General features: G+C 46.9%; 8 protein-coding genes across 8 annotated transcripts; 1 reads left to right on the top strand and 7 right to left on the bottom strand.

Annotated features, from left to right (window-relative positions):
* Positions 1 to 7,566: 7,566 nt before the first annotated feature.
* On the bottom strand, positions 7,567 to 9,714 carry LAJ45_04595 (uncharacterized protein; the record flags this gene model as incomplete). Its single annotated transcript, XM_046114175.1, has 1 exon — positions 7,567 to 9,714. One exon carries the CDS (start codon positions 9,712 to 9,714, stop codon positions 7,567 to 7,569), a length of 2,148 nt encoding a protein of 715 aa, XP_045972697.1.
* A 23,744-nt stretch (positions 9,715 to 33,458) lies between these two features.
* On the bottom strand, positions 33,459 to 33,982 carry LAJ45_04594 (uncharacterized protein; the record flags this gene model as incomplete). The annotated part of the gene is made up of 2 exons (XM_046114174.1): positions 33,459 to 33,820; positions 33,889 to 33,982. 2 exons carry the CDS (start codon positions 33,980 to 33,982, stop codon positions 33,459 to 33,461), a joined length of 456 nt encoding a protein of 151 aa, XP_045972696.1.
* Positions 33,983 to 47,493: 13,511 nt separating this feature from the next.
* Positions 47,494 to 48,057, bottom strand: LAJ45_04593 (uncharacterized protein; the record flags this gene model as incomplete). The annotated part of the gene is made up of 1 exon (XM_046114173.1): positions 47,494 to 48,057. The coding sequence occupies one exon, from the start codon at positions 48,055 to 48,057 to the stop codon at positions 47,494 to 47,496; it is 564 nt and encodes a 187-aa protein (XP_045972695.1).
* Positions 48,058 to 49,120: 1,063 nt separating this feature from the next.
* On the bottom strand, positions 49,121 to 50,715 carry LAJ45_04592 (uncharacterized protein; the record flags this gene model as incomplete). Its single annotated transcript, XM_046114172.1, has 2 exons — positions 49,121 to 49,461; positions 50,262 to 50,715. 2 exons carry the CDS (start codon positions 50,713 to 50,715, stop codon positions 49,121 to 49,123), a joined length of 795 nt encoding a protein of 264 aa, XP_045972694.1.
* Positions 50,716 to 55,800: 5,085 nt separating this feature from the next.
* LAJ45_04591 (uncharacterized protein) lies at positions 55,801 to 58,650 on the top strand (the record flags this gene model as incomplete). The annotated part of the gene is made up of 5 exons (XM_046114171.1): positions 55,801 to 55,884; positions 56,030 to 56,155; positions 56,224 to 56,702; positions 56,762 to 58,549; positions 58,602 to 58,650. The coding sequence occupies 5 exons, from the start codon at positions 55,801 to 55,803 to the stop codon at positions 58,648 to 58,650; spliced, it is 2,526 nt and encodes an 841-aa protein (XP_045972693.1).
* A 289-nt stretch (positions 58,651 to 58,939) lies between these two features.
* On the bottom strand, positions 58,940 to 60,210 carry LAJ45_04590 (uncharacterized protein; the record flags this gene model as incomplete). Its single annotated transcript, XM_046114170.1, has 6 exons — positions 58,940 to 59,182; positions 59,255 to 59,326; positions 59,392 to 59,694; positions 59,757 to 59,852; positions 59,904 to 60,041; positions 60,109 to 60,210. 6 exons carry the CDS (start codon positions 60,208 to 60,210, stop codon positions 58,940 to 58,942), a joined length of 954 nt encoding a protein of 317 aa, XP_045972692.1.
* A 344-nt stretch (positions 60,211 to 60,554) lies between these two features.
* On the bottom strand, positions 60,555 to 61,071 carry LAJ45_04589 (uncharacterized protein; the record flags this gene model as incomplete). The annotated part of the gene is made up of 2 exons (XM_046114169.1): positions 60,555 to 60,846; positions 60,935 to 61,071. 2 exons carry the CDS (start codon positions 61,069 to 61,071, stop codon positions 60,555 to 60,557), a joined length of 429 nt encoding a protein of 142 aa, XP_045972691.1.
* Positions 61,072 to 67,924: 6,853 nt separating this feature from the next.
* Positions 67,925 to 69,392, bottom strand: LAJ45_04588 (uncharacterized protein; the record flags this gene model as incomplete). Its single annotated transcript, XM_046114168.1, has 5 exons — positions 67,925 to 68,191; positions 68,262 to 68,640; positions 68,711 to 68,952; positions 69,040 to 69,064; positions 69,136 to 69,392. The coding sequence occupies 5 exons, from the start codon at positions 69,390 to 69,392 to the stop codon at positions 67,925 to 67,927; spliced, it is 1,170 nt and encodes a 389-aa protein (XP_045972690.1).
* Between the last annotated feature and the right edge of the window lie 2,697 nt (positions 69,393 to 72,089).

Raw genomic sequence — 72,089 nt, 5'->3', positions numbered from 1 at the left:
ATATGCATGCTACGTCGAATTATATATTCTAAGTCCAGCCTATGTAGTACCACGTATCGATTGTACTTGGAACAATACATGAATTAATAATAACAAGTTACTTAACTTCTCGATTATAACCGGAATGCAACTAGCTCCGATCCCTCCAATAGTCCGGTAAATCCATTGCCCTAGATGACAAAGTACTGGATAACTCATCCCCGGAGGCAGGGTACTGTTTTCATCTCCGAAGTGGGATATGATATCCTCCTGTAGAGAGATGCCCAATCCTCTCAGGTAGGATGTGATATCTTAACTATTGGGTACTACCCGTCGATTTGCTGGATAGGTTATCCTTTTTTACCGGGATATGATAAGATATCCCCAGTTAAGGAGAGATATTTCATGGGGGTGGAGATGTTCTGACTGGTAGGGGATACCTTACCCTTCGTAGGGGATATCATCAAGAACCTAGATTTAAAAAATATACAGGGGAATCGAACTTAGGCATTGGCGATTGGATCTAGCAGATGTTACCAACTATGATAGTGGTTTAGATACAAAACTAGTACAAATTGCCAATATCAACCTTGGTTTTAAAATTCGACAGCCAAAAAAAAAACAAGCGAATTTGTCCAAGTCCAAAATTGCTAGGGATGCGAAATACTACAAGCAGGAGAACATTTTATTCTATGTGAAAATCCATATCCTTATCAGAGGATATTAGATTATATCCACATGAAAGGATATATATACACGGGAAAAGATAAGCTGTCCCCGAATACAGTATCCTATAGTAAAGATACTATATCCCTTTGTGGGGATAGTTTATCCAAATAAGAGCGAAATCTCCTATTTTAGCTACTTGATGCTTGGGGATCCTAAAACACCCAAATGACTCAAACTTATCCTCTCACAGGATAACCTATCCCGACCCCGGGGATGTGCTATCCCGATTCCTAACAAAGTTGGTACCCTAGGGATTGTTTACCGGCCCCTTTCTCCTATATACAAGTAAAATGATAAAGAGCACAAACTTTAATGATGCATAGGTGCATTTACAACTAGCGATGGCTTGTGTAAATATATCCACCGACCGTTTTTCCTCCGAATCCGAGTCCATGCACCGATCCCTACATATGTACATACGTAAAACTCCCCTGGATCTTTACGTCGAGACGTCGGCGGGAGAGTCCTGGCTTCTCTCAAAATATGGCTAAAGTGAAAAAATCTAATGGTATCTGCAGTGCATTTCTCGAGCCCCGGGGGTCTATTATTAGGAGATCACCGAGGTTGAATTCCCTTTTGATTCCTGAGCGTAACTAGTAGTTAGGGTTAGGGCTCATATGCATGCAAGCTACTTTGTAAAGAAGTCACTTTACAAGCAAATATTTTACATAAGCAATTCCGATGGCTGTTGATACACCTTTCTCACAATGTACGCGTGATCGATGAATGGGTTTTGTTGGCCGCGGCGCCGCGCTGATCCACCTATTACATGTAGCGCTATATATATATATATATATCAGAGCCCTCAAATAGTACTTGCTTACCAGCAAAAGAACCAAAAGATCCAAGTGACGGAAACAGCGATTATTTGTATCAGAGAACAGTACCACTCGATACAAACTATTCTTGCCTTGAGTAACCGCATCTTCTGGCTTTTTTGCTGGTAAGCAAGTACAATGGATAAGGCAAGTACAATGGATCAGGGATCTCCTTCAACAGAGCTCACAGAAGATCTCTAGTATATCTCTACAAAATCATCCGTATAGACCAGCACAATGGAATTATCATGGGTCGAGAGAAGGATCGACAACGCATGTAGGTAATCTAGTTGAAGTTTAGAGACCAACCAATAAAGGGATATCATCCTCTCAAATCAAAGGTAGCACGTAGAGTCGACTGCTTATATTGTCATATTTATAGTTAGATGTATTATAATTAGACGCAGCGACTATAACCCTAACCCATGAACGTTAAATCCAGCCTACTCGATTGGTCAAGGTTGACCCCGCCCCCACAACGCCAACTGCAGCCATTGCATACCCGCCAATGGCATTGATCTGTGTCCGCCTGACGCCGCCCATACTGCCGGTAAAAGTCATGCCACCACTGATAACGCCATAGTAGCCCACCCCCCAATCCCACTCGCACCGCCGTCACCAGTGCAGGTGTCACTTTTACCGTTCCAATCACTGTCCTTCAAGAATTGCTACCACCAGCGCTATCCTTAACAGCCCTCTTATTCAGGTCACCATAGTTCGAGTGTAGCTGAGATCGAGAGTAGTCGCTATCGATATTGGCAAGGGAATGATGCGCTAACACTCCCCTTGTTGAACAACGACCTCAGCGATGCGTGGCAGCGTCCGCTAATGTGGAGAGCTTAGTAGGTTTTTATGTTTGAATGTGAAAAGGGTGGGGATGTACCTTGTATATTCATATTTCAGGTTTAGAGAGTGGCATCTGAACCAGCTATGTAACTTGTAGGATCAGGGATGGCAGGGAAGTGGATTCTGTGGTGCCATGGATACGGTGCTGATCGTTAGGGAAACCGGGGAAGAAAGGGGTTCATCTTAACTTTGGAAGATGGGACGTTAATTGATGGGGTGGTATGTATATATCCATAGTATAATAGGGATACTTCTCATTGATATCAGATGAGATATCGCCGGTAGAATATGTGGGAATTATAGAATCGTGTACTTCCGGGACCTATTCTCGTGGTGCAATTTGTACCGATTTCTTATGCATGACATTTGCGAATAGAAACTGGTGTGGATTAGATCATGACATGATCTGATATATGTACTTATATGCAGTTAGTCTGCAGGGTTTCATTCGGGGGTGTCAGGATTTTGCGAGAAGGTGGGGCAAAAAATCGGACGATGTATATAATTGCTAGAGTGATATTTAAAACAAGTTAAGACCTAAATGATGAAATAAAATGTTATTGTATCACTCGCCAAGTGTTCTGATATCCCGCCAGGATATATATATGCATGTGTATCTATAAGATGTATTATAATGGCCACAAGCTTGGCACTGGACCAGACGTAGCTAAGGGCGAAACACGAAAGTGCAGGTTTCTAGTATCAACTGTAACTTGCCCCTGATCTCTAGAGTCCTATTTAAACCATTCATATCTTGGTCGATCGCGAGCTGACACACGCATGTGCTCGATGTGACCGGGAAGACGTTTCCTGCCACATATATATGCATGCACGACGGAATCTGGTATTGTCTACCGGCCTCCCGCACGCAGTCCTGCGACACATCCCTGTGCTCATCAAACCCAAGGACCCTCTCTCGGTGACGTTTGTAGTACTTAGCACTCCGATAGGCGCAATAACGGCGGCCATAACTGCATAATGCGGGTGGAGTACCTACAACAGGGCGGGCGCCGCCAAAGTGAAAGGATTGGCATATTTATCCCCGCACGCGTACAATCGCCCATACGATGCGCCGCGCCGGTGCATAAATTTACGCAGGCGGGATCTCTAGCTCTCTCTCTCTTAACCATAGCTCGCTAGTATTTGCCCATTCGGTGGGAGAAGGTTTATCATCTTCCCCCCTACAAGCTCGCCCGTATATGTATCTATGCGGGGCGGTGCCATCTTCTCCGTTTCTATGTTCCTATCTTTGTACGTATGCCGGGATACTTTCGTTCTACCCCTATCTTTGCCCTCACCGCAGCTCACAAGATTATAAGCAATCTCTGGAGTTTGGTGTACAGTAGCAGACATGAACATCTCAACCATCAAAGACCTTATAAATCTTCCTAATATAGGATCTATTTGATGCAGAAGATGTTTGTAGGAATACAGACTAGTACTTGGGGGTTGATCGAAAGGTTAACAGTTTATTCACATCGGGTATACGTGAATAAATAATAGAGATATTCAATAACTACGTGGTCGATATGGATGGCGTGCGCATCCGCACTCAAGAGAAGGTTCGCCATCAATGAGATTATATTAGCACAGATTTATGGACGATCCTATTCACTAGAAATGTTGAACACTCTTTACAGATCATTTATTCGTTCCTAAAAGTTGTATATAGATCTAGAGAGATCTAGAGAGATATGAATTACTTCATTGACAGATATACTTGAAAATAAATAATAAAAATAACAATAGATGCGGAAGACTTTGTCTTTCTTAATTGACTTGCTTAACTATCATGATACTGAGGGCAGATCTGCAGATCAAGCCTTTATTTATACAAGAATATTGTGCGTAGAACAATATGTAATACATGAATACTTATTAGCATATATACTGACACTCATGTGAGTATTAGGACATTGCGCCTAGGCTCGCATCACGATTCCAACAGTAGAGTAGGTTCAAGATGCGAGTGATAATCCATGACTGCCGGTGGCTGCTAGGCCAAAATCGAGAGTAAGAGCTGCTGGAACAGGGTTCCCGTAAGGAAAATTGACTAATCGGTCCGCCCATCCGCATATGCAAATTTATTTATCTATTTTTCCCGACGGAAAAATCGATTTTTCTTTTCTTTACTCACTTTTCCCGTTCTATTTTTCTTTGTTACTTTTCACGCATAATGATTTTTCTTTGTTCTTTTTGGGAGTGGCTAAGCATATTTTCGGTTTTTGGATCTCTTTCTAGTAGTTAGATGATTTACTTTTCACAACTATAGATCTATAGATAAAGGCCAAAGTAGCTAGTCTTTAGAAATAAATCATCATAGACACAAAAATCACTCGTCATTATCATTAAAAGTCGTGACATCTCCTTTCTAAGCACCTGCTTTGACAAGAGCAAGGTCGAAGGAGCATAGGGAAGCGAGGCCAGTACTAGATACAAGTGGGAGAAGAGTATATGTATCCACGGGGGTTTCAATTGCGAGAAGTAATCTTTATAGACAAATAATGACTAGGTTAATAGGAGTATGTATGTACTAGCAGATATGGGGGGATTTACAGTACAACTAGCACCTCCTACATTTAGGTATCTACATGTAGCTACGAGTTACACTATCAACCGCTGGCATAGCGTATTAATTGAATACTTGATGTATTTGACGTATGTATATAGCCACCTTCTCTGCTTTGTTGTAGCCATCGATTGTTGATTCGTAGGTAAAGTTTTCCTTACAACTGTCTCAGGCTTGGTAGGGTTTGCAACATGTAATCGGCACAATATTACACGTGCACAATTTCACGACATAGAGTAGGTACCTACAGTCACCAGCCCGCATCACTTGAGCCGTGATTGATTAATTATCCATGTACTTCGCCGCATACCTCCTAGTTGTGGTGACCTATTACGACCATGTGGGTGTGGCCGAGGTTTGAGACAACAACCTGCACTCACAATGTCTCACCTGTACAACGACGCTGGAATGCCCTGCATAAAAGTACCTAGCCAGCGCAAGGTGCAGAGCTTCTGTTACTCGCGTAGCCAACATAGAATTATTTACTTTAGAGTGCACATACTTTAAGCTTTGTGCACGCCAGTGCCAGTGCAGGTACAGACATTTATGTACTCACTCTCCAGTCTACTAGTATTTCGCTGACGTTTTTGAACTGGGCCATTATTGCATACACCCAAAATCATGAGCTTGACGTATTTTTGTATGGCATGCAATATCAGTCGCGTCCACAAACGTCAGATAAATACGAGTAGTGGGGTATGTGCATGTGTCGAGTAAATCTAGTCGTACACGAGATTCGAGAATACCGGCGAACAGAAATTTCTGATATCGGAAGTCGTCTAGCAAATACACCCTCCTGTTTGCCACATCGCCACCTGTTTGGCTGGATCGTAAGGGTGGTTGTGGGTGTATTGTGATCGGGCATCTGCTAAATACCAATAGTTTTGTGACAACGCTGCGCGTTTAACATGTTGTGCATCGATATTGGTGCTAATCGTAGAAGCACAATAAAGCGAAAAGACCCGCCACTACTCTACATGTAATAGCGGCCTTAGGCTTCATAGAACTGATATTCACACCAATTATAACCCCGGCGGTGAGACCTTCCCAGGTCAGGTGTGGGGTTGTGAATACGCCTGGCGGAAGTGACCTGTAGTAATATTATCATTGTCTTGATAAAAGTCTCTACGACTGGACAACAACAAATAAGTGATTGATCTGCAATTGACACATACACAGAGAGGAGAAAAGAAAAAGAAGACAGGACCGGGTGAGAAGGGATCGACGCCTCCTACCTATGTAGGTACAGGGTCGGGTCGTCCGATATAACCGGAGTTCATACATACGGCAACTGTAGCTACCGTATTATTCCACTGAAAGAGGTCGCTTTACGGCGTACTACGGGTGTAGGAGTAAGTCTGTTGGCAGTGAGAACTGTTGCAACCACGGCCACTCTCAACAGACTTACCCCGACATGCGTAGTACATAAACCACAGAAACTAGCTAGGTACGTCAATGTGAGTGGCTCACGCAGTCTCTTCCAGTGGAATAATACAGCACTAGAGTAGAGTATCATAATACTCTAGTCACCCGCACCACCTGCTGCTTTGAAATCTGTTAGCTACAAGCCCTGTATTATGGTAGTTTATGTACGTAGGGTAAGGGTGCCCCTATTGCAGAAAGCATATGGTTTCCGGCCGCTGTAGCCGAAGCCGAATCGTAGAGCACATCCCTTCGTTCGTTTTCAAGATAGTAGAAATTAACCTGTTCGGGCAACTCCCGTTGTAACCCTCACTCCGCGAACCTCTTTAGGCTTCAAGTCACTGTTTGTGACCTCTTTTCCAACAGACCTTTCTTCTCCAGGAAGGTATCCATTCCCTATTACAGCTGCGTTTTTGAGTATCACCACGCCGTCTCTCAGTTAACTAATGTGAAAACCGGGAACGAACGAAGGGATAAATAAGCTACTATTAGATACCTCCAGTTTCTTTGACACCTTTTCTTATATGTGAATATGACGAGGAGAAGCTTATAAGATTATGTACCGGGGAACCGCTCTAGCATTGTGAACATGTATTATCCCTTTGGCTGATAATCCACAGTCATATAAATTATAGCTCAACCAATCATATTATTATTGGAGACTGGCATTAGAGGGTACAGGTTTTGGCTGAAATTAGAAGGCCCCGGTGTTGTTAAGGTTCCCTGTTGTCACGAGCCTGTCGGTACGTCGAGATGAATTTATTTAGAAAGGTAAGTGGTCCATGTAGCTAGGGAACGAGTGATCATGATATGACCGGGTTGAAGGCATCCCTCGCCAATGCCGTGGGGTAAAATAGGTTATCATCAGGTTCATCAGGCGAAAAAATAGGAGTCAAAAGTAAAGGCATTATTCAGCAGTCCGGCAAAGCCAGATAAATATATTTATCATGAAATTCATCAAATTTGACTACAGGCCGTCCCCTAATCCGCTTCTTTGGTAGTGGAAATATTTCATATATCCAACAATCAATATATATAGGATAACCTAACATACGGCACATGTAATATCCGAAGTAAGAAAATCAAGAAAGACCGTGAAACCCTCAAGGAACTATTGCATAAAAGAGAAAAGAATACAACGAAAATAGATTAAAGAAATAGAGCTATCCGTGAAATCGCTATAAAACTAGAAAAGACCCCTCTTCAGAAATGTGGAATGAAATTACTCCACCTTGGTGACTGGAAATGTTTATCCTCAAGGTAACGCATCGCGAGGTAAGACTCCACCGCGATAAATAAAGAAGCAATTCCATAGAAGATTACCGCAAAAAAGCAACTATAGAGCATAATATAATGCTGGACCATCTTCGCTTTACGGAATTGTTTAGAACCAGTCCCTTTTTCCTTATCCGGAAGTGCTACCTCAGAAGCACGCAAACTGTGTCTTTTGATCGCTTTGTGGATATTCTTAAGAGCGAACTGCGGAACCCGAGAGGGGTTAAGGTCTGGCTCGACATGGGTGAGCCAGAGGATGTCGACCATGTCATGATCATAGTTCTTGGAAGCCATAAGCGGGTCGAAGTTGTTGAAACATATAACCGCAACGATCCATGTTGGAAATCCAATCATGCTAAAACACGAGGCTCGCCAGAGCCACAGCTCAGCTGCGCTCGGGAATTTAGTGTTCCAGGCACCGAGATGAAGTGAAGCAACAAGGACAACTAGGAACCCCTGTGCGACAACCATCATTGCTGTAAACCCGGTCTCGGAGCATTGGATCCTCTCTTTCCATGTTGTTGAATGGCGAAGTAGACCTGGCCCTGGCCCTGGAATTTCACCTTCACCTTTACTTTGAGGTTGCGGTTGACCACTTGTTGTCTCATCGTCGACATTCTTGGCTTTCTCAAGGGGGCGGACGTGGGCGGCAACATCAAGAAAAGCCTTTGCTGTGACCGGAACCCATTTTGCTTGAACGGAGCTTGCTGCCTTGAGTGGCCGAGTGACTGCGGGTTTGTACAGCATATCTTTGCGAGTCAGAGTATCAGATTCATCGATGTATTGTTTTTCCTCATTCTCGCTTGGGCGTTCCACGAAATCGCTATACTCGGCGTCACTGCCGGTGATGGTTATCGCATCATTCCCGTTGTATGTGGAGGCGGTCATCCGGCTGGCTCTCGTATCACTCCTGAAGAAAGGTGAAGGGGAAGGGGTGCCAGTGCGAATATGTAGCGTCTCGCCCCCCACGTAGGGACGACTGATGGGACTTCCAGGGCTTTGGGGAATCTTGGTACTTCCAGGGCTTTGGGGGGTGTTTTCATTTTCCGGCAGTCGGCCAAGTGCTGGTGCCAGCTTGATAGTAGTGGGTACACCGACATCCAAGGGCTTTCTGAACCAGAAAGCGTAGATCACAGATGTACAGACGATTTGTATGAGAACATGTATCTCAAGGACTGTCAAAGGTAAATTGTCTGCCCATCGTGCTATTGACTGTAATATGAGCCAAAGTGCCTGGAAACCTGCAAATATCTTTGCGATGTTACTGCCCTTCCCCTTGTCCAGTACATCTACCTGGTTGAATGTAGATTGGTTGATACGGCCGCTCTGAACGTATTTGATGAAACCTTGTGGGCTCAGTATCGGGCGTTCGTAGACTTCCTCACCCCCTATATTCTTCTTGTTCCACTTCTTCCTCTCCTTCTTCGTCATATGGCTCCATTCCGCGTGCTTGTTATCGATTCTAAATCCTCCCATCAGGACGAAAAAGGCAGTGCCGATGTGTAGTGGAACGAAGTCGTCAGTACCTCTGGCAAGAGTTTTGGCCGGCCCTTTAGGGGGCCGTCCCCCGTGTGAACCATCTTCAGGCTTGGGGTGGTACTTGACATTCGCCTCCCACTCATTTACAAGACGCCTCGCCTGGCGCCATTCGTCGAACGCGTATATCATGACACCCGCTGGGACTGTGATGGCTATAGAAGTCAAGACCAACTTGTACCACAGGCGAAGCCTTCTCTTTCCTGTTTCGCCAACAGCAGGATGCACAGTGGTCCAGACGCAGAAGATATAAGTGGCCGTGCAACTGATGAGGATACCAATGGTTCCCCGACCGGAAGGTTCAGTCCGAAATCGAACATTTCCGATCACAGGAACCGTGGTATCTGTGCCTGTGATCCTTGAAACGACACAACTGGTAGGAGGTCCCGTTCGAGTCGGGGTGGAGCTTAGGATTGAAGGCTTAACGGTAATTATCGCCGTGGTATAAACAGTTGCTTGCGGTAGTGGGTCGCAGAGAGCGAGCGCTAGAAAAAAGGATATCGCGCAGAAAAGCAACGCGCATGGGCGTGGGAGAAACATTTTGCGTAGTAATCCACGGTCGAGTTACCAGCTAGTAATGGACTGGGTATAGGTAGGACCTGAAGTGCGGCTTATATATGAGGGTAGGCTCTGCTGCGAAGGCTACTTAAAGACGTAGGTTAGCTACGGGTCACAACTCATAGACTCCTCCCAGAGGGATGCAATCAACCTACATATGATGGTAGCGGAACCTCCGAAGTAGCAATACTGTAAACACCCTTCCGAGATGTGTCAAGCACTTAGGGGAGTCTCAGAATCTGCTATAAACACTGGGGCTAAGCATCTCAAACGATTAGATGGATGAGCACGGTGCGGGCAAGCCAGGAAGAATCAGGCACTTACCATGCGTTCTGCTGGTATTCCACCTCAAATAATTTAAGATTAGGAAAGATACCAATTCTGTGCTATGTATGTACTGGGTGTGTGATAGGAATGTGCAACTTCAAGGGCGGGGGAGGGGAGAGGACGGAGGTAGAGTCGGGAAGGCAAGTCGGTACACAAGGCTCCCGTGGATGGTAATCCCTTTGATGACAGTACTCTCCTGGCCTTGTCCACTGGACGATAGCATGGAGGGCATCTACTGATATATAAATATTGTCTTCCGGGTTGAGGGCTCTTCCGTGGTCCGTGTATACATATAAGGCTTGATGAAATTCTATTGGCCCTCTTTTCGAATCCGATACAACAAATCGATCTCCGGCCAAATCTTTGATGCACCATCACACACCGAAGAAAATGCGAGATCTCGCCTATATTCAAAGCTCGCATGATTCAATTAATAACAGTAGTCGACGGAGGCGAATAACCCTTTTTTGCGTTGAGATGACAAGCCGCCCAATCGGCCACAGGACCGACCAGTGGAGATTTGTCTGGACAGGTCTCCACCTCCGGCCCTATTCTCCTGTACCTACTGGCCTTTAAAAACTGGACAGCTATTTTACAAAACACTGAGATGTGCTGATCTCTTTTTAAGTCCCAGGAGCTTTCGTTGGACATGCAAGATCGTGTCTTCCTAAAGAGATTTGTACTCAGCTTGATCCACCATTACTTAATTCGGGACTTCAATATCCAGGGATGGGCGGCAGTTCCGCAGTTTTATACGCCAACACCTTCTTTGTTGTTGATTTCGGGGATTCGCAGACCAATTGATCTAGGATCGGTTTTGACGCTGTATTGAGCCGATCACGCCTCAGAACAAGCGAGAAATGCAATTTAAATATTGAGTTGAATAATGGGCTCTCATGGACTTGTTCTCAACCTTATGACAGCCACCAACTTTGATATTCTGCGCATACTGATTGCCAGGCATGCAGGCAGTGAGCACATATAGTTTAATTACTACTCTAAGTCAAGCGGCGATGCCGGTGTATGATGGGTTTCTAGAGGTGCGTTAAATGATTTTGTTTTCATTGTGCAGTAAATTTAATTGCCTATAAATAAAACTATCCTACTGCAATTCGAGTCGAATCACCATCCAACTAGTATATGGGCGTGTACGTGGAGTATCTTAGAGCTTCATCCGCTAACAGGACGTACTAGACTACTATACCCCGTCCCGTATGCAAAGGTTGTAGAACCCTGGAATTTTCGTCCAACACTGACAAACGTGTACTTTGTGGTTATAGAGTGCGATTCCGAGGGATTTCGATGAAAAATGTAGTTCCGAGAATGCTGATTTATAGAGCGAATTAAGTTATCACTTTACTCGTAATTCCAGTCGAACACCTCCCTGCATAGAATAATGCTCTGCGGTTAAAGTTCCGGTTCTTATAGACTGCATACTGCCCGGGGTAGACTAAATACCTAATCCCATGGGCAAGGTGTCAAAATAAGCATCAAATACAATGGTACTAATTGGCTGGGAACCACATGGCCGTCAGCTGAACCATCCCCGGCATAGTCCCAGGATGTGTGAATGGTTTCTCAGCATTTATTAACCATGCGGATATCATATTTGAAATCTCAAGTCCAAAGAAAAGGCTCTACCAGGATATATTATATGCGGTATAATGCATCGATAGAGTATACTCTGCCTACAGGATTGAAGGGTTTAGTCCCGATAATGCTAGTACCACGGGACCTAGGCCTTATCTCGTGCTCTTACAATTTTGGGATCTGCGACTTCGCACGCGATTATTAGTGCGCATGGGGGGGGGGGGGGGGTGAATGAGACCTCTGAATTCTGAGATAGTTTGAAAGTGAATGTTACCTATTCTACTTTGTAGTTAGCTGCTTATTCATTGGCTTGACCTGCATGCAACTAATTCATCTTCTCGCCGAATCTCAACGACCCCTGTCCCATATACTTGGCGCGGCCAACCGGAACTCGCAGCGGTTTAGACAAGGCGATTAATCGAGAGAATGTTGCCTAACTGCAAGCTCTGGAACTTCATTGATTGATGAATAAGTGATGAGAAATAAAACAAGTAGGGAGTCATAATGACAGGATCCTCCATTAGGGATGTTTCGGTTAAAAATCCCTAAGATTTGGGCAGGGTTGCCAGATACGGGAATACTTTGGAGTCATGGGTGTACTATTGGCGATTGGTGGAGACTTTTAGAACTACGCATTGAAATCCGCAGCTCCAGAAGCCTTGACAGGCGTGCTTATGTTTGGTTAACGGTGGTTTTTTTTTTTTTTTTTTGAATTCATTTGGTTAACGGTGGTTTTTAGTTTGGAATTTCCTGAATCAAAAAGATCTCTGGTTGCTCTTCCCACGGCCACTATCATGTACTCCTTCCTCCAACCACAACAAGCACTTACAGTGCGGATCCTGGTTGAAAATAAAGCGAGGTAACATTGTTGTAGAAATACGGGAGGAGTCCTATTGACTTGCCCAGTCATAGGTCCACGATAATTTTACCTCTCGCTGTACCAGGAGTGAAACCTCTCTAATTAATTAAACCTTATAAGGAAATTTTCCTCTCCTATATCAGATAGCCCCACCTTATCTTTAACGCCTTTTGTTCACATTGTTCTTGGTCTTCTCTTCATTCACCTCGGCGTGTCTCCATATTTTGAAGAATTCATTCTAGCACCAGCCTAGGAGTGCCTTCGATCGGCGGGTTGAAACCGGCCGTGGGATACTTAGTTAATATAGGATATTAGGTACCGTCGTCTGGTAATATAAAACGCTATCGAGCGTGGTCTATTACGTTCCTTTTATATTCTCTTCTGATCTGCCTCTCCCATTATGATGAGATTTCACTAATAATCCGTACCCCAGGAGATCAGAGACCGCCCGAGCGAAGCACAGTGCCTGCGGTTCGCTTTTCGTTTATGAGCGATCAGGCTTGGAATTGGCGGAGATTGTTTCAAGTCAAATAATTAGTAAAGCTATAATCACGCGCCCCGCGGAGAAGGCCAGCATGTTTTGGCGTCTTGGTTGGGGGCTCCAGAGGAAGATCTCGTTTATCGTTCGTTCCAAAGATTTTTTTTTTTTTTTTTTTAAATCATGTAGTTTTAATTGATTCTAGGTACAAAGCTTTGCATGCAATCATAGACTATGGCATAAATATACCTCTCCCCGGCTAGAACACAAATCTCACGAGCCCAGAAGAACAAAGAAAATGTAAAGAAAAGGTAACTGCGCTGACAAACTAACTGACGGTTAGGAAAACTAACACCCTTTGGCGGCCCATATCCGACATAGGAGATCCTTCCTGCTGGTTTTTATTAACCTGTTGCCCTTCGAGAGTCTTGTGGATGTGCGGTTCCATGCTAAGCTGTTGGATTTGCGATGGCTACGTGGAAGAGGGAAGGGAGCTGAGGGAGCTTGACGTCTCAGATCTGTACAGGAGGCGGGAGATCTGGTTCTTCCTTGGGAAGTCTATCTTGGTGGCGGTGATGAAGGCTCCTAGGGCCAGTGTGTTGGTATGGTTGCTCCAAATTTCTTCGAGGGTGCCGATTCCGGGAGGAGTTGGAAGCGTTGGGTAGCTTTTGCTCGATATGGTAGGATGGGATGTTCGGTGGTTTCGGGGCCTTCGCCGCATCTGTCAAATGTGTCAGAGAGGTGGAGGTTGAGCCATGATTTATGGCCTCTGAGGTAGCTTTTTGGGGCTCTCAGCTGGTGGATTCGAGTGGCCGTAAGTTATGTAACTTCATGAAGGGTGCAGGGCTTGTGGTCAGGAGTAAGGAGTAGTAGGGGGGCGTTGAGAAGTCGTGTGCCCAATTATCCTGCATTTGTTCTTTTACTTCTTTTGGAAGGAGTTTGTGATCAGTTCTTCTTGTAATTGGGTGGCGGAGGAGAGAGTGGAGGTGTTCGATGGTGAGCTAGGCTACTCCCTTCATTACCATTAAGTTCCATTTCTCAGGTGGGTTTGGGCGGCCATTTAGTAGGCGGGTGTGGGAGGGGACCCTATCGGAGGTCAGGGTAGGGAAGGAAGGGTGGCAGCATCCTGTCACTGAGTTGTTGAGGGGGTGAGCGAGTAGAACGTGGGCGGCAAACTTTGTTTTTAGATACTGGGTGTAGTTGACGAGGGGGGGGCAGTGGGCTTTGTCCCAGGAAACTCGTTGGTTGGTCGCCCTGACGCAACTGGTTGCCCATATGTGTATTGAGTTCCAAAATTTGTTCATAGCCTTGAAGGAGCTGATGAGGGTTAGGACGGAGGCCCTGTATATAAGTGTTACAGGAACTACGGAACACTGTTCTAGAGGCTTAGGACAATGAGGAATACGAGTGACGGGTTGTGATGCGATGACGGTCGGGTAACGAAAGGACAAGCATAGAAAGGTATCGGGTAGTGTGGGAGCACGCGATGTTACCACACTAGTGTTATACTATTATGACGGCACGCTTACTATTGGGTGTCTCACCCGGAATAGAATAGGAAGCTGGGCTTACGGCTGTAGGCTGTTCTACTTAGGGAAGTAGGTCTAGGATAATAGTATGGTACAGCCCGATGACTGGCAATTGCAAGGTTCATGGTTACGTGTCGGAATTAGAATGGAGGACGGGGCTATGCGGGGGCGCTTTTCTATCTGGGTTATCTTCGGGAACGTTATCTTATTCTATTATCGTTGTATCAGTTAGTATTAGAAAGCGGGCCTTGGCATAGGTTCCAACATGTATAAATAGGGCTTGATTCTCCGAAGACTTGAGGGTATCATCAACCATCAAGTCAAGGGAACCCGGTTTACAATATCATCAGTTTAAACGCTACAGAATTATCGCTTAGCACTAGCCATTTTCCTTAACACTATATTGTACCTTATCCCTAACTTTTACTCTTTTTACTATATCGCATACACTACCAAAAGTCTCGATAAGACAACTACTCGCTTAAACCAATACTCTGAGTATTTTGCTTAGTGGCGGATAGTCACCGTGCTCTCAGTAGAAGAATAAGCGCTTAGTCTATTAGAAAGACCAAGGTACTATATGCACCCACGAGTGGCAACAGCAGCCATCGATAACTACCTTTGCGCTACATCCTTCATCGTTCGAAGAGGAAGCGCCGAACATCTATACTGCGGATACCTTCACTACTCAGGTTTCTTCGCAGAAGCAGGAACTACCGCTACTTTCGAGGAACACGACCCCGAAATCCTCAACTACCCAGAACTCTTCCCGATCAAGATCACTCTCTCCCAACGATCTTTCGGACTTGCTCATCCAGCCCCCTGGTTCATTGCCCAACCCTGGTGCAGAAGGCATCCACAGCTCAAACTCGAGCAACTTAGCAATGTCAAGGGCTCATCAGCAACGGTCGGAGGAAGACTACAACATGGAGAGTTCAATCGCCTTGAGAGATCGAGGTATATTAGAAACCCAGGCGAAGAGGCGCCACAGGAAAGAGAGAGATGTGCCGATAGGCTCCCTCTTCGCCTCGACAAGGCAGGAAGAATCCTATGGGCAGGCGAGGAGGCGGCAGGTAGACCACCGGGAGTTCTCCCCATACGTCACCCCAATCAGAGAGAGATCCTCTACTCAGAGGCCCTCGGTGCCTCGGGTAATGGACGACGACGAGGATACCAACATGGACGTAGAGGAACGGCGGGTGGAGAACCCTTTTGGCGACCTTATTGGGCAAGAAGTCCAGCGACAAGGGGCCCCCGTGGTACAACAGCTCAGCCGCGGGATCGAGGAACTCAGCATGCACGTGCGGGATATCCCCATACTCAGGGAACTCACCCGGCAGCAGCAGGAGTATACCAACAAGATCGTCGAGGACCTCCACGCCAAGTTCGCTGGGGACAGAGCCGAACGCGACAGTCAGCTCAACCAGGTCATGGCTCAGCTACGAGCGGAATCCACCGCCGCTACCAGCAACCTCGGCCAAGTCCTTGGGCAGATTGTGGAAGCTACTAGGGCGCATCAGGAAAGGCAGGAGCGACAGGATCAGCACATAAATGTGCTGACCAACTTCGTTCAACAACTCCCGAAACATGGCCCTGTGCAGATACCCGCGGAGGTTATGGCTGCCCTCGAGAGGATGGAACGGGACAGACAAGCTGCGATGGAAGACCAGTTCGCAGGTACGAAGAAGAACCTGGAGGAGATCATTGAGCAGATGCGGGTAGCAGCCAACAGAACGGCAGCAGCCCCCGAAGGCTCAGGAGGCGGAGGCGTAGTACCCCCCCAACCCCCTCAGAACCCCCCTAGCAATTCCGGAGAGAGACCGGAAGGATCAGGGAGCCAACCCCCCGTACCCCCTCGCTCCGAGGCAAGAAGCCAGCAAAGTGAACAAGGAGGCAGGGGAGGCAATGGCAATAACGGCAACGGCGGAAACCGCGCAAGACCACGAGACCCATCCCCCTCAGACTCATCCAGCTCCTCCGATTCAGAGGACGATCGTCGAGCACGCGAACGAAGACAGAGAAGACGGGAGGAGCGGAGGCGCCGTAATAGGCAGCAAGAGGTAGAACTCATGCACCCCCCTCGCGCCACCCTGGGTGATACGCCAAAACAGGCAAAGATCCCCTTCTCCGGGAAAGCCGACGAAGACGTACGACACTGGATCGACCAAATGGAAGTCTTAATTGAACTTCAGAGGAAGGTCAGGTGGGACGATCAGACCAAGATCCTGTGGGCATCCCTGGAACTTACCGGAAGCGCGGCAAAATTCTGGCGAAACTTCGTGGAGCGACTATCGGTTGACCCCAGCATCGGGACATGGGAGAATTTCAAAAATGAATTACGGATTCAATATGGCAATCGGACAAGTCAAGAACAAGCCAAGCAGAAGATGGATAAGCTCCGTCAAACTGGCATGATCGATGACTACATCAACGAAATGCAGAATCTGGAATGGGACGCGAAGGTCGGACCCATCGTAATGAAATCCATGATCCTAACAGGAATAAACTCCTCGCTGGAACAACGCCTCTCGAACGCGATCGAGGAACCAGAAGATTTCGCGGAATGGCTAGGCTGGGTCAGGAAGGTCGGACGTAAGGATCACGAGGTGAAGGCCCGGAAAGAAATCCTAAGTGGCAAGGATGTCGTGAAACCTCGCGAGGAGAAGTCGGAATGACGAAAATCGCGCAACCCCGCACCTCGGAAAACTTCCTCCGCAACAGCGCACAACTCCAAGGCCTCGGATGACTTAGGTGTCACCAAGGACGAGAAGGAGAAGTGGCAAAAGGAAGGAAAATGTTTCCGTTGTGGTAGAGATAACCACTTCGCGAAAGATTGCGTGGCGACGAGTAAGGTCAGGTTAACCGACCTGAAAAGGAAACGGTATTCTTCCGGAGGAAAGGACCACGGAAGGGAGGGTGAGAAGAAGCGGAAATTGGGGCCCCAGAATGAGGCTTTTAGGGCAAGTATTACAACTTTGGAGGATCAAAATTGATTGGGTATTTCTATTTTTCGGTGTTTTATACTGCGTTACGGTTTCTTTTTTTTGGTCATTTGGAACAAGGTTTTTATGTATTACGGTTATTCTTATCGGTTGGCTACGGGATTTTTCTATATTTGTTTTGCTACACGCGCGGAAATTCAATTCTCTTTACACACACTCTGAGGATGGGGTTACACCCCGAAACGCCTGGTGCGTAAGTGTGGTACCATGATCTTCATCAAACACTCGAACTCTCTATATAAACCCCCTCACCCCGCGCTCAACGAAGAGAAAACCATCGAAAACCACACCCAGAACCAATACAAACCCTTTATTAGACCAACATACAAACATGTCTTCCAACACACAAGAAACTCGTCTCGAGATCGAGATCTCTTGGAACCACCCCGCAACTAGTACCAAACATGTCGCAACAGTCAACGCACTCTTGGACAGTGGCACAGAGGACTGGATCATGTCTTGGACTGTATCCACCGCGCGAAAATACCCACCCAACCTCGACCAAAGCCTCTCATCATCAGACAGGCCGATGGCACCCCTATGCCCAATTCCGGCACCCACATCACTCAACCCCTTACCCTCCGCATCGGCAACCATCTAGACAGGGCTATCACCTGTGAGGTTGGCTCGTTTGCAGGAGAAGACCTCGTCATACCACATCGATGGCTCAAGGAGCATCAACCAACCATCCATTGGGGACGCAACAGTGTCAGCTTCCATAGCAACAACTGTATAGTCAATGGATGTTTCGTATCAGTCGAGGACATATACGATCAAGACCCAGAAGAGCTGGTCATCAGGCTGTTGAGGGCGTCACCCAAGAAGCAGACGACGATTGAGCAACACCCCTTTTGGGCAAGAGCATCGGTAAACGAGGCTCTCGTTAGTGCTATACCGGTGGAGTTTCAGGAATACGCCGACGTGTTCTCCAAGGAAGGAGCCGCTCGACTACCTGACCACTCTGAATGGGATCATACCATTCCTCTTATGGAAGGAAAGCAGCCTCCGTGGGGACCGATCTACTCGCTCTCCCCACCTGAAGACAAGGCACTCCGGGAATATTTGGACGAAAACTTGCCCTCCGGCAAAGTAGTCCCCTCCACTAGCCCAGCAGCGGCACCCGTCCTGTTCGTTCCGAAAGCTAATGGTAAGCTTCGGTTATGTGTCGACTTTCGTGGTTTGAATGGAATCACAATCAAGAACCGTTATCCACTGCCGCTCAAGAACGAGCTGGCCGACGCAACGAAAGGAGCACTCTACTTCACGAAGATAGACCTGAAAAATAGCTATAATCTGATTAGGATTGCTAAGGGCGAAGAATGGAAAACCGCTTTCCGAACGAAATACGGCCTCTTCGAATATAGAGTAATGCCTTTCGGCTTGACCAATGCTCCTGCGTCGTTTCAGGTCATGGTCAATACCATATTCAAGGATCTTCTAGATCAAGGCGTAGTAGTCTACCTGTATGACATCCTAATGTATTCAAAGACTAGAGAAGAGCATACGACTCTTGTACGAGAAGTTTTGGAGCGACTGCGACGACACCATCTATACGGGAACCTCGAGAAAACGGAATGGTATCAACAGGAGGTAGAATTCCTGGGATTTATACTATCAGGAAAAGGGAACCAAGTATCACCAAAGAAAGTCCAGGCGATCGAAGGTTGGTTAGCCCCAACCAAGGTCAAGGAACTTCAATGCTTCCTCGGTTTCGCCAATTTCCTAAGACGGTTCATCCACCGATACTCTGAGGTTTGCAGACCCATGACCGATCTCCTGAAGAAAGGTTCCGTATGGAAATGGGGCAGGGAACAGCAGGACGCGTTCGACGAGCTCAAGAGGAGATTTACGTCTGCTCCAATACTCCGACACTATGACGAACACCGCGAAGCAATCGTGGAGACTGATGCGAGTGACTGGGCCGAGGCCGCAGTACTCTCCCAGGTGTTCGAGGACGGTATCCTACATCCGGTAGCTTACCACTCTCGCAAGTTCAACGAGGCAGAGGTCAACTATGAGATCTACGACAAGGAGATGCTCGCAATAGTTTCTGCCCTCTTAACTTGGAGACATTGGCTGGAAGGGACGGACATCCCTATCCAGATACATTCGGATCACCAAAACCTGCAGTATTTCACAACGACCAAGAAGTTGTCGAGAAGACAAGCCAGATGGGCCGAGAAGATAGCACCTTTTCGCTTCAAGATCCATTACCGACCAGGCGAAAAGAACGGCAAGCCAGATGCACTCACAAGGCGTCCGGAGTTCGCAATGGAAGGGGGAGTAATGCGTGAGCAGCCCGTAAAACAGCTACTCAGCGCAGAACAATTTGTCAGAAAATCACGGACCAGCGTAGAAACTGGGTCTGAAGTGATTGGCAACCCCGAAGAGGAATGGAATCAGTTGGATCAGTGGTACGACATACCGAGCGTAGAGCTGCCTCAGCCACTACAGGGTTGGTATGAACAGGAAAGACGATGGGTTCGGAGGATGGTTCCGGATGAACACCTCCCTGATTCAAACCTTGAGATCTTTGGGCCACCGGAGGCTGCTATCGTAAAGGTAGAGCCTGCCGCTGAATGGAATCCCGATTCGAATGACCCCACCCACGATGGTCGATGGGTAGTACCGGGCTACGCGGTCAAGCAAGTCATTGAAGAACATCATGATCGACCCGTAGCGGGGCATCTAGGGAGGGATAAAACCCTTGAGTTGATCGATAGGAACTACTGGTGGCCAGGAATGTCCACGGATGTAGCCAACTTCGTCAAGACTTGCGATGTATGCCAGAGAGCCAAGCAACGTCAGAGACACTTGTCGCTCCCTCAACCCCTAGAGTTAGCCACCACACCTTGGACTGATATCTCAATGGATTTCTTAGTAGAAATGCCCAAGGAGAAATCAGGATTCCGTAACGTATTGGTAGTCGTGGACCGTTTTACGAAGATGGCTCACTTCATTCCAATGAGGGGGATCAACGCGGAGCAGACCGCTAACGCATTTGTCAAAGACATCTGGCGTTTCCACGGACTTCTTAGGAGCATCGTCTCTGATAGAGGAACACAGTTCGTGTCAGCATTCTGGACGGCAATTACGGAAAGATTGGGGTTCGTAGGAGACTCTCTACTTCATTCCACCCGCAAACCGACGGCCAGACGGAACGAACCAACCAACACATGGAAGGTTATATTCGGGCATATACGGCAGGAACAGGGAAGAAATGGAAGGACCTGTTACCTATCTGCGAATACGCCTACAATAATGCGAAGCATACGTCGACCGGACAATCACCGTTCTACTGCAACTATGGCTTCCACCCCCGAACGGATTGGCCTACGGATGCAGAGATCGAACGATTAGATGCCAACGGGAACAACTACTTGGATGAGATCATCACGGCTCATGAGTTGGCGAGAGACACGCTACAGAAGACCTTCGACAGGATGGCGTCAAAGCCAGGACCGGCAGTACAGCGGTTCACTATCGGTCAGAAAGTCTTGCTGGACACTCGGAACCTAGGAGGATACTCCAAGTGGTCAGACAAGTTCACAGGGCCATTTACAGTTTCAGCAGTGGTGGGCAATCGGGCTTACCGTCTCGAACTTCCGGTAGAATGGAAGGTTCACGACGTCTTTCACGAGATGCTGCTGCGACCCTATCGTGAGGACCCGGATACCACCAGAAAACAAAATACACGAAAGCGACTGGCAACACCCGAGCCACAGGAGGCATTGGCAGACGAGAATTTCCAGCCAACCTCGAACATACGACCCCATACGCGAAGTCGAGGCCCAGCGATCGATAATGACCGGGCTCATAAGCGACAACGGAACAGGCGGGACTAAGCTCGATACCTTTCCCTACTCTATGACTTTTCCCACAGGGTTTTTATTATAGAAGGGTTTTAACGGTCGAGGGCGACGTCTAGGAAGGGGGAGTAGTGTTACAGGAACTACGGAACACTGTTCTAGAGGCTTAGGACAATGAGGAATACGAGTGACGGGTTGTGATGCGAGGACGGTCGGGTAACGAAAGGACAAGCATAGAAAGGTATCGGGTAGTGTGGGAGCACGCGATGTTACCACACTAGTGTTATACTATTATGACGGCACGCTTACTATTGGGTGTCTCACCCGGAATAGAATAGGAAGCGGGGCTTACGGCTGTAGGCTGTTCTACTTAGGGAAGTAGGTCTAGGATAATAGTATGGTACAGCCCGATAACTGGCAATTGCAAGGTTCATGGTTACGTGTCGGAATTAGAATGGAGGACGGGACTATGCGGGGGCGCTTTTCTATCTGGGTTATCTTCGGGAACGTTATCTTATTCTATTATCGTTGTATCAGTTAGTATTAGAAAGCGGGCCTTGGCATAGGTTCCAACATGTATAAATAGGGCTTGATTCTCCGAAGACTTGAGGGTATCATCAACCATCAAGTCAAGGGAACCCGGTTTACAATATCATCAGTTTAAACGCTACAGAATTATCGCTTAGCACTAGCCATTTTCCTTAACAATAAGCATTGGACAGATTGCCAGTAGGGCGATCTTCCTGCAGTTGGTTAAGGAGAGGAAGGAGAATCTCTGGAGATTTCCGAAGCTGACTTGGGCAGAGGCTTAGCGGTGGATAAGATAGGTGTTTGGGTTGAAGTTAGAGGATAGCCAGAGCCTGACCCATCTGACTTGGTTGCCTGGGTGGAAGATTGGATTGTCGAGGGTGATGGGGAGCGTACAGATTGGGGACTTGTCTTTGGGGGTTCGCCAGCGCGTGAGTTCGGTATTGTGGGGTGAGAATGTGGTATTCTGAGTGCCGGTGATGGTTGTGATGGCCTGAAGTGTTCTTGAAGGATGTGGATGTTCTGCTGGTAGCTGGAGGAGCCCACTGTTATTGCAAAGTCATGGGTGTGGGATAAGGTTATCACTGGGGAAGGGTCGTGGAGGTGTAGGATGTTCATGTATATTACGAAGAGGACCGAGTATATGGGGGATCCTTGTAGGACACCAATTTGGACCGGAGTTGGGATACTTGGGGAACCCTTGAAGAAGAGGGTGATGTGCCTATCCGAAAGGAACGATAGGACCCAGTTGATGATATATGGTGGGGTTGATTTGGCTGCGAGTGTGGGTATGAGGGTGTACTTGACGACGTTATCGAAGCCTCCTTCGATATCAAGGAATAGGGTGGAGACTTTCAGTTTTGCATTTTGCATGGCTTTAGTCTCATGAAGGAGGATGGTGACCACGTCGGCCGTGGATAAGCGAGCTACAGAGCTGCATTGGTGAGGGTGGATGAGTCCCACCGGTTTTGCGATAGATGCGAGTCGGAGGGTGACGATCTTCTCAAGGATTTTAGAGAAGGTTTAGAGAAGGACGATTATCCTGTAGGAGGTGTGGAAGGTGTAGTCGGGTTTATTCGATTTCGCCAGAATGACTCTGTTTGCCCTTTTGAGTGAGAGGGGGTGATAGCCGCTTTTTAAGAGTGGGTTGAGGAGTGCGGGGATGATATGGGAGCTGGTGTTACGGACTTCTTTCCATACTGAGTAGGGGATGATGTCTAGTCCTGGGGGCTGACAGGTTGGAGGTGGGGAGGGGGGTGATTCTTACTTCTTCGGGGTTGATGTATCTGACATGGGGGAAGTCTAGGCATGGGGAGGGAGCCAGTATCGGGCCTGCGTGGGAAGAATGTTTTGACGAGATTCTGGTTCAGCAGTGCAGGCGTGGGGAGTTGGGGGGAGATGAGATTCTGTCTTCTGTCCCTGTTGTCATTTTTTTGAGTTTTTAGAGATAGTTGTTTGCTGGGTTGGATACGAAGGAGTTCCAGTGTATGCACTTGACGTGTTATATCGTGCTGAAGTATGCATTCTTTGCTGCTTTTGCTTTGAATGGGGGACTGAGGGCTCTTCTAAAGTCTCAGTGGATATAATGTTAAATTGTTCGGAGCTGGGTGATGGGATTCCACCAAGGTTTCCCCCATTTGGTGATTGTTTTGGATAGGGTGTGGCTTTTCAGGGTGTCCGTTAGCATCTGTAATGACTGATCGAACCAGGCATCAAGACTTGGCGATGAGTTGGGGTTGGGGACCGTGAAGTTATGGAGGGCCAGTTGGACACTTGGCCAGTCTATGAGTTTCCAATCGGGGTCGATGATGGGAGTGAAGTTGGTGTTGAGGAGGGCGAAGGTAATGGTGATGGCCCTGGGATCAGAGCCAGTGGTATCAGGGAGGGGGTGCCATTTGCTGAATAGGGAAAGGGCTCTCGCATTGACAAAGGCAAGGTCTATTACTCCGTGCCTTTTCTATGGATCTGGAGAGTAGCGGGTGTAGGTGCCCGGGAAATTTAAGAGTGAGGGGTTATTGATTGTGGCTGTGTGGTTAGATGGTCCTGAGGGGAGTAGTTCTCCATAGGAGAAATTCGTTGTAGGCTCTACAGTGGGGGAATGGATATTAAAATCTCTTAAAACGATTAGGGGGTTGGTGGTGTGGGTGAAGATTTCGATCGGGTTGATCGATCTCGAGGAGTTGGATGACTGTCTGTTATAGATGTTGGTTATCGTAAGAGTTGAGTGGAAGTTAGAGGAGGTTGGTAGAATAGGTTGATTGAGATGAGGTTTCTTCTGTGAGAGGGGATTGCTGTTGCTCAGTTGTGTTCGAGGAGGTGGTTGGAGACGTAGATGCAGGTTGATATTTTGTCCCCTGTGGTGGAGAGAGAGGGGGAGTAGAAAGTGAACGTGGGGGTGTTGGGGGGTTTTCGTTTGAAGAGGGGGGGTTCTTGAATCGTGATGACATGGGCCTTCGAGACTGTGAAGTAGGAGAAGAGGGAAATGAAGACACTGTTGCTTCCAACGCAATTGTGTTGTATGATGCGTAGAAAGGGGGTCGGGGGACTGTTAAGGTCTCCTAATATTTAGATGTTGGTGAGGTCCATCTCCGCCACTAAGGCATGGGGAACCTCGATGACTTCTTTGTCTGGGTGGGTGGAGGGGGAGCCAATGGGGGAGAAGTTGCAGCCTCCAGGGATGGTGCCGTTATTGGCTACATCTTGCCTTTAAAGAGCGAGTCTGTTGGGGCAGGAGGAGGCGAAGGCTGGGTGAGGGCCACTCCAATTACAGCACTTGTATTGGGAGACATCGTAGCAGTCAACTGTTGCTGAGTTGTATCCTTGGCAGTGGGGCACAGGGCAGCGGTGTTCTGCTTTGGTATGGGAGAGGTTGCAAAGGGGACAGGTTGGGAGTTCTTGTTTACGTCCTTTAATGACATGGCCAGGTTTTGAACAGTGGGAGCATTGGGTTCCTGCTGAGGCGGACCAGATTATAGTGCAGTGGCATTGGCAGGAGAAGAGGCATATGGTGGTACCGATGTCGACTGCTTCAGTGTGGGAGACTGTGATGACAATGGTCGAGGAGGTTTTGGCGTTGTGGATTTGTCGTTTGTGATGAAGAATCTGCAGGATAATGGAGTGAGACCTGTGGCTAGGCGGACGGCTTCAGGGAAGGTGTCTTGCAATGTGGATTTGTAGCAGATGCTATATACAGGGATGCCGTATACGGCGATGTCGGTGGTATCAGGCACAGGGCGGAAGAAGGTATAGGGTTTGTCGGGGATGGGATCTTTTAGTTGAGGATGGTGGCGAGACTGTCGTGGAAGGGGATGAAGGTGGTGTTTGTGACTGTGGAAGTGGCAAATACTGTTATTGTCCCTTTGGCGTTGACGGTGACTGAGAGGGCGGTGGCTGGGGTGACAAGGCCCTGTTACGCTAGTAACTGGCCGAAGAGGACGGGGAGTTCAGCTGTAAGGCGGTCGGAGTCGGGGACTAGGGTGAGGATGGCTTTAGTGGTGAAGAAACGACATTTGTAGGTCGGGAGGGGTGTGTCCTTTGGTGGAGATCATGTAGCCTTTCCGTTCCTTTTTCCGATTTGTCTCTGCGGTTTGGCGGGTGATGCGGATGGGGTTATCGTTGATCTGATGCCGTTGGCGTAGGAGGTGGGTCCGGGGTTAGGGGGGGCAGAGTGGAGGGCAGGTGTTGTTCTCGGGTTTGGGAGGGGTGTGGGGGGGCAGTGGGGGCCGAGGCTGTGCTGAGCTAGGTGTTGATGCTTTCGAGGCGGTTGAGGATATGGGGGTTAGGGAAGCACTGGTGGTGAAGGACTTCCTCTGAGAGGTCTTCTTGGTCCTGTTGGAAGGAAGCGATGCTGCATAGAAGGGTAATGAGGAGTCTGGTTTCGTCCGAGGTGTTTGGATTGGCCAAAATGGGAATGGTGAGGGCAGAGAGGGCAGTCTTGTTGGCTATGCCTATAAGATTTTGGTCGAGGTGGCCAATACCAAGGGCGTCCAGGGCCTTGGTCATGTCAGGGGTGGGGCTTGGCATTTTGAAGCCTGAGTTTTATAGAGTTATTGCTGGAGAATGTTGGTTGCCACACAAGGTTTTGGAGATTATTTTCAAAAAATAAATATATAGTGGAAGAGAAGGATGGTTCGTTCCAAAAGTTTCCTTCTGTATATTTATACCCGACATGGAACCATATCCAGGACATATCTTCGACCGCATGGGCTTGAGGCTTAACTGCTAGGCCGCTTCTTGACGTCCACCGCTCGCTCCGCCGGAGTCATGGATTTGCTTAAGACTAACCAGCCTAGCGGACACTTATACAAATACCTGCTAAGGTTCTACTCCTGGGGCTGTGAAAAACGGGACTCTTGGAGATGGATCCTATTGGAAGCTTCGACTATCTTGCATGCAAGTGGAGGTGGGGATTGATAGATTCTAGTTATTACTTCTGAGGTTTAGGGATACATTAGAGTATACTTTATTCTCCTATAACAATACTACCATTGTAGACATTATTGTCATTGTCCTTACACTGTATGGAACGAAGAGCAATATGAGAAGGAAAGATAGAGAGCATATGGCCACAGAGAATATCAGCGGTAAATCTCGGGCTCATATCCCAGTATTCAAATCGGTACATACAAACGACGTCAAAGATGCAGCCTCTGGCCATGCAGCAGCATTCATCTCCGCATGTATCCTCCACTCCGCGTATACCTTCCTAGCTCAGCTGCCAATACTTACTTTGGCCGGCCGTAAATATTACCTTCCAATTAGCGTCAAAGACAAACAACACTCATGATAATAAATTCTCACTACATGACTCTCCTTCCGCACATTGCTCGATCATGACTCTAGATGGTTCCGCAAATATCCACTTCAGCACCACCGTGAGTACCAGCACCACAACCGCACCAGCGACAATAGGTAGGAGTATGGGTAAGAGGGTTGGTGGGAACGGCTCGGGGTCCTTGATCTAGGCTCCATAGATCTATGGCACCGAGCACCACATCTCAGACAATAAGTAACGAGGAGTAATGTACAAGACCTACAAGTACTGAAGTCCTCTCGCCACTGCTGCGACATCTCCCAGCCTCCACGCATAGCATAATCCGCCATCCTATCATCCCACGAGGCGCAAGAGGGCCTAGCAACCCTCATTTTATTTCTCTCTAATAGAATAATGAATGCTAGAGCTGGGCGGGGGAGCGTCCTGTACTATCACTCGGAACCACTCATGCAATCCTCTTCCACACCACCACACCCCATTACGGTGCAGTGTTTCTGGGGAAGCAGGTAAGCTTATAAGACTTGATACTGGTTTCATTTGCTTCGCTGCAATATGACACCTCTGTGCTATGAGCTTATTTGTTTTTTTCTGCCTCCACGAGACAATGTGCGAGCTACTAGATGTCCATGTCAACCTGTCGCACGCCAGCAGACCTTCGGGTTGATGCTGAAAAACTATCCATCATCCGCTGTTACGTATGATCCGAGTGATAATCTGTGCATGAGAAGGACCGTTTTTTTTTTTTTTGTTTAATTCATTAATGGCATGCAACGTTACAGTTATGGCAATACCCTTGAAATGCCCCTTCTCTTCTGCCTCCTCTCACGTATTTCTCACATAGGAAATGAAGACCCCAAAATCCTCTTTTATTTTATTCCTCGTTTTCCGCGTCTTTCAGCGTCCCCCACCCCTACCCTAGTTCCCTTCTTTCCTCTTCTGCACTCTCGTCTTGTCCGTTTCTCTCACATTTCTATCTCGCCAATTGTTTCCAAATTTTTATAGCTGCTTCGATGCCGCTTGCCTTCCAAAGGAGTTTGATGACCGTGTTATCTTCTTTGAAGGTTTTACGGGTTTTGGCTGTTGTATCGCATTCGGTAAGTATGTGGGCCACACTCTGCTCTCCTTTACTGCATTCGCATTCGGCGCTTTCAACCTTTCCTATTCTTTTTAGGAATCTGTTGATGGCTATATGGCCTGTTCTGAAGCGGCTGATAATGACTCTGTCGGTTCGGTCCGTATCGTTGAACTTAATAGTTTTTCATTGCGATGGTTTAAGCAGTGCCTTTTCCTTGTTCGCTCTTGTCCCCTACTCTGTCTCCCATTTTCTTATTGTTTCCTCCCGGGACTCTCTTTCTAGAAATGTAAACGAAACGAACTATTTGTTGTCGACTCTTCCTTTGTTGATGGCTTTTTTGGCTGCTTTGTCTGCTTCCAAGTTTCCTTTTATTTGGCTATGTCCTTTGACCCATTCCAGTCTTACTCAGATCTTTTGTGTCTTTCCTGCATCGTACCAGTAGCGTATCTTGTGGGCCATCATCTCTCCTGATGACTGGTGTCTGCGTTTTACTCGTCTCATCGCCTCCTGTCTGTTGTATCTAATCATTATCGTTTTCTTCCTTTCCTTTGCTGCCTGTTTTAGTCCGATTTCAATGGCTTTCTTGATCCCCACTGTTTCCACATCCATGATTTCCATCTTTTTCCCCAATCTGTAACCAATCTTCTTCAATACTCCTCCGGCATTTCCTATCCTGCATACCCCCGCTGCTACTCTCTCCTTTGTTTTACTACCGTCACTATACATGATGATCTCTCCTTCCTGTTCCCTCCTTTCCTTCTGCCTCTTTTTTCTATTCCTTTTTCATCATACGGCCTGATATCTATCTCAATCTCTTCCCTTGCCTTTTTTTCCCATTTTCTTTCCTTTTCGTAGTAGCTTTTCCAACTCTCAACTGAGAATGACCGTGTTGATACTTGATCGGCAAAGACCTTGTGGCGGTGAGAGTTGGTGTTGCTCATTCCGTGGTTTAAGGCGGTTGCGGTTTCCAGAGAGAGTTTATTCGAAATTAGGACAGTGAGCATGGGTGGTGTTTATTTTGCCTTATGGGTACCGCGGAGGTACTGTCCCACTTTACCTCATCGCGAATCTCCCATGAAGATCTTTAGCTAGCAATGATAGATGTTGATAAAAATTCTCGGACTGGGTGAATTACAATTAATATCACTTCCCAAAGACGGACGGCTCGTTTTGTATCCTTGGCTCATTGGTACATATATACGCATTCCATACAGATAATGTAGGTTGTTCCCTCACATTTAAAACTTCCTCTCCGTATGGGAAATAATTCAACTGCTAATGGTTTTTCAACTTCGTGGTCCATTTCCTCTGCGGATGCTTGAACTCAGATGACTCTCCTAATTCCAGATCCTGCTTGTATCTCTCTTTCCTCCTGAGCTCTGTGGTACATAAGCCGGATAGATAAGTAATCAGGAATAGAGGATTACTTTTGGTGGTATGAAATTGGTAGAGAAGGGTGTCTTATCTTTCTATATGGGGTAACTGGGTTACTTATCTTCCTCTCACGGTAAAGTTATATATCCTACCAAGATAAGGTTATCGTCACCAATATGATAGTAAACGCGGCCTGCATGCCAGCTGCATGAAACCTCTGGCCGACCCACCATCATCACCACCATCACCACCATCACCACCACCATTGCAACCAATACATTAATGCTGGTCATATTCTAGGCCCGTTCACGCCAGATTCATGTACATATTATTCTTTAAACAATTGTATTTCCTAACTTTTACAAGCCCATCTATAAAGGGGATGATTTGAAGCTAATGTTGATAGCAGCGGTTGATGGTTTATTAATTAGAAGATATTTGTGTTATGCAGTCGGAAACCTTCGGGATAATCGTGACAATCGACAGAATATCGTGACAGCTTGAGAGAACTTATGCCTCGTAGGCCGATTTAATTCCTCATGATATCCTGCCTGTCCTATAAGTTATCATTTTCACCTAAAACATGCAACAAGCGATAACTTGTCACACTACTACACAAATCGATGTACCATAGGGGAGGCCCCCATCGGGCCAATTCTAAATCCGGTCATCCCTCAGGTTTACGGTATTTATCCAATTTTGGTGATCTTCAATCCATTGGTCGCCATACAGATGTTAGTCCTGCAAGGATTGGATAGTGGGGCGGCTCACCGGAAAGTGCTTCAAAAGGCACCAGACGAGAATTGCAAGGGCAAACAAGCACAGCCCATGTCCATTTTGACCCACTACTTGTAATACTTATATTCATTCCAAACAGAAACTGGAAAAGGGGAGACATAATTAAATCTTTCTACAGCAATTAAGGAATAGTACGGAAGTGGTTATCTTTCTACACCAATGAAGTGACAGTATGGAGGCGATTCTCTTAGCGCAACAAACATCAATGGTAAGAAAATGAACTGCAATATTTGAGCATAGGTTTATTTGGAGAAGAAAGAAGAAAATAGTACCGCGATCCAACTCAGGCGTTTCATGCTCATCCCCATTTCCTTATATGTTCTGCTTTCATAAATTGAAACCAAATTGAACTCCTAAAATCATCTATTAGGAACAATCATCACCCATTGTTTAAATACACCATATGTTGTACTTCAAGGACCTATGAATAAGCAGGTTTCATATCCCCTCGGGCGTAGCAAGCGGTTTATAGGTCCGATTAGACCAATAATTACTTTGGCTCTTTTCTAATGCTAGTTACATCACAGTGACAATGGTGAGGCCCAGCTTCATAAGTGAGTGATATGGGCAGGGTGTTCGTCCATGCGAAGTGGTTTATAGCTGCTTGATTTATTGTGTTCGTGGGCTGGACATAGATATGCTCCTATATACTACAGTTTTCGCTGCCTCTGATGGTAAAAGATGTATAGATGTCTTTGAACCCTCCTTCGAATCGCTAATATTCTGTGAAAGCCTTTTTGGCCCGGGCCTACGTTTTAGCCCGGGCCAAATATTGGCCTCCGCCCGGCCCGGCCCACCAAGTAAAACCTATGGCCGGGCCGCCCGTCTCAACCCACGCCCCATGGACGCCCCTGCATCGTGTGAAGGAGTTGGAATTTGATCATAGCTCGTAATCTGTTGTGGGTCCATGATGTTAGGTGGTGCGGGTACCGGCTTGTGGGGCGGGTTAGAGCTTGAGAGGTGGGTACCGGCTTTCTATAATAAATTCGTAGCAGCTGGGCCGAGTTCAGGAGCTTGTAACTCTGTTGGAGTGAATTCGGTACTGCTGGAGTTCCCGGGGCGAGTACAGCTCCTACTATAGCTACTGAGGCATGTTGAGGAGCCGGAATTGCTACCTTGTCCTGTGCAGTACTGCTGGAGCTATTGGGAAGAGTGCTGCGGCTTACATAGCACCTGTCCAATGCCCAGCTCCGCCGGTGCGAGCTCAGGCACTAATACAGGTCCAAGGGCGAGCGCATGCGCTAATACAGCTCTAGGGGCGAGTCTAGGTGCTGTCGGAGCTCCTAGGGCGGTCCCAAGTGCTTATAAAGCTCCAGTATCAAGCCTAGTTGCACTGGGGCGAGTTCAGCCACTGGTAGAGCTTTAGGGGTGGGCTCAGGTGCTGGCACAGCTCCTAGGGCAACCTTAGGTGCTGATACAGCTAGAGGGCCGAGTCTAGTTATATTGGGGCGAGATCAGGCACTAATACAGCTCTAGGGGCGAGCTCGGGCGCTGGTATAGCTCCAGAGGCGGGTCTAGGTGCTGTCCGAGATGTTAAGGCGAGCTCAAGTGCTTGTAAAGCTACAGTGCCCAGCCTAGTTGTACTGGGGTGAGTCCAGCCACTGGTACAGCTCCCAGGGCAAGCACAGGCGCTGGTGCAGCTCCAGAGGCAAGCTCAGGCACTGGTAGAGCTCCTAGGGTCAGCACAGGCGCTGATGGAACTCCTAGGGCCGGTTTTGCTCTTCTTGGTGTTCTGCTCTGTTGCCCAAGTCGCCCCGCTGGCCAATGGAGCGTTCTATCCACGAAGTTGGCGGAGGGAAAAGTCCGTTCACCAAGTACATATTAAAATTGAACGGATTAACCCACTGATCAAGTCTGGCCCCGTTCACCAAGTATGAGACTAAATTAGACGGCTAAAGTCAGTTACTGTTACTAAACAATACTTTTAAAAGAACAGGTATTTACATGTACTAATGAGTGACGGGAGAAAATATGAAATAGATCATATCTAGATCGAGGCGAATATGGCTTTATAATTTAAATACACTGTTGATGTGAGTATCTCGAACTCTGTCGCTTCATTGTATGCTGACGACAACCTCAAGATGATTGTGTTAAGACCGGTTATTATTCCTCTAGTTTTCCATCATGATAAAGTACAGTGTTCTCATAGTGAACGGAGTAGCCATTCACCAAGTTTACTCCGCTGGCCAGCTGATCAATCTATCGGCCGACTTGGTGGATAGAGCGCTCCCTTGGCTAGCGGAGCGTTTTGGGGGAATGGAGCAGAACACATGGTTCGGAAGCTCTTTGTTTGTGTACTTGATTATTGGAGTAGAGCTACTACGCGAGCTTGTTTGATGGAGCGCGCTATTCATCATAACGTGGGCTCTTTGAAAGGATCGCCCTATCCATCAATTTTGGGGAATTGTGCGCGCACTTGACCAAATCGACGTCTTGGTCAACATATCAGAACACAATATAACGCACCTGCGAGGCCCTCAATTATATACCGTTGTGCCTAACACCCATTACAGGTCGGAGTTGAACTCCAGAAACTCCGACATCTGTCAGATGTTTATACTACTACACTGGGTAGCAATAATTGCATACCACGCATAGTGTAAAGCACCCTATATAAGCTAAACCTTAAATTACACTAATAATGTGAATGATAACTTGTGATTGGCTTAGCCGTCCCCCTGAAGGGGTGGCCGTTGTTGGCATTCCTCGTATGGGCAACCTGTAGATGGAACGTACCCTGCTCATGAAACGGCCGATCTGCAAAGGGTACGTACCTGCAATAGACCTTTTAAGCCACCGTCCGTTGCAACGAAAAAAAGATCAGCGAAAAGAAAGTTAATCCTCTACTAGCTATACGAGGTTGGTGTGATCAGTAAATGCAGTTAATAGCCATACTATCACGGTTGTACTTTTGATACCATTACAATGGCCTCTGTGAGCGGCGTAGAAAATATCATACCTGCTACCTCTGGGTAGTAGAGGATGATCGTTTTTTTCACCGATCTTTTTTTCCTGGTGGCTTAAAAGGTCTAAAGGACGGTGCCGCGAACAGTGCAGAGCAGCGGCACGTCACCATTGGTGAACTGGATATTGTACGAGGGAATATGGAATCGCTCACGCGTTCGGAATGAGACGAGAAGGGTATCACGTTACGTGCAGTAGCTAGAATGGATACTGCCAAATGTGATAATTCAAATCAACAATACAATCGGACTGGAATACAAACGATAGAACAAAACCAGCGAGAACAACAAGAACCAAGCAGCTCCAGTTCTCTTTCATCTGTTGAATCTGAAGAACTTTCCGAAAGCAATGGGGAAATATTGTCAACCGTTGATCACGAAGCTGACAGTCATGGGTCGGAGTCTATGAATCTCTAGCAGTAGCTACATGTTCTGTGACTACATGTGTACAAGATAAGCACGGACGGACGGATGTCGCGGATGCCAGGTCACAGGTATAAATATCAATCTCCCCCCCGTCCTGTGGATAAGTATTTATTCCACCTCATCTCGATATACAATAGGTGTTTTCTCCAGAACCAACTTCGCACCCACCTCGCCCACCACGCCGCCCCCCATCACACCCTCCCTACCAACCCCCTAACCTCCACCAACTCCCTCAACGTCTCCCAAAACGCACCCCTCCTCATCACGCCATCCCCCTGCGGCGTCGCCTGCGCAAACGCCACCATCGCCATAAGGCGCTCGCCCAGCGGCCGCTCGGGGTCCGCCGCCCGCTGCCCATACTTGCTCCGGTCGTTGGACACGAAGAAGCCGTAGCTGCGCAGCCAGTCGCGGAGCTCGGCCATCGGGACCGTGTACCGCGTCGGTGTGAGCCACGCGCGGCACTTGTCCACGAGCTCCTCGTCGAATCGCGCCAGTTGCTCGGGCGTCAGCGTCGACAGGTGCGCGAAGTCTATTAGGCCACTGGAGCAGCGCGCTGTTCCCCCCTCGCCCGTGTTAGTCACAGCTCATCTTATCATTGGTGTGGGGTGTGGGGGTAGGTACCGGTCGGGGCGTGGTAAGGCGGGGGGATGTCGAGCGGGGGTGCTGCGGTGGTGGTGGGAGATTTGCTGTCAACGGGCGCTTTGGAGGAAGACATGGCTCGATTGATTGTTCTGGTACTGCTGAGATGAGAGATGGGGCTCTTTTATTTCAGCTTGGGGAGTTGGGGCTGCGGAATGATCGGCGGGTGCCAAGGGGGGCTGAGACCCTCGTGTTGCCAGGGTTAGGGTTCCCAGTGAGGGTGGGGTGATCTTCAGCAGTGGGGCAAGATCGCTACAGAGATGGGTACGAGTACGGGTCACGTTTTCAGAATCCTAGACAAGTAGATTAGAATTACATGGGTGGGCTAATTAACAACCACATTCTTTCAAGAGCAAGGCTGACTTTAATTAATATAGAGCTGGCATATGAGTTCATTGCTTTTTGAACGCATTCATAGCTCCACTCACTCACCACCACCACCACGCGCGATCAAACCCCCTGCCCGCCAGCCCCCTCACCTCCAACAGCTCCCCCAGCGTCGACCAGAGCGCCGCCTGAGTGACCGCCAGTCGCGGAACTCACTCGTCTGAGAGCTTTATGTTCGGGTGGGGAGAGTGGATATGAAGCGAACGTCAAGACACGCAGGGTTAGGGACTCAGGTCAGCCAGTGTGGGGCAGGGATTCGGTGCGATCATTATCCCATAAACCGTCAGGCCGAATCTCAATGCCGGCTACTAGCTGTAGTTGGCAATCATGATCTTGTGAACGCAGTAAGTGAAAGCTTTGAGCACAGCCTCGAACCTCCACTAGCGTGTGAGCATGCACACACACCGCATTGAATTGAGAATACCTACTATTTAAAGCTATTGGAATTCGACCTGACGGTTTAAGGGATAGAAATTTGGCTATGGGTTTTCGATACCGGTAATGACTATTTAGGAAGGTTTTCCAATGTAACCATGGCAACCGTCAAATGTTTTGTTTCTACCATTTATCAGCCATTTATACCCCAGTTAAGATATCTTCTATAAGGATTGATTCCAGATATCGATAATTGATGAAAATATAGTGTATATAATAGTATACCCCTTAGTCTACCGATCCTATAATACAGTGTTTTCCTCTCTGCCCGCCTGTCAGTCCAGTTTTGCCCCCTCTCTCCGTCTGCCTATCCACTTGTTCGTCTTCCTGTCCTCCCTATCCGCCTGTCCGCCTGTTTTGAAATTCCAGTTTTTGTCCTCCTTGGGCGAGTCCAGTTTTTTACTGCCCGTTGCGCGAGATCAGCTTTTTCTGTCTGTATGTCTTTTGCGCGTATTGAGTTTCTGCTCTGTATTTCTGTCTGTCTGTCGCGCACGTACAGTGTTTGCTATGTCTGTCGTACTCTTCCAGTTCTTGACCTGTCGGTCTCACGCGCATCCAGTTTTTGCTCCGACTTAATTCCCAAACCTATTCCCCACCTGTTCTGGCCTGTATGCGAAGGATACCCGCCAGTTGGACGGCAGTATACGGCGCGACCCATTTATGAATGGGTATAGTCCAATCAGTGGGTTACCTATTCAATGTAACATCGGGCGAGTCAAGATGGTTTGAGGGTAACGAAAACTACTTATGCATTCACCATCTCGGGATGAATATAACTTGGGAAATTAAGGTTTGCAGGGTATAATTAAGGTTTAACCCACCCTTTACCATCAACTTCTGGGACATAAGTACAGCTATCACTACCTAGTGTAGTAGTATAAACATTTGACAAATGTCAGAGTGTCTAGAGTTCAACTCCGACCTATAATCGGTGTTAAGCAGAACGATATATAATTGAGGGCCTCGCAAGTGCGTCATATTGTCCACACAGAATGGATACAGGTAGACGCTATAACACAGAGTAACAGGGTTGTCCCACTTACTGTACGATGAAATAGGGGTGTGCCACCTCTTCATCGCGAGTTGTTGCGAGTTTGAACAATAAATACATTGCGATCTATATAACTAGTTACAAAAATAAATAAAAAAATAAAAATAAAAATAAAAATAAAAATAAAAAAATACAAATTCACATCCAGAAAAAATTTTTTTTTAACTAATTATACTCATTTCTGATGGGGTGAACTCAGGGTTAAGGTTAGTCCCCCATCAGCAAAAACAGGGAGACTCCTGTAGTATGCAGTTCTATGTGCCATACAGTCCTCTTCACCCACTTCTCCTTTAATATATAGGGGACGTACAGTTGATTTGCTTTTGCCTCCTAGAACAAGCGTCGTGAGACATTTGTTTTACCTGTATGAATGCATTGCATCCTGACTGAGAGCAAGTTTGCACCTGCAATACATACAAATTTGCAAGGTTTCACTACTTTCTCAGCTATAACCCTCACCTCCACAGCCTGCACATCCATAGCCCCCGCTTGCACCACCACCTCACTGCCAACAAATGCAAATCAGTAAACAACAATGGAGTGATATATAATTAGCTGTCAATGGGGCACTAATCCCACTAATCTGGACGCTCCATGCTCCCTGTCGTTTCCAACTATAATGGTTGACTAATTTCTGAAATCCTTTGTTTATTCGGGTAATGTGAAATATGATATATGCCGTAACCTAGTTCCAATTCTTTGGGCAGTGGCGAATGATATCAATTTGAGAGAACTTACTTTGAGGATTCCCGCTTCATACTTCAGCTGCCGGTACCTTACCTGCTATCTTGATTATCATCTCCTGCTTGCATTGACTATTGTATTTAGATAACTTTACGAACACCACTGCACGAACCGAATCAAAGGCCAAATCGAGTCTCACATTGATGTACAATGGAGATTTAATTGACATCTACTTGGTGTCAAATCGTGCACTAAATTATACCTCTTTCTGATTGCGTCAGCTTCGGGTTAGGGCCAGCTTAGGGTCAAATTTTATATGCGCAAACCTTGCCAGTCGCAACATACGATAGCTATCTGACATGCTAGTTACGCTTCTCAGCTACCGTACGTCACGTATTGGATTGATAATGACGTTGACAAACATGCCATAGGGTGAGTACTGAACTGACACCGACTCTTATGTACATACCGTAAGGCAGGTATTTAATATTGCAATGATACTGACAGACCTACCGTACAATAGCTATTTGACATGGCAGTGACTCTGACAGACCCACCGTATATTGGGTACTGGACTGGCTGTGACCCTGAGAGACCTACCGTATGGCAGGTATTTGACATTCCAATGACACTGACAGACCTACCGTTAATTAGGTATTAGATTGGCATTGACACTGATAGATCTGTCGTATGTCAGGTATTTGACATTACAGCAATCCTGGGAGACCAACCATACAACAGGTATTTGACATGCCAGTGACCCTATCAAATCTACCATACGGCAGCTTTTTGATATGCCATTGACGCTGAGGGACGTACCATACGATGGGTATTTGAAAGATATTCGAGCTGCCAGTGACGCTAAGAGGCCCACCAAAGAGTAGGTATTTGACATGCCAGAGACCGTGGCTGACCTACCTATGGCAGGTATTTAACATGCCAGTAACACTAACAAACCTACAGTACCACAGCTATTTCACCTGCCATTTACGCTGACAGACCTGCCGTACGTCAGCTGTTGGATTGGCAGTGACATTGACAGACCTGTCATATGGCCGGTATTTGACATGCCAGGGATCCTGACAGAATTACCGTACTGCAGCTATTTGACATGTCAGTGACGCTGACAGACCTACCGTACAGCGGGTATTTGAGATGCTAGTGACCCTGACAGACCTACCGTATCTTAGGTATTTGACATGACACTGATACTGACACACCTACCGTAAAGCAGGTATTTGACATGACACTGACTCTGGCATATCTACCGTAAAGCAGGTATTTGACATGCTAGTGAAGGATTTCAGCTACCGTACGGCCGGTATTGAATCGCTAGTGATGCTGCCAGACCTACCATACACTAGGTATTCACGTAGTGAGTCATGCTGAGCATCCTACCATACAGCAAGAGTTTGACATGCTGGTGACTCTGATGGACCGGACGTACAGCAGGTATTTGACCTGCCAGTCACGCTGACAAACCTACCGTACAGTGGGTATTTAATATGCCAGTGAAGCTGACATACCTACCGAAGGCAGATATTGGACGGCCAATGGCGGTAACAGACCTACCGTACGGCAGGTAATCATACTGTTGGTGACGCTGACCATCCTACAGTACAGCAGGCATTTGACATGCCAGTGAAGCTGACTGACCTGCCATATGGTAGGTATTTGACCTGCTAGCGCCGCTTAGGGACTAGCCATACGACAGGTAGATGAGAAAATACAGACACTGCTGGCCCTCCTCTACAGCAGGTATTCAACCTGCGAACCATATTGCTCCAAATCATACTTCAATAGGCCCTGAATAGGCAGGGATGCCATACCAAGCAGGCAGTAATTCTGGACCAAAGCATGCTACAAAGTATTCTCTAAATGGTCAGCGAATCTGCTCCAAATTACACCTGTCCTGGTTGTATGGGGCAGAGTCATACTGCTTTGACTGTGCAAAATAGAGTGTGGACTGTATAAAACGCAGGGTACGGGAGGTATTTAATGGCGCTGCCTCTGCAAGTTCCTACTGTACGAGAGGTAATTGACCTTACAGTCTCTGAATCATAGTGCGAGCGATAGATAGGGAAAGAGCAGAACTGTGCTAGGCATCCAGGACGAAGAGTGAGGGGACTGGCATTGACTCTGTCAGTTTTCTAGTATGACAGAAAGGCTGGAAGTGGCGTATGTACCTACCCGCTGCAATTGCCGCCTACACCTGCCCACCAGTATCAAATCAGTACCTGCACATACCCGCCTGCAATCTCCAGCTTGCACCGCCTGCACCTGCACACCCACATCAAATCAGTGCCTGCACATACCCACCTGCAATGCCTGGGCCACCCCCTGTACCGCACCAAATACTGCCTGTACCACTCCTAATACCACCTGTACTACCTGCACCGAATCTGCACCGCCTGCACTGCTCCCAATACTGCTACTAATACTGCGTGTTCCACCTGTACCAAACCCGCACCGAGGCAGGTACCGGATCTGTAACGAATCCTGTAGTGAATCAGGTACTAAATCAATGCCGACTAACAACTAACTCAGACACTAAATGGATCTTGATTCGCTCTTGCTAAGACAATTTCTCCTGCGTACTGTACTTTTCTCCTACACATTGCCAAATCAACAGCTAGCAGACACCTTCTTGAGCATCTAGTCAATCACCAATTCGACAGCGCTTTGAGCAGGATCTGGATCATCAAATTAAGAACCACATCGATGTTTTGTTTGACCATACCATGACCCAAATCAGCACATCTACTAGGCACAAAATCATCATCAAATGGAAACCAGTAGGTATCAAATACGATGGCAAATGTGAGTGATATTACATGATTATTTCCGTTCTTTAGCAGCGCTATTACCGATTGAGTCACAGTACTACGCCTAATGCGAGAGCGGTACTGGTATTGCAGTCATCCTATGGCAGGTAGGCTTGCGGCGTTGCTGGTAACTGCTATTGTTTCAGTCACGCATGACTCCTAATTTGACATAATGTAACATCGCTGCTACCTGTATGAATGCATTGAGTTACGGCAGAATGCAAGTTTCCGGCCGCAAACCATACCAATTCGCAACGCCCCTACAAATTCGGAATGCCTTGCAAACCTCCATACAAATCCGCAACCATACAAATCCGCAAAATATCTGGAACCGGCGCAAGCCCCACCCCCAGCATCTCTCCACCGCAGGCCGCACCTTCACAACCCGCATCTCTACAGCTCGCACCTCCACCAACTCCAGCACCGCCACCCAGCAACCCCGCCACCATATCTAGTACCTATACATGCCCTAAATGAACACCTCTGCCACTGGCAAATAATGCAAAATTAGGCAGCGATTCTGGACAAAATAATGGTGCAAATTATATTCATTTCTGATGGGGTGAACTCAGGTTTAAGATTAGTCCCCCATCAGCAAAAACAGGGGGAACCCTATAGTATGCAGTTCTACGTGCCGTACAGTCCCCTCATACACTTCTCCTTTAATATATAGGGGACGTACAGTTGACTTGCGTTTGCCACCCAGAACAATCGTCGTGAGGCTATTGTTTTACCTGTATGGATGCATTGCATTTTGACCAAAAGCAAGTTTGCACCTACAATACATAGTTCTAGTAGTAGAATGTCGGACAGGATTTTGAGGTTGCCCGGGAACCGTCGCCCCACAATTCCAGATTCTGTGCATACGGATTAAATAGGCCACCCCGAGTCCATCGCTATCGTCAAATATGTAGGTACCGGGGGTGGTGGTCGTGATGGCAGGGGGGTAGGTGGTGGTTGGGGGCTGTTGGGTAGGGTAACTCCCTGTGAGTCTTGGCGGCCTATCCTGCAGCACTTCCGGCGCCGTCACTCACCGGTCGGGTACCACGATCGATGCCTGCATGGTACCGAACGCACCGTCTCAACCTCACGATCATGACGGCGCTCCAAATTTAACGATGCCGAGTGTCCCCATCCTCCGCTTCGATGGAATACATGAATTTCGGATTCTGACCTCCGGGTTACCGCATTGGGCGAATCCCACTCCTTGACTCCGGTGCGTTTTATTGCACAGACTCGGATTCTGATCTTCAGCTTACCGCCCAGGTGTGATTTGTAACAGTAATTCGGATTTCATTCTTGGATCATGATATTCGCAATACAAGAAACCCAATATGTGAGTGACAATCCATGACCGACATTCCATATTCTGTATTGTTGTAGTCTGGTTTTATATATCACCTTGTTAGGGTTTCTCAAAATTTAAGGAAAATGGATTACTTCTGGTAACTTACTGGATTATTTTTTCCGACACAGAAACTGAATTCTTTTGAAACATTTTAGTTTTGTCTGAGAGCCACTAACCCCGGAATTTAAAGAAAATTTTCAAATATATTATAATTAAATTTTGATATATAATATTAACAACTTAAAATCTTGTATGTCAGTAGACCGCCGAATATACTAAAATGTTATCGCATATTTATTTGTATGGCACGTTGTTGACACTATTGTCCCTGAATTGTGAACTCTTATCTCTCTCAAATTCCTTGTTTAACAAAGGAAAACAATCTTTGTAACCGTAGCAAAACACTGATAACCTGTCATACACAACCCCTTTACTCCCCTCTACCCTACCAAGGACTACAGGCAGGAAAAGAAGACTTTTATGAGTCTTCCCTGTACTCAACCGGCCCGGTATATCCATCATCTCGTAATAAGCCGTCCTGAACATCTGCTTTTTGAGAATCCTAACAACAGGAATTATTGCCCCCCTAACTTCGCTGGAACCCAACAAGCTCAATCAACTGAATATATTATCATCGAACAAACCCAACTGAACAATGAACCATTCTTCATCTTTGCAGAACACAAACGCGATACAATGAACCATACACACCCCGATATTACTACATCTACTCAAGGTTTGTCTTCCTGGAATCAAACGCCGGAATAGACCTGAACTATATGTTTTGGTTAGATTAGTGCAGGTAGTCATTGTATTACTCTTATTTCAAAGTGGAATCAAACTGCTAAATTGCTATAAAAGAACCCGGTACCTTTTCAGAAAGTGCAGTAAAACAAGGGATAATAATGATTCGATTGAGTGCGGAAATAATTGTAACACCGGAGGATCCCTGTTATATGAATACAGCGGCGCAGATTTTCTCTCCAAGAATTGATTTCTAATTGAAAATATTGCGAGTGCTTCTAGAGCACTGCGGATATTCCTAACAGTCATCAGAATGACTTCCTCCAAGTACCCCTCCAGTACAGCACCCCCTGTACTAAAGCGCCTATGACTCCCAATACGATTTGAAGAAGATGGAGAGACTGACGAGTGTAAGATATCTTCCTTACTATTAACCCCACTGCCACCGCCATCTCTGACTAGTCAATTGACAACTGTTACCTAAATAGCCTGGAAAGGTTTCCTCGGTTCTCCCGAAATCTCCACTGGGAGGAGCAGTCCTCAGTGGGTAGAATTTCATTTCCCGAGTATCATTCTGGCAATTTTGAAGCACAAAAGAAGCATGAGGTAATTTAGTTATCTGAGGCGGAAGAAATAATCTATACTCGCCACTCAGACTATTATGATGCTCTGGAGAATGACCACGAGAGCTCTTAAGAGTATGAGGATGAACCGTATGATTAACCTCAAGCTCTCGCCTTAATGTTGCATCCACAGGTCTCAGATTGTCGGAAAGAGACCTAATACAGACCAACCAACCATTGCCATAGCACTGGGCAACACTGAAAGGAAACCAACTGCCGTGGTAGCGGAGGTAATTACCTTTTCCAACGTATCGGTGGACGTGGTACAGGTTGGACTCTATCTCTCCAATCAATGTTTTTTAACAAGTCAGTATTAGTGGTTAACAATTCAGAGAGGAACTTGTCGGGGAGCAAAAGTAATACGTAACGTAAACAAATGAGAGCAGTACCCACTCTAGTAAACAGTCAGAATGCATACTAGGGAGCATCATGGCATCCCAGAGGGCACCCCCAATACTCTCACAGTCTAGGCCCTCAGCGCTTATTTATCTACATTAGTATACCTCTTCTATTTGCTATATCGATTTTTCTTTCATGCACTCTAGAAACGGAAAGTCGTCTCCCACCGACCGGATATATTGTTCTTAACCGAGTAGCGGAGAAATTGGAAAGCTCTTTGTGAGCAGTCGTTACGGGAAATATCATATATTGTATTTTAAATACTTCGATGGGGTAAGAATGCTAGCGGCTAGGGATCCCGAATTTCTAGAGCGTAAACCCCTATCCACATTTGGCTGATATCAACAGCGATCTAGTACGGTCACCAGACATAGTAAACAGGGAGTTAATCGAAGCATGATAATTTTCAGTCAAAGAATGAGAGGGTTGTGAGTAAGTATGGCCCGATGCCCTCATTGATATGGTGAGTGACTTGGGAGCAATGCCGGAAACTATTAGGATTATACCTCTTTCTGGTGGGGTCAGCTTCGGGTTAGGGTCAGGTTAGGGTCAAATTTTGTATGTGCAAACCTTGTCAGTCGCGCCGTATGGCAGCTATTTGACTTGCTATTGACACCTCTCAGCTACCGTATAGCAGGTATTGGATTGATACTGACGCTGATAGACCTGCCGTACAGCAGGTATGTTACATGCCAGTGACACTGGCTGACCTGCCGTACGGCAGGTATGTGACATGCCAGTGACACTGGCTGACCTGCCGTACGGCAGGTATGTGACATGCCAGTGACACTGGCTGACCTGCCGTACGGCAGGTATGAGACATGCCAGTGACGCTGACTGACCTGCCAGTGACGCTGACTGACAAGCCGTACAGCAGGTATTTGACATGCCAGTGACGCTGACTGACAGGCCGTACGGCAGGTATTTGACATGCCAGTGACGATGACTGACCTGCCAGTGACGCTTACTGACCAGGCGTACGGCAGGTATTTGACATGCTATTGACGCTGACTGATCTGCCGTACGGCAGGTATTTGACATGCCAGTGACGCTGACAGACCTGCCGTACGGCGGGTATTTGACATGCCACTGACACTGACTGACCTGCCGTACGGCCGGTATTTGACATGCGAGTGACGCTGACTGACCTGCCAGTGACGCTGACAGACCTGCCGTACGGCGGGTATTTGACATGCCAGTGACGCTGACAGATCTGCCGTACGGCGGTTATTTGACATGCCAGTGACGCTGACAGACCTGCCGTACGGCGGGTATTTGACATGCCAGTGACGCTGACAGACCTGCCGTACGGCAGGTATTTGACATGCCAGTGACCCTGACTGACCTGCCGTACGGCCGGTATTTGACATGCCAGTGACGCTGACTGACCTGCCAGTGACGCTGACAGACCTGCCGTACGGCGGGTATTTGACATGCCAGCGACCCTGGCAGACCTACCGTACGGCAGCTATTCGACCTGCCAGTCATACTGCTCCAAATCATAGTTCAAATAGGCTCTGAATAGGCAGCGATTCTGAACCAAAGCATGCACCAAGGCATGTAGCAAATAGGCTCCGAATAGGCAGTGAATCGGCAGCGATTCTGCAGCTAATCTAGATCAAAGCATGCTCCAAAGTATGTTCCAAATAGGCTCCGAATAGGCAGCGAATAGGCAGCACTTCTGGACCAAAGCATGCACCAAGGCATGCACCAAAGCATGCCCAAAATAGGCAGCGCTCTTGCAGTGTATAGGGCTCCAAATAGGCAGCGAATCTGCAGTTATTCTGCAGCGAATAGGGCTCCCAATAGGCAGTGATCCTGCAGCGATTCTGGACCAGAGCATGCACCGAACAGCCAGCAATGCTTCAGAGAATAGGGCTCTAGATAGTCAGTGGCTCTCCAACAACCCTGCAGCAAATAGGAATCCATATAGGCTGCGAATCTGCAGCGCATAGGGCACCACACGGCACCTGATTGCCAGCCGCTTCCACCAAATGGAGACACCCCCCCTTCCACCGCCATGGCCTGCAGAATTGCCGGCGCCTGTATGGAATCAAGCTCCGACCCAGCCGGCAATTGCAGGTATTTACCTCTGGCAGCAGGGACCAGCGGGAGAGGCCAAGTGATCCTCCATGATCCACCCACACCTTCCTCGCCGCCTACTTGACCACTGCATCGGCGCCATACTTCTTGCCCCATCTATTCGTTTCCATCTGCTAATGGCTGTGTGAATAATCATAATTACTCTCACAATCCTAGTGTTTCACGATGCCTGTATTATACCACCCACAACATGTTGTCCCTCGCCAGAATCAACGCACCAAATAGAACAACGCTTTACATCAGTCGAAGCCCTTGACAGTTCACTCAATCAGACGTCTAAGATTACACTCTTGTTAGCGTGCAACAACCTGTCCATAACACCCAAATAACTGTCGTCTGCAAGCAGCGCTCTCGTATTACCTATACACCTAGTTTTCACGGTCCGCTGCGGGCGAGCGCTTAGCGCGACCGCCAGGAATGGGATTTATGTCAAGCGACCCCCGCCGAGCACTCACGTAGAAATACTGTTTTGCTTAACGGCTTAGAATTCTTCTGGAAGCTCTGAGGACGTCCATGAGTATTCCTACTCGATATACACATGGATCCTGCCGCTCTTCATCTCAGGCAACAGACCGAGAAAGATGTGGTCACAGGTGCCGCGGGGCCCTTCTATGAAGACTGCAATCGAGCTACTACAGGGCGCCGTGGAATGTGCTATATTATTAAGCCTCAGGATCCAAAAGACGCCCATGCACATCTGACGAAAGTATCTGCAATTTACGTCTTTTCATGAGGCCAATATGCGCAGGGAGCGGTGTTATGGTTGTGATGTAGCTTATGGGTTCAGAGCTGAGGCGCAGTGACTCACGCGCATCCGATAGGGTACTTTGCATGAGAACCGAGTAAATCTTTGCCTTCTTCACCTGAGCCCATACCCTATACTCATTCTGACGCTCACCCTCCTAGGTTAAGAAGTAATATATGAGCTTCGCACCCCGATACCCAGAATATGACACGGAGAGACTCCCCCCTTTATGATGATGTCTTCGATTCCATGTCTTGTGCATCAGGACCTGGTTAAGGCCATTCTCTCGATTTCACACTTGCTCTCTGTGGATTCAATAATAAGTTAAAGGTATTAGACGGAAACTGCCTATTTTGAAACTTGCTTTATTTGGCCATGACCTAAGACACAAATTGCGTGTCATGCTCGTGTGTAGTGTATCCTGTTAGCCTGGAAGGAGCGTCAGTGTATTCATTAATAGGAGGCGTAGAGAGAGGCGAAAAAAGCTTTACGAGTCATCCTATGACCCGTAAAGCCACAAGTCTCTCCACCTGTCTGTACATCTAGGCACATTGTCTAATAACTATGAGATGTTGTTCGTACAGGCATTGAATCAGATAGACATTAATCTCATGTATAGCACGAGTTAAGAAAATTCCAGTATGACGTGCATAGTCGACTTCTCACACAGAGAGACATGCTGTTCATGCGTAAGCTATACAGGATCCAACTCGTGTCCATCACTCAGCGCCTGCGATCTGTGCCTGAGTTCTTATACGCCTCAAGCGTTATCTAACATGCCTTCATTTAGGGCTACTATTATATATATATAAACTTTAAGAATCCAACACACAACACGCTCACTCGCAGATTAATATGCCACTGTGTTTACACATTAGATTATGTATTATCCTTAATCGACAAAACTGTAGCAACCTAATAGTTAATGCGATGATACGAAATCAGAACTTACCTCCGTCACCGTTTAGTATTAAACAATTCAGCATAAAGCATCTGTTTAGCATATCCTTTGTATAGATTTCAATCTGAACTAAATCATATCTGAGCTCTATGCCCACCCATACTACAACACTTCAGAATAATTAAATCTGAATCCCAAAATATTAGATATCATCACCCAATTGCAAGCGTGTCTCCAGTTTGTCAATCCATAAATTCCACATAGTATTATTATATTGGCTTATCAACTAAAGACGGACTTTATGGCGTTATTCAACATATATACAAATTGCCTCAATGTGAAAACATGCAATACCCTATTAAGAAGTTAAATTATGCCCGTATGCAATCTGTAGTCAATTATTCCTGTAAAGTGCGGCAAGTCACATTACATTGCATAATTACTGGTGATATATGTTAGTATCGACCCAAACACTAGAGATAGTGTGCAGTGAAATGCCACGTACGACTCAATATTTAAGTAAACCTTCTTAGATTGCACTAGGTGTGAGATAATCTGTATTGAGTTAGAATCAATAGATATCGCGAAATGAATTATTCACCTTAATTCGTGTGAATAGTATAAGAAGAAAATCCACTCTCATCTCTTTCTATCTGTCGTTTAATGATATGCTTAAATGGTACCACTCGATCCAGTACTTAGCATCACCACTTGCAAAGAGACTTGCTCGTGCTATCTAACTAGATACCATCAATAATTATATTGATTCATTTAACCTCTCCCACTACTATTGTTCATGATGTTTGTTCCGTACCTAAGAATATCATGGCTTCGTGTGTAATACCAACGGAGAGATAATATAATGTATATGTCGGCCCAAGGAATTGCAATATTGATATCTAACTAACATTCATCTCAGTGATTAGGCTCATTATATATCTTTACGTTCCTTAGTTAACACGTTAGTCCCCTCCCCCGATCTGCTTGGGCCCACATTAGAACACGGAGTGATTCACCCATTCTATTCAGCTACGATTGTACGCGTTAATTATATCTTCTTATCAGTGAAGACTAGGCGTCTTTGACGCGAGGTCCCGCTCGTAATCCATGTTCCAGAGCTACATTTAACGCTGAGCCCTGAAGCTAATGATAATGATATACAGGAGATGGTTATCTGTCATCGCTGAAGCTCAAGGCGTAGATAAGGTCAGTACATATTTTCACTTGCTTGACACCAGGCAGATGCCAATTGCTCCTAATTTGATAGTTAAACGCTCCTAGTCCTAGCTATGGTCCCCCTATTAACGTAGCCCATCGTTACTTAACTTTGGCATCGACAGGCCTAATTGCTCCTCTCAAGCTGTTCCTCCTTCCAAATCCCCAATGCCTCCCTCACCGCGCTCTCCATCCCACTCGACACCAAGCACTTCTCCCTTACCACATCTTCCCACCCCCTCACCCATAGCACCCCATCATGCTCCCTTTCCTCCAACTTCACCTCACCCTCTTCCACCTCGACCTCAAAATTCCATTTTCTCCACCACCTCCCCGATCGCCCCTGAAACTCCACACATCCGAAGCACCTTAGCAGCCTGGTGACCTTCAGCCCCGTCTCCTCCCACACCTCCCGAACCACCGCGTCGAGTAGGGTCGCGTCTGTCGGCGGCGCTTCTACACCTCCGCCCGGAACCTCCCAGTACCCCGGAAAAGCGGCCTCGTCAATCGCCCGGCGGATGAGGAGGAGCCCACGCGTCGGATGGAAGATAAAGCCGCCAACAACGCAGGAGGTGATGTGTGGGTGTGTCGAGAGGAGTGTGGAGAGGGGGAGGGCGTAGGCGAGTAGCGAGGGGGGGTATGTTGCGCCGGAGGTGGTGGTGTGGGAGGGAGTCTCGTCTTGGGTTGCCATTTTGCCTCTGTTAGTCGCTAACTTACGGGTGTAGTGGGGCCTTAATTGGGTGGGGTTTTATGAAGTTAGGATGGAAAGTACGCGCTGTTGCGTGAATCTGAGAATGGGAGGAGAGCTTAATAACTTCTCCAGCGCAAGGATGGATTTCGTGTGTTAGTTAACATTACATATGTACTAACCAAATGGGTTTGTTACTATTTGCCCCCCTAAATACAGCGGTTATTTCCTTTTGTTAAATGTGCGCGGCTAATTCAAAGCCAATCTCGGATGATTACATTTATTATATCAGATTAATCATGAGTCAGAGACATTTACAACATTCGCGAATCCGAGTAACAGGTGTTAAGTTAACTACATGTATATTGAGTTCTCACAAGCTATTTATCTTATTATCGTATCGAGTGATTGCTTATGGCCAATCCATTCATGGATAATCACTCGAATCATATATGACCAGTCACTAAGATAGACTTTGTTGATTGTGTACTGGGAAGGGATAAGCCAATATAAGGGGGAGTGAGAGCGATGTAGCTGGAATTAGTGATTGTTCTTCTCACCTTCGCGAATATTTTCTTTACTCTCAATTCATTAATTTGAAGAAACCTGGCAAATGCCTTCCTATAATGGGTGGATACATGTATGTGCTGGTCTTGAGTAATTGTGTGTTTCTTCTACTCTATCATGATCAACCTCAGAGCTTAGTGGGAAATCTTTGATGGGCTTTGAATAACTTGGAAGATCAAAATTCTTCTGCACGCCCACTGTGAATAATATAAACCAACAAATATTAACTACAGGAGAAAATCTTTACAATTCTTCTAAAACTACATGTAATTAATAAAACTACATTACTTTACTGCATAATGAAAGCTATATATGTATTTACGCCAAACCACCCACATTATACATGCAAAAGAAAGAGAACATATACGTTATTACAACAAATCAAACCTTATCCATATACCACTAAATCATATCGCCCGTTATCATATCGTCATATCATTCTGTATATCCTCCACTCTAAAGAAAGATCACATGAACCGTATGCCCACCATTCATCCACTCAATACTCCTTTGTAATATCGACAGCTACCACCAACCCCAACGTGCCTGCTATCACTGCACCCACGATCGCACCCACAACCACCAGCTCTCTCCCACCGGATATGGACACACCTCTTAGCAGCCCATTCTGGAGCCGCCACCAGCGCAGCACCCCAACAATACTGATGATGAGGGCGCAGCAGGCCAAGACGACAGAGAGTGGCTTACCGACCGTACGGAAGCCGAAGGTGGGCGAGGGGTTTGGCGCGTGGTTGATGATGGTAAGTTGGGCGGTGACGACAGAGAGCATGCCGAAGACCATGGCGGTACGGTGGTAGGAGAGGTAAGTACGTTCTAGGGCTATAAGAGTTTAGTGGTATAATCTTAGCAGCCGGTCTATGCAAAAGGGGGGGGGGGGGGGGAAGTCGAGGATGGCTTCATCATAGAATGGGAAGATCTAGAGATCTCGAGAAGAACTAAGAAGGAATAAGAAAATAAGGAAAATTCGGCTAGGGGAGAAACGCTATCTGGTAATGATGTAGGATGATGCAACCCCCGATCGATAGCTCTACATACATGTAGCTATGGGTGGGTATAAAATCACACCCCACCCACACCATATGTCCTTCTATTCCCCATCACCACTCCCCGCAATCCCGTTCAACGTCCACACTCACTCACTCACACCCACAACCACCACCATCACGTACCACCACCCATCAACGACCCCACACCGGCCATAGCTCCCGCCGGCTCTTCGGCAGATTGACGCGATGTGCCGTGATTAGATTGATGGAACGGAATGGATGTGGATGTGTACATGCGTGGGTATGGGTGTGTGTGGGTGTGTGTGGGTGAGCAAGCAAAAGAGCTTGATTCATCCACCAAATCCAATCCTTCATCCAACCGAGATGCAGCCGCTCAGATTTCCCCGGGATGGACGACCCAGCTGCAAGATGGCCGCTGCACAATGGTTCGAGTCTTGCATCCCATATGCCTTCCCCACCTCAATCACCGCCGCCTAAATAGCGATGATATAAAAACGAAACGAAAAGAAAGAATAAAAAACCTAACAAAAAAGAAGGGAAAAAAAACGCAGGGAACAAGAGGCTATATCGTCTTGAAAGAAACAGCGGAAACGCGGTCTATTGCGTGCGTACCTAGATGATCCCTTGCATGCTTGAACGAGACAACCACAGAGATATTGTCCCCCCAAAATGCCTTCAGCCACCACTCCTGCTCCACCACCACCACCTCCTCCCGCTCCTGCTGCTCCTCTAGCGGCGGCGAGCCCTCACGAGATGGTACAGACGATGCTGTCAGTGTTGAGTCTGAATCGGACGAATCCCTATACACTGGTGTCGTTGCGCCGGTGTTTCCACCAGCTCCCATTACATGCAGAGTCGCTGCATCGGTCTGTAGCGAGGAACGCCCAGTGTGAGGGTAATCCTGTAGCTCATGCTCTGTGATGTCACCAGGTATACTGGTATTAAACACCGACGCAATTGAGCGGGCAGCTGATGTCACAGAGGATATGGTTGAGGGTGAGGAGCGCTTCTTCTCTATGCCATGGAATTTCTCGGTGGTGATGGAACTCGAGGCGGTATTGTCCATTTCTTGAGGCAATAGTGGTAGTAAGTAATCAAGTAAAGAGGTTAAGCTCGCTCGTACTTCCCTGTCGATAATGTTCCGATAAGGTTGAGGTTTGTAACAGCTAACAAGCTAGGTAAGCTTGACGAGAAGAGAGCGTTGCTGTTTCTCGGCGGCTGAGCAAGATTCGTCAAGCTTGGCGGGCATTTGTGGTTAGACTGGGGAACAACTGCGCTACTGGATCGTCGGCAAGCTCCCCGCAACCAGTCCCCGAACCGGAGACCCTGGCACACTGGAGATGGCACGGATCAGGTGTATCTTGTTCCGATGGACTGCACGTAGTGGGAATTTTTCCTTTCGTGTGGACTTGCCTTAGGATGGTATCGCGGCAGTTTTATTTAATCGTGAGTGGCTTGCCTTGTTCTAAAGCTGCAGTTAGAGTAGAATTTATTAGTATGTGTATATCCATCCCTGCACAAAGGTTTCTACTTCTATTGAAAAAAAAGGTAGTTTGGGATTTCAACACATGATCGTTGCCAGAAGCTTTGAGATACCTTAGCGGGGGTTGGTAAAAAAAGATTGCAGGGTTCTGTTTGATGTTTAGTCCCAATTGCGGCTTGCGATTGGCAGAGAGAGAGGAGTATAGCCTTGAAATAATAGCCAAAGTCGACAACTTCTCATTCTACCAAACCGTGAAACCTTCAAAAGAGAAAGAAATACATGTACTATCCAAAGTTCATATCAATTGAGGATATTGGTGATGATATGTCGAAAGGAAATTCATAATAAACCCGCCCTACAGCTACTCCTTCTTCTATCTTTATTTTTTTGACTTTCCTGGTCTGATATTTCGCAAATTATTCTAGCTGATATATCAGCTTCAGTATTGCTGTAGTTATTGAGGTTAAATTTCTATTCCGTTAATTTGGACTTCACGATCAGTCAACTACAAGTAAGTCTTCAATTGCTTCCAAGCTCAATTAAAACTTCAGATCTATCTATCAGGGTAGTACAGCGGTGGGTAATAAGTCATCGGACGACCTAGCCACAATTTTGCCTGCAAACGCGTATTTTGGTGGCGTTCCGTCTGATGACTTATTACCCATCGCTGTACGCTGGCTATAAGTAGTTTTGTCGATTCCTTCACTCATGGTCAATTGACCCCTTCTGACACAAAACTCATGTACCTCCTATTAGAATCTATCGATTCCAATATCACCTCCGCCTGGTGACACGAAGAGTTCGATATCCAGCACAATTTCAGGCTAGCATCCGTGTACCACCACTATCAATGTATGCACCACCTATGCCATGCAAACTCCACTCCACCCAAATCTCAAAGATGCATAAGTGTTGTCACATGCTGAGAACCAGCCAGGCGCATGCAAATTCTCCGAAAGATCAGCCCATACCGTCCCTAGTCTGTATACGGTAGCACAGAAAGCCTCACCTTAACGAGGCTTGGTACGTATGGAGAGTTCTTAATGGCCCCTACATATGGGTATTATTTCCATGGCGTAAGAACTCTCATATCTAATTGTATTTAGCAAAAGGATTTCTGCAGCTTCTACAGCCGGCCGGCCGGAGAAGAGAATATGCACACAGAAGCAGGGCACGAGCGATTAGGGCTATGAGTTACTTTGTTGGGCTCATTATGGGGATTCTAGTCGTGATCGATCCTCGGAACATCTCATACCAGTGCCGGAAGACACACATCTGACGCAAACACATACAAAGAGCACCTTGGGTATGCCGGAGGAGGTCCGTCCGATGCTAGCCACATATCCGGACAATTCAGCCCGAGGAAGAAATTGGGGAGAGGCGAGGCTGGGTTACTTATATATTTATGACAGCATTTATCGAACGTAGAACCCGGATTTGTGAAGGGAGGGAGGGAATCCGGGGAATGGATAAATTTGAAGCGGGGGGAGAGGGTAAAGAGCGAGAGGTCTGGAAACTATGGATGACGGATATATGGATCTAGGTATTCACTTTGTATCAAATGGTACATGTGACCTGACCCGGTGCTATTTCGGAAGCTGCACCGTACTATTGAGAGTATGGGTTTATTTGGACTTATGTTATGAATATATCATCGGTACTGGTTTGTATGGGATCCGGACCTGGGGAGATGTGAGGTCCTCTCCTAGCTAGCATCTTCCCTGACGCTCCGGACCAATCACTCCAGGCCTCCGAGGGTCATGGAGATTGTTACATGTTGGCTTTGTGATATTTGGATAACAGATAAGTCTCGGCACTCCGGCTGATAGTCCTTTGGGCTTACGGGGTGGTTAAGATTACAGCCCTAGTAAGTTCCATATCAAATATAAAAACGATATGTCAGCGACTCCCAGCTGGCGCTGCTAAACGCCGTTTCTTACTTACGGAGCACTCGGTCTAGTCTGGTCTGAAACGTCCCGTTAACATATACGTATGACCTTATCCCACATGAGACTATACAGCGAGAGGTAAGATTATTATAGAAATATGGGAGGGGTCCTATTGGCTTGCCCAGCCATAGAAACCCTGTTTTTAGACCCCTATTTCTATAATAATTTTACCTCTCGCTGTACAGGAACATTCACCAAGCTAGCCAAATAATTATAACTATAAAGCGAGTAATGTGTCTCCAGTCTATAGAATATATATAGATCACTTTTTATACCTCCTCGGCTGGGCTTGTGATATCACAGGCTAGTCTGGGTCAAGTCATTCGGTACCGCAGGAAGCTCTAGATACGTTTTAGTTTAATACCATCCACTCTGAAGAGTTCACACATACCTGTAGTGTTTCAGAGTATGTATAATCTGAAGTCAATGATCCGAGTCACACTTCATGTGTCTCCAGCAAGCATCAACCCTTACTTTACTATTAGCCCCGAGTATTTCGTTAATTGACCTTGCTCCAGACCTCTCAAGCTGACTGATGCAAACCCATCAATTAATGTTTTTCGGTACCTTCGGGAATAATCAGTCGGGTTATACCGATCCGTCAAGTTAGGCTGTAGCTCAGATGCATGGACTAGAGTCCATATATATATGAGACGAACGATCTGCAATCCAGCGTGTCTGGGGATTGCTTAAGGAGTAGCGTTAATTATGTTAGGGGGGCTTAATGTGGGTTAGGCTTAAAAAAAGGTTTTAAGCATATTGCTCCGCGATTATCTATCTGGTCTTTGTGCTAGATCTCCGTGTTGTGTATGGGTGTATGTGGTCATTGACATTGACAGATGCGTAATGTCCTCTGTCGGCTGAAATGGAAATCAACAGTGGATACCTCCAATTGGGAACCATGGGCATACGACGAAGGTTAAAGTAAGTACTTTATGTCGTTTGCGAGAATAGCCAATAGATGATATATCGTAGTTCTGGATTCGGTCACGAAACATGTGTTTTTTCTCCAAACTGTCACTCGTCTAGGCAAATCTGGTCTAGCCCGATTAGGCTGAATTGTAACACTGGAAAATGTTATTTCTGGCCACAAATATCATTGTTTCGGGAGGGGTGGTTCGATTTGTGCACCCTTAAATCAATTATTGTGCGGAGACAGCGGAGCGATCCAAGCGTGCGTGCCAATTTCGCCATTCGGAGACTTTCCTTCAATGTGGAGTAAATGGGTGGGCCCTGGACATTGAAATTATTGGGTGTAGGTAATATTAGAAGGGTTTTGTGACTTGTCTTACCGTTCATCTGATGATAATACAGTAGAAGGGTCAAGAGGAGGGGGAAAGAAGGAGGGGGAGGTCGAGGGGGGGGAGGGGGGAGGTACGTAGTCGTGATAGTGCTCTCAAGTCAATTGATCAAGAGCCTCTAGTATACATGTAGCCATTGAGATTCCAGGTAACCTCATGTCTGGTAGAGAAATAGTATGTCTTGTGGGTAGTAGTATGGTATGATGTATCATGTACATGTATGTACCCCTCGACCGTTCCCTTGGTGAATGTTACATACCATGGCCTCCACAATGCATGCATAAGCGCAAGCGGGATGCTCTGCTCCCACCCACAATGAATTTCTCGGGCTGGGAACCAATCACAACGTCCGCTGTCAACCACCATGCATATCCACCCCTAACCACTCCAGACAGGGGTAACTGGCAGCCCGGGTTCAGATTCCGGAGTGTAGGCCCGTCTGCTCCGGTACTCCACAGATACGCCATGCCTGCAACAAAACGTGAGCCACGGACCGTATGCTCCGGCGGGCTTATTAGGTATGTATGTGCTGTTTTTTTGTTTTTTTTTCTGTTGGATGGGAGAGATTTCTACCATTGTACCGCATCGCAGCCTCATCCTTTTCTTCTTTTACTGACAGGATGTAGCTTTGTAGCTGTGTTTGGTAGCTGAGCTGCTGGCCCGAGACTCCCCTATGCTTTTGATAATTGCGCCGATATTTCCCTTCAACAAACGTTGGTGCTTGGCGAGCAGCTAATAACTAGCTAGCCAATTGGATCACATTCATAATCATGCTAGCTGAGGAGTTTTGTTGAGTAGACAAAACATTTAGTATACTCATGGGTGGATATTCTTTTTTCCTCTTCTACGTTTTTCCCGGATTACTTCCCCGGAAGAATCGTCTCCAATCCGGCGACGATCTCCCAGCGAGCGAGTGGCCGCCGAGAGAGAAGACCGCCGCAAGATAGATGAACGAGATCGGACAATTATCAATATTGCCGGGTGGTGCAAGGAACACATGCGGAATAGCCAGCTTGAGTGGGGGGATGGAATAGATGTTTACTGAAGTCAGCAGGCGCGCAGGATAAAGACAGCACCTCTACATACTTAGTCGACAGACATCTTATATGAAGAGCTCCTCCTTTCCCTACCTACTGGGAAATGTTATAAAGCCAGCCCTCTCCGCAGTACGCAGCTTTAACAGGAGAAAACAGCCTTTTTAGAAAGACAACGCCCCCACTCTACCACATCTACTTCAGTTCCCTCCACTCGCGGTTCAGCTTTGTGGTTCTCACTTATATAACACATATTGAGATAAACGGACCCGGCACCGTTCTCCGGCCGCAAACACCGCAACAACGGGTTCCAGCTTAAGTAAAAGAGTTTCTACCTCGAAATCCAAGTCGCACTCTCCTCCAAAGATCAAGGACAAGGAGACTATGACTGGACAGAAGGTAGCAGACTATTCGCAGGGGAATGACAGGGTGAGGGATCTGCTGTCGAAGCTCACTTTGGAGCAGAAGGTAAGACTCTTCCACTTCAGATTACCCCACATAATCCTCTTTCTTGCTTCTTCGTAATTTGCTATTCATGGGTGACTGGGCTGGGTGTTTTTTATTGGCTATAATTGGTATATGATCTAATGACTGGCGGTGATTGGTTATACAGGTCTCACTTCTGGCCGCTCAGGATTTCTGGCGCACTCAGGCTATCCCCGAACACGGGATTCCTGCACTCAAGGTTACTGATGGCCCTAACGGAGCTCGTGGAGAGTTCTTCACCGACGGCACGCCCGTAAGTTCTTTCTTCGCCCCCTATCCTACCATACTGGCAGCCACCAATCCGCTGACAACCCGTTGAAGGCAGCTCTCTTCCCCTGCGGTGTGTCTCTCGCCGCCACCTGGAACACCGATCTCCTCCACTCCGTCGGCAGCACCCTCGCGCTCGAGACCAAAGCCCGTCAGGCGCAGGTACTCCTAGCCCCCACAGTATGCATGCACCGATCGCCGCTCGGTGGGCGCAACTTCGAGTCGTTCTCTGAGGACCCCTACTTCACGGGTAAGATGTCCGCCGCTTATATCAACGGGCTACAGAGCGGCGGGGTGGGCGCAACCATCAAGCACTTTGTGGCCAACGAGCAGGAGACGTGGAGGATGAGTGTGGACTCGGTGGTAGAGGAGCGCCCACTGAGGGAGATATATCTGAAGCCGTTTGAAATTACGATGAGAGAAGCAAGGCCTTGGGCGGTCATGTCTAGTTATAACTCGGTGAATGGCCTCCATGCAGATATGAACGAGTTTACACTCAGGAAGGTTCTCAGGGGCGAATGGAAGTTTGAAGGGTATGCCGCATCCCACAATCTTGACCCAAGCTGTAGGAGTACTAACAGGTCAATGATAGCCTTGTCATGTCTGACTGGGGTGGTACAAACTCTACCGTTCAATCCATCAAAGCCGGTGTCGACCTTGAAATGCCTGGGCCTTCCAAGGTCCGCGGAAAACTCGCCCTTGAAGCCTTAAAACGCGGCGAGCTCACCGAAGCCGACATCGAAGAGTGCGCTGCCCGCGTCCTTGCTTGGATCGAGCGTTGCGGGCGCTTCGACCTCCCCGCCGAGGAGCCGGAGGAGAAGGCAATCGACACCCAAGAGACTCGAGACCTAATTAGACAGGCAGGCGTGGAGGGAATTACACTTCTGAAGAACGAGAATAATACTCTCCCAATTGGATCAGATGTCAAGAGGATTGCCTTGATTGGGCCGAATGTGAAGCAGGCTATTGCCGGTGGTGGTGGGAGCGCAAGTCTAAAGCCCTATTATCTAACAACGCCGTTTGATAGCATCACTGCCTTGTCAGGGGTGGAGATTGTCTATGCCCAGGGCGCGCAGACGGACAAGTGGCTCCCACTCGCGAGCAATGTGTGCACCACGCCATCGGGTAAGCCCGGAGTCGTGCTGGAGTTCTACAAAGGAGATAAGTTCGAAGGGGCGCCAATGTTTATCCAGAACAGGCCCAAAACGGATCTCTTCCTATGGGATAACGCCCCGAAGGAGGTGCTTCCAGAGTATTCGTTCCGTGTCAAGACGGTCATTACACCAGAGACTTCCGGGAAGCATACGTTTGGACTGTCGAGTGTCGGGCCAGCAAAGATGTATGTAAATGGGGAGCTACTGATTGATAACTGGGAGTGGACAGAGGCTGGAGAGGCTATGTTTGAGGGATCAATTGAGGTCAATGAGTCGACATATCTTGAGGCCGGGAAGAAAGTCGACATCCTCATTGAGAGCACGAACGAGGTCCGCCCAACACCCAAGGCTGGAGAGAAGACCCACGGATATGGTGGATGCCGGATTGGGTATATTGAGCGACCTGATAAGGACTTTATCGCTGAAGCGGCGGAGGTAGCAGCTAGCGCTGATGTGGCGGTTGTTATCGTTGGACTGGATGCCGAGTGGGAGTCGGAAGGATATGACAGACAGACGATGGACCTCCCTAAAGACGGGAACCAGGACCGCCTCATTGCCGCTGTGGCAAAGGCAAACCCAAGAACAGTTGTTGTAAACCAGTCCGGTACCCCCATCACCATGCCATGGGCAGACGACGTACCTGCAATAGTTCAGGCCTGGTATCAAGGACAGGAGGCCGGGAATGCTCTCGCTGATGTTCTTCTGGGATTGGCAAACCCCAGCGGAAAGCTACCTGTCACCTTCCCGAAACGATTGGAGGATAATCCGGCATACCATAACTGGCCGGGTGAGCACCATCGTGTGGTATATGGGGAGGGCATCTATATCGGGTACCGACACTACGAGCGTGCCAAGATCGAGCCACAATTTGTGTTTGGACACGGCCTCTCATACACCACTTTTGATTATGGAAAGCCTACAATCAGCGGTACCATCCTGACAGAAAATAACGCATTAACCATCTCAGTTCCTGTGACAAACACCGGCTCTAGAGCTGGAAAGGAGTCGGTGCAACTGTACATCCGTGATCCAAAGTCCCGATTGCCAAGACCAGACAAGGAGTTACAAGCATTTGGAAAAGTTGATTTGGAGCCTGGCCAAACCAAGATAGTTGATCTAAAGATCAACAAGTATTCAGTTGGGTACTACGATACTTCATTAAGTGGATGGATCGCCGAGGAAGGCGAATTCGAAGCTGTTGTAGGAGCTTCATCTGCAGACATCAAGTAAGAGCATCTCACCTTTTATCTTTAAAAATATCGTTACTAAATATTTTAGGGGCTCGGTTTCGTTCGAAGTAAAAGAATCATTTACCTGGGTTTTCTAGATGGACTCACCACTGGTGGTTTTTCCTTATCGGGAGTTCTTTATCACGCACTTTCCCTACATATCCTCTGGTTTCTTCTTGTACTATGCCTCCTTGTCTGTTTCAAATAAAGATGATCTAACATTCCCCCGTGAAGTGAGTTTTCTATTGACGTACGCGCTCATTTGGACGTAACGAATAAAATAATTAAATAGACGTGATTTTTAGCCATCTGTGACTTACCGAGTGATAATCCATGAATAAGGCAAATGTATTTCTTAAAAATGAGACAGGGATTTTTATACCTAGTTCAAATGCGTTCCGTATTCTCCAAACTCCAAAGTTCCTCCCATTTCGTATCCAATTCGTCTTTGTCCCACTCCAACATGGCTCCAACCGCGATTTTAGCACTCTCAACCATCCGTTTCATCACACTGCCACTTTCGGCAGACGTCCTCACATCTAATCCGTTAAAGGCACCAAATGTTGATTTATATTGATATCCTTCCAAGCGCTTTATAATTTTCATGATCTTGCTAGGCGGTAATGGGATCTACCGCATTCGCGAATCAGAAGGGTAAATGATCAGCAAGTGGTAAGGCCTGGATAGGAAAGGCGTGAATACCATGTTCGGAATAGACCACATGAAGCTGTAGGTTGCAGTCCCTGGAAGTCGATCCACGTGATAAAGAGCAGACTAGATTATCATAAACACACGTCCGTTTACATGACATCACACGGGGAATTGGGAGGGAAACATACAGGCACAGTCACAATCGAATCCGCAATAAACAGCACAGCCCCGGGCTTATAATGTAGCACCATACTCCCTGGAAAATGGCCACCAACTCTGATGGCTACGAGACCACTATAACCTTGCAGTGGCTGGAAAGTGGGGCTATGTATCTCTCGGAGTGATATTGTATCGTCGTGCCGGCAGAGCCAAGAATAATCTGCAGTGGCTATATAAACTGGGCAATTAAAGGTACGAGCCCACACTGCGTATGTAGTATAATAATGGGGGTGGGATATTATAATCGCTTTCAGGCCGCCAAGGATATCTATCTGTGCAGGTGATAATGTTAATCTTAAGGGCTTACAAGGAAGATATTTATTGGGTAGGCTACCATATCAATAGTGTCTTGGTCAAGGTAGGCGATTAGGTCCCAGAGAATATTGCCCCTTTCGGTTTGGATTAGGAACGCCCGTTGCCCAATCGCAAACTGTGAAATATGAGCCAAAATACGTTCAAATGCCTAGGATGAATGCGCCACCTTTGGTTCGGTCCAAATTGAGATGATCAGATTATTCTCAGGATCTCTCGCAGTTTTGTTATAGTAATTGCCTGAGTATTTGAGTTCACCTAGGGTGGTAAAGGTTTGTCCACTGGGAGGGACGAACTGACGGGGGTCCTACATGCATGGCTGTTTAGAATAGCTAGCAAGACGAAGAATGTATAACGTGGGGGCAGGAGCATACATCGCAGATACGGCACCTGGCGAGGGAAGTACGGTCGTCGGTGTCGAATTGAGTTCCGCAAGCTGTGCAGATGAGGAGAGAGTCGTCTGAATCGCTAGCCATTGTTGTCTGAAGACGTAGGTTAGATGCATGGTACCAGCACACTGGCACCGAGGTCAATTCATGTGGGGAAGGGGCGATAAGATATTAGATTAGATCGATAAGATAGGGTTTTTGTGTTACAATCAATTGAAGTAGTCGCCCACGCGCACCTTTAGCTATTTAGTACCTTTTTTTTTTTTTTTTTTTTTTTTTAAATCATATGAATTGTTTCTAGGTACAATAACTGCATGCAGGCATAGCCTATGGCATAGCTATTTAGTATCTTTATAACCCTTTAATTATATAAGCCAATTAAAATGACCTGCATCTATGCCTAACAGCTATATAAAGTTCTGGAAAGTCACTCATGAGTTTGCGCTCAGTACAAAGTTCACATCCCCTTCACTCGCCCCGCCTACACACACCGCTTCAAATGGGCTATCCCCACACACTGCTCTAGCTGCCCTTATACACCCCTCCCATCTGCCCTTCGATACGTTAATTGTTGCGCCCGCCACTGTTGTCGTAAGATCGAATCTTGCGGTCCCACTGGCACCGCTGGTGCTCGCCGGTGAGCCTTGGCATTTTGTTATTGCGCCGGCGATACCACCGCAGATTGCGAGCGTGGCGACATTGATATCATGGGAGTCGAGAGTTCTAGCATCAGGTTAGCTCTAGTAGGTTATTTGTGAATTGGATTACGTGGTTTTATGGGGGCGGGTAGGCGGGTGCGAGCAGGCCTTACGTGGAGGGGTCGGTGCAGGTTGAGGAAGAGATAGCGGCGGGATTGACGGAGGTATTGGCTCGGCGATTGAGGGATAGGGTAAGAGATGGGGTGACGAAAGCTTGGATGAGGAGAAAAATAGAAAGAGTAGAAAGCATTTGATGGTAATGTTTAATACTGGGTGCCGGTTATATATATGCGTATTATATTAATGAGTTGAACTCGAAGGGTATTTTCTTTTTTGCGTAGTACTAGTACAAGGTTAGGGTGTATACGTGTAAACAGATGCACAGAAAAGATTTGCTGGAAGAAGGATTATCAGATACAAGTAACGGTCTTTATATTCTTGAATTCTGTTGTCGTGATAACCCCAGGAATAATGACACCAGTATGAAACCACACATGTCGCGGGTCCGCACAAACGCCCTCTGTCTCGGCCCCCAATGTGGTTTCCAGATACTACAGCTTAAACTGATCAAGGGTCTTCATTGTCTTTTCGTTACCTTTCTTCTGCTTGAATAGTGACTTGGTGCTTTCTATGCATGTGCGCGGTATATACGGTGGGCCATGCATGGGCTAGGGATATCGATCGTGGCCCACACGTGCTACACAGGACCACTGCCACAACAATATATAGTCCTAATTCAGGGCCCAAGTTTTCATAAAACTCTCCTTGTCACGGTCCATCATCGAAAAACTCCGCCCCAGGCCGGCACCGACTAGACCATGCAGGAAAAAACCGGTTATAGTTTCAACTATGGGTAATGATGCATATGAAGATTGACAAAATAGCGTAATATCGACTTACGTCAGTAATAGCACTGGAAGATATATGTTAACCCCCCCGCCCCCCTTTAAGCCTATTCCCTCGAGGTAACAACGAACGATAAAATGAATAGGAAAGAAGCGGTATTGTAGCCAAAAAAAAAAAGAAAAGAAAGAATGAAAAATAGTGGTTAATTCGTTCTATCGCCAAGCTACTATACTTAGATAGCTACATGTAGATATGTCTGTATTCTTAACAGACTTGGATACAACCGATCCAGCGAGGATCACACACCTAATGGTATTTTGAGCTTCTTTACTTGATGCTGATCATTCTATTAGAGAATCCCTATTAAGAGCCGTGATCCGTTACCATCCTGCGTGGAATCACTCGAGCTTGCGCTCGGTGAAGTCATTTTAGGTGATTGAACTAAATAACACCTAGGCTAGGCTAGACGTACCCAGCCCTGATATGATATTCACGGCAGATATAGCCTTCTATAAAATCGGGGCTAATCTGATAAAAGGTTAATGACGTTAATAAGATGCGAGAGAAACAGCTGTATGCGGAGTGTTTTATGATCAACGTACAGAATATTCGCCGCAGCTCGATATATGTTGAGTAATTACACGTGTTCTGGCCATGGTTGAGCCGACGTACGACTCGGGTTATTGTCACCATTTGTTAGTCTGGACCATGGCTCTGGCGTTGTGCTTAAACTGGTGGGCTATGCTTAAGTGAATTGTTCCTTCCAAATCAATTCAAACCGTTATGATCCTAGTGACTAAATACCTAGACTGGTTCTGCAGTTGAGACCTATTTTAGGTCCATTACTTGCTTACAAGCATATGAACCAGAAAATGCAAATGTCTATTTTGTACGGCAGATCGGCGCCACTCCATACAAATAATCCTTGACTCTCGAACTCGCATTTTCTGGTTCATATGCTGATAAGCAAGTACTACTGCTCTTGGGTCGATCTACAGCTGGTCATATCAACGTCAAGCCTTCTCTGCACATGCAGCCTGGATCTTATCTCCAAAAACCGCGACTAGGGCCTAGGGATCTAAATCAGATTTTGATACAACCCGGTTTAGGACGCTACAGCCAATTCAGCTCTTATCGTGTGCCAACTAACCTATCGAAATGTATGTTCAAAACGAAAGGTTCTTCACCGGCACCAAGTACTGATACCTGAAGAAGCCCTACGCAAAAGTGGTACAAATGGCCATACGAGGATTTGAAGCTTTAGTAACTCTGAGACCCAATTTTGTCAAATTGGAGTAAAACTTGTCAGATAGAACAACCGGAGACCTATAATCGAAGCTGACTCAAGAACTAGAGATTCTGGCATAGAATGTACTGGTTCAATTTGTTTTCTGTTGGCCTCCTCATTTTGTTCAGCTGTGCTATTAAACAATAACATTTCTTGCTTCAACATTCCAGGCCATGATCACACACGATAATATATATCACATGACTTTGCGGATGCGATCAGGCATCTAGATCTTCAAGATATGTGAGTGATAGCCGCATTAATATCACGTCAAGGTAAAGCTTTCCCGCGTCCACGAACAAAAAGCTATGAACTTAGCCCTATGCTCTGGGCGCTAATGGAACTCTAGGCTGTCCAGGTTTCCCCAGTGTGCGGAAGGGCCATATTCAGGTAGCGAATATTTGTTTTTCTGCTCATTGCGCAATATTTATCATTTCCCACGAGAGCCGACCCAACGAAAGAAAAAGACTGGGGGTTATGATCTTATCCTGTTGCTATTAAGCCTTCAACCCCGCGTCTTGAGCTCGTGCCTACCGTTAAGTTGGTATGTACTACATGTCGGATATGAGTTGTTGGTTTTTTGTTTGCTTTTGCTATCTTATCATTGTGTCCGTAATCTTAGTTTGGGTTGTTGGTCGATTTATGAGAATAATGTAGTAGGTAGAATCAACCTTATCATGGATTTTCGAATATAGGGTCCTTGTGCTTATTACTCGTTTAAGGTTATCTGCTCGTCCTACCAGTTCAACCATCTTACGTACAGGACTAGAAAACGACGAGCGTCAAGTGAATGTAACAAGCTTGACGCAACGCCCAAGAGATCAAAACGATCTACAAACCTACAACCAAAGTTAACGTAATAAACAGGTATCTCTTGAAAAGAAGAATATGGTCAGTTACACGAGATCCTGGAACGAATCATAGGAGATAAACCTCTCTGTTCGTCGTATCAAATCTCGGGAAAACCCTTTAGAATAGCCCTAAGCCTGGTCAATATAATTTCTCGATATGACTCAAATATTTTGTTGTTCTGGGTTTCCCGGTTGAATAATGAATCCGTTGTTCTTAGTGCGGGGCTATTCGTAATCGGAAATATACAATACCGAATGGTTTGGTTAGATTCTTTATCAACCAGTTCTGGACTTTGTTCATCACCGGAATTCTCCAATTGAGTCGGTGGCTCCCTATATCGTTGATCTCATGGTGCTTAAAACGATAATAAAGTTGGAGAAGAGCTCATCGTGGAATACGAGACGCAATTTCAAATGAAATCAACATAAAACATGGTTTGCAACATATTGCTGGTGTTGTGGTATACGATATTCCGAATAGGGCTAGGGCGTAGTTATTCTTGAAGTGGATCGGGGCTAGTTAAAATAGAAACCGAAATTCGCACACAAAACTACATAGCATCGTCAGCCAACAAATACTTGTTAACATGAGGAAACCCATACTTAGCATAAAACCTCAAACTCCACAGCCTCTAATATGACCAACAAACCACTGCATCAAGCCCACAAATCGAAAAGAAGAAAAACCACAAAACTAAGTCAAGACCAAAAGCGGCTGTAGCGTCAAATGACTAAGCTAACTGAGATGTGAATTGAATCATGAGTACCAGCGCAAAGACATATCGCTCAGGCGGTGCCAGCAGAGTATGTAGCAAGATCGAGAACCCTTATTTGAGGCACCTCACTCATGTAGATAGCTGAGGAGGCACTGCACTTATCTTTGTCGCGTGGATGTAACTACCTGAGGGATACAAGTTAAGTTTCCTGCCGAGTGATGAGTCGTGCATGCAAGCCTCAAGCAAGGGGGCATCTTGATTATATTCCGCTGTGTGGCAAAAACAACAACCCACTTCTTAGGCAAAGCTTCGATGAGGGAGCTGAGGATTGTCGGGCCGGGTGTCTTACAAGCGTTGATTCTCGATCCAGCCTACCTAGGTCTGGTGCCTCAATAATCGACGCTTTCGACGACGATATATTCGATCCTACATGAGAAAAGGAGAGTTCCTGCCGGAGCTTTTATTTCTTTAGATTCCTTTTTTGTAGAAGCAGGTACCGTTTTCTGGCTCTGGGTCACGGAGACCTCGGTGGTAGAGAAAGAGGGACTCCGAGGGAGGGAGCCAGGTCGTCGGCTCGGAGGGTCAAACACCCTCTACCCATCTAGACTAGTGTAACGAAGACAGGGAGACCTCGTGATCTAGTGTGGTTTATGAATAGGAGGACCCTTAAAAAGCATGCCAAGATGTCAATGCGGAACAGGGCTGAGAGCCTATCGTGGCTCATGTCTGAAACAATGAAGTCTCACAAAAGCTTGGGCGACCAGCGCCACAGTTCTGACTGACTCGCTGGAAGGCTGTATGTTTCATTGCGGAATGCCGTAATGGCAGGATCGGTTCTCGGCTGATCGGGAACTTACCGGCGAAGAGACTGTGGTTAGTGAAATGGTTTCCCCCTGTTTGGATGGGTAGGTACAGTTGCTCACCTACTGACGGCGGGTCCTGTCTGATGGTCCTGTTTGCAGCAATTTGCCCTTGGCGTCCATATCCTAACTCTGTTATTGGCCTCAAATCCCTGACCGCCGTCAGACAGGATCCGCCTTCACCCCGTGAGTGAGTGTACCTACTGATGTCTTGCATGCAGAACGGCCGGCTGGGCTGGAAGGAAAAACAAAGGCTGATAGAGAGGAATCCGGAGAAGGTACGAAGTTTATAAGACATTATGTCAGGGCGGAGTGGATACTTTGAGAATCCCCCCCCCCCCCCCAGAGTTACATACCTGACACTTGATACCCAAAGACTCTGGAATTCAGCCCTCGCCATTGAGCACTAGTACTGCACTCATTATCCGCTCGTTGCGACGGGCGTGACTTTGATATTGTTACCAGTGCACTTACTAGAGTGCTGCATGCCTGATGTCCAGATCCCTACTGGTAGCGTTTGTACCCAGGTAAAAGTATTACCACTACTGTAGCTATATCTGCAATAGCCACAGCATGTTAAGTATACAATACGATAGCAATAAATATGTTAAGTATACAATACGATAGCAATAAATATGTGTATGTATACACAGGGATGGTTAATCTTGTACGGCGACCTCGATACCTATCTACTTACCGCCAATAGATTGACACATTGTCCGGCCTGAGACCATGTTAAGTCCCAGAAACACATCTCCGGGAAGCCACCTCATTGGGTGCTGCGGGAGATACACGACAAATTAACAAAAATATATTATAATAGCATATTGCCCAAGCCATGGAGAAAGGGAAAGAAATAAAGAAAGAAAAACACTTTCTATAATTTTGATTTACGTACTTACGTTTGACACTGACACCTGACAGGCCTATCGACCTCCCACCTCCCTCTCCTTCTGCCACCCCCGGGCCCGCAGCGGGCACCGTATCCGTGTTTGGAGGGAGAGAAACAGAGTAACTTACATACAGTCCCGACACAGCGGGGCATCACATCACAGAGTCCCGAGTAGGTACTACCGCCAAGACCAAAGTTGCCTCTGACCCTCTCTGCCGGAATTCGTCACCCTCTCAGTGGGTCTATTTTTCGATCCTATCTACCTGTTTATTCGAGAAAGACAGGCAGGGGGTTTAGGGGGGGTGGGGGTGCAGGGGGAAAGGTAGGAAGGTACGTAGGAGAGCATTAAGAAGGCGAGAATTATTATTATTATTAGGTGGGGGTATGTACATGTAGAGTAGAGTACCTACTCTAGAGTAACTTGTATGTTACCTATGAATCAATCTACCGTACCGCCATCTGCAGGTACTTCGACCGCCCATCACCAGGCTATGTGCTCTGATTAGTAGGGAAGAACCGCTGACGGGCGGGTCACGTGACCCACCAGAAACATCGTCCACTCAATCGCGGTAAACTCTCGACAGAAAAATGCGCGCAGACGCAGCGGCACGCCGAGACATAACTTACGGGCCAGTAGAAGGCAGAGGTTCGAAAACTAGTTTCGAGGGGGCGCGTGAGTGGCAATGGAATCAATGGTGAAATAGAAACTAGTATGTATGTAACATAATTAGCAGTGAGTGTACGCAGAGTACGAGGTACATGTATGTAGGTACACACCTTTCATGGTCAAGGCGCGGCAACATCCATATCAGGGTTTCTTGTCCTAGGCCTAGAGGTAGTACTGATCTAATTCTTTATTTTTCGCGGGGGAGGCGTTTATTAGGAGAAGTACCTACCTTTGTCACGGCCGGGTAGACCTGCCTTTTGTTTGTTCTCACTTTCCTAGCTAGCTAGTTAGCTCATAGCTTTATAATTAACAATGATATCTCGTACAGCTTGTAGCCCTTATTATTATTGATGTTCGTTTGTTTCTTATATATTTACAGAGTCTACATATTACAGCCAATAAATACATGCCTTTCAGGTCAGCCATACCATAATAAGTCGCTATAAACCACCGCCGTCAAAACAACAAAAAAGAAAGTGCCCCCCTAACAAATAAAGCTGAATAAAAAAAGTCCTGCGCACGTCCCATGATCAACCAAACCTCCCGTCAGACCCATTCAACCCCGTATACCCGCTTTGAACGCCTTTTTGCCAACCCTGACAAAGGAAAAGAAAAAAAGGAAAAAGAAAAAGAAAAAGAAAAAGAGAGAAGTCTTTATACAGGAAAAAGATTGAGAAAAGAAAGCATAAAGAATGAAAAGAAAAGAAGAATAAAATAAAATAAAATAAAAAGAGAAAAAATAATGGGTAAGTTAAAAGGTAGCTACAGGGAAATATGACAGTAGAAAGAGTAATAAATAAAAGAAAATGATGTCGTACGTGTGTGGGTCTTCAATGGGGAACAGTAATCGTCAGATAATCTCGCACGTGCCACTCGCATACCTCCACTCCATCCCGAGACACTCAATAAGTAGTAATCCGTCAGTGAGAAGGAAAAAAATGAGAAGAAAAAGTAGAATGAATGGATAAGCCACTCCGAAAGTCTCAAGCCGGATTCAATGAATCCAAACTACTCGCCTTCGAACGTCTTCTACTAGCGGCCAGCTTTCTTTGCATTGCCTCAAACGGTAGCACAATCTTCTTCCATATATTTCCCATGAACTCCTTACAAGCTGGGAGGGTGGTGACAATGTAGATAAGCCCGTTCCAAAAGCCCTGGCACGGGAGCACGAGCGCTGCGGCGAAGTTGAGGCCAAAGTTTGTCGAGTCAGGGTGGATGAGACTGTATATTCTGTTTATACTTGACGGCAGCTGTACAATAATATCAATCAGCAAAGGCGTCTTTAAAGGTGGGGGTTAAGTAATCATGAAGCACACATACCCAAGTGATAATCAGTGCCAAAAAGAATAGCATTGCACACCGACAATACGCCCACGCCGCTGTATTTGCCTCCACACCGCTATTCCTCGTCCTCGTAACTGTGAGAGGCGGCTCCTTCCCCCCGCTACCAGACGATATTGTGCACGAGTAGCTTGTGAGCGGATTGACCACCGCCGGGACCCCGCTGTCATGTACCGGCCCCGGAGATATCGACCCGGGCCGCACTGACGATGACCGTGTACCCAATGTGTCTCTAGTAGGTCCTGTGTGACTGGAGCTTGTGTGCTCGGCACCGGCGAATTTGCGGAGCGAGTCTCGGAGGTTGAAGATTACGCGGCCGGCGAGGATATAGATAATTAGGGTGAGGAGGAGTACAATCCTGGCGTTTCCAATGTTAATATCACACAACGTGTATTGAAAGAAATCAAGTGGAAGAAAGGGTTTCTTACCACACTGGTCCGTAGAAGCCGGCGATGCGAAGGAATTGCCATTCGTTAGAGATCCAGCACCAGAGTGTTGCGGACCCATATATAGGTGTTCCTACATGGTCTTTGGGGAATAAGAATACTATCGCGGGAATGAACGGAATGCCATAGCAGGTAAGGACATAAGTGAGTTCGAGATTCTTGAGACGTTTGGTTGTGTACTTTTTGAAGACGGTGAGGTAGACATTGAGAGCCATTGCTAGACACTATCAATTGGCCAAGTTAGCAACAAGGTACAAACGCCGAGTAAACCCAATTAATACTGCGAAATCCAGATGGGGGGGCAAACATACAAATAACGCATCCGCAGGCATAAACCTATCCCATATCAAGCACATCAGCCAACCAATTCCCAAACCTCTCAACCAACCGCAAAAGTAAAAACCAACCATTGAATGAATGCCGCCTGAGCTTTACACAATCCCGAGCTATTCCCATGCGTAATTCCCTCTCTCGATGTTATCGTTGCCACGTTCGTCAGGATGTTCCCAAACGCTGCAAAAAACGCTAGGCGGTTTATGGGCCTGTGGAACGACCTTGATGAGCAGAAAGTGATGATGATGAAGCTGGCCCCCAACAGTGAAAATACGGAGGAGACTCGTGATGTTGTCTGCAAGATCTCGAGCTCGCGGGTTGTCCATGCCATTGTGGTAAAAATAGTACTACTAGTACTCCTGATACTATTTGTTCGTGCTGTGATGTCGGCGGTGGTCTATGGTGAAAGTTGTAATTTTTGTTTCTGGGGAGGGAAAAAAAGGTGGGAAGGAGGGGGGGGTGCTGTTTGTATATATTAGTAGGGGTAGTATTTTTAGGAGTGGGTGGACAAAGAGGGAGGTCATTGGGGAGGAGGATTGAGGGTATAGTAAAACAAATAATGGGTTCACTAGTTGATAGCATGCTCGGTGGTTTTGTGAAACGGAGAAAGAAGACTGTCATAGTAGAAAAAGAATTATAAGGAATATAGAGTGAACATGAACAAGAAAGCACGTAACCAATATTTACATACCGATTTGATTGAGCAACGGATTATCTTTAATAAAATATTATTCTTTCTCCCTTACTAAAGATTATCCCCACCCGAGAGAATAAGATATTAATAAGAACCCTTGGAATACCAAGCATCCAACATGGGGCGAGGAACGTTCTATATCCTTCTTTTCCGATGGCTGATACGATGTGGGGTAAATTCCTCCGATCCGTTATAATTGAAGGTCTGGTCTGGTTGTCAGGCAAGAAGCTGTTAGTTGCAATGTAGTCCACTAGCCCAAGCAATTATCTAACTTAGGGTGTGGATGGGTTGGCATGTAAATGGGATGACTGACGAGTGTGGGGATGGCATCTGATTTAAACAAAGAAGTAGTCATAACCTGGTACAGCGCTATAGAACTAGGGGCTAAGAAGACTGTATGGTAAAGGGTCACCCACAAGCTTGCAAGGGCGTGATCCGCACTGAGGGAGGGAGGGAGGGAGGGAGGGAGGGAGGTGAGGGAGGGAGGGAGAGCTTTGGTACCTGCTGTCCGACATCCGTAACCTCGTACAACATGAGCAGAGAGAGTGAGAGGGAAAGGAAAAGAGAAGAAAAAAAGAGGCTTAAATGTGCATGCCCGGCTGGGATATTCCTGGATGCTCGAGAAGCACTTGACTTGTGGGGGAAGACCGCATCGCATGCATTAACTCTCCACCCTACCATCCCCCTCAAATTCTCCTCGCTTAGATGCTGGGGATCTGTGTAGGTACATGTAGGTACATAGTGCAGCCCATTTCTTCATATATTGCCTAAGCCCTAGTATGCTGAACATGAGGGTCTGGATGGAGCTTATCTGGATATAGATAGGTACATGTATGTATCTCCTCTTCGCTGAGACCTCAAGCACTGAGAGGATCATTCCCAACGTGTCAGAAGTTTGCATGACATGAACTACATTCGAATTCCTACATGAATCCATAACATCTAGTTGGTTTCACCCCGTCACACGATGTCTTGCGGTACTAGAGTTGTGCGTTTTCAAATGTACATATGTAGCTACATGTATTTGCAACTCTTCTACCGGTTACCAGTGGTTGCTACCACAGCTCCCAAGCTCGGGGGGTTAATAATCTATTTCCGCTCTTGACAAATTTCTCCCCAGGTTAACGTTGCAAATAGTCTCTAGATATAAAAAATCACTTAGCCACAATTCCTTGCATAACGTCGTCGTATCGCCTAAGATAAGCACCTCAAAAAGTGCAAGACCGACGTAAAGACGTAAACGAAAAAGAAAAGAAAAACAAGGAAAGCAAAAATAGAGTCACACAGCAGATCAGATCAAACTGTGTAGGAACGGGCACCTCAAGATATCTCCCATGTACGGGTATGTATCGCAACATGGCAGAAACTCATCATCCTGGCGACTGCTGTTGCTCCCACTGCGCGCCAGCAATAATAGAGAGAGAGATCGAGAGAGATGGAAAAAGAAAGGATAGAGGATCTAGCCAGAACACATGTAGGATGCGATGCGCCTCATCGCGTCACCATAGCTAGGAAGCTCCACCAGTACCACCGCCCCGCCCTAACCCACGCAAGCAAGGCAAGGGTCTCGGATCCAAAAGAAAGAAATAAAGTGCACTCGGTTCGTTTTTTTTTATTTTTTCTATCTTTGCGGCATCGCGGCATTAAACGGTTCTTTGCCCTCACTCACTTGCTCTTTTAGCGGACTAGTATCAGTTCGCTTGCACTTCTTGTACCTTATTGGCTAGTGTAAATCTCGTGAAGCTCCAGCAGATCGAATTGGTTTGAACTAAAGAGACTCAACTACATGTACCCAGCTACTGTCCTTTCCATGCCATACCATTTTCATACCCAGCGCCCGTTTCAACTGCGGGGAAATGGTCCAAAACCTGGGAAAAGAATGAACTTCCCCACCCCCCCACCCCCCGGTCCTGCCGACAGTCAACTAGTAAATCCCCCTAGAGCACTTGTACCTACAGTTCTATCTAACCAACTCCTGCATAAGTGCGCGCCCCCGCTTCCCCTCCCGCAGAGAAGTATCGGTCTTTCACCCAGATGCTCACCGTGGTCGCGTGCTGATCATCTTCTTCAGCAATAGCTAATATCGTTAATCTCACCTCCTGGACTACTATAGCTTGTAGACCGGTACGGCGCTCTGCCTGCTCACCCTAGGTATGTAGACAAGTTCTCTACGTCAAACTGCCGTAGGGGAGAAATGCTTTCTACCTGCCTGGTGCAGAGCTTATTGCGATCACAAATCAAGCTCTATCAAGGTATTACCACCCTCGCCGCTTCATGAGAATGTGGGGGCGCTCGCTGTGTGTGCCGGTCTTCCTCACCTCCTAGGGCATGCAT

Source organism: Morchella importuna (genome assembly GCF_003444635.1).
Source record: "Morchella importuna strain M04M26 chromosome Unknown Morimp01GS011, whole genome shotgun sequence".
Classification (NCBI taxonomy): Eukaryota; Fungi; Ascomycota; class Pezizomycetes; order Pezizales; family Morchellaceae; genus Morchella; species Morchella importuna.
This window is presented reverse-complemented; position numbering and strand designations above follow the sequence as displayed.